The 72,089-nt window shown below is 42.2% G+C and overlaps 2 protein-coding genes across 2 annotated transcripts in view; both read left to right on the forward strand.

Moving 5' to 3' along the window:
- The first annotated feature begins 268 nt into the window (after positions 1-268).
- On the forward strand, positions 269-43,365 carry SLC17A8 (solute carrier family 17 member 8). The gene is made up of 12 exons (XM_044277379.1): positions 269-400; positions 1,950-2,202; positions 3,138-3,256; positions 11,934-12,048; positions 12,133-12,220; positions 14,118-14,204; positions 16,979-17,118; positions 27,342-27,491; positions 29,314-29,446; positions 30,207-30,317; positions 41,337-41,464; positions 43,024-43,365. The coding sequence occupies exons 1-12, from the start codon at positions 300-302 to the stop codon at positions 43,363-43,365; spliced, it is 1,767 nt and encodes a 588-aa protein (XP_044133314.1). The 5' UTR covers positions 269-299.
- A 17,532-nt stretch (positions 43,366-60,897) lies between these two features.
- The window catches only part of NR1H4 (nuclear receptor subfamily 1 group H member 4), a 113,069-nt gene continuing 101,877 nt past the window's right edge, over positions 60,898-72,089 (forward strand). Inside the window, exon 1 of the mRNA XM_044280638.1 lies at positions 60,898-60,970. The gene's annotated coding sequence lies outside the window, so the exon portion shown is untranslated. The remainder of the gene's footprint in view (positions 60,971-72,089) is intronic.

A 72,089-nucleotide genomic window follows, 5' to 3' on the forward strand; every position in this document is an offset into this window, starting at 1 on the left:
ATGGAAACAGGTTAAATGACTTTGCCTCTGTGCTATGCAGCTGTCAGCTTCCCCTCCAGATAGAAGATCATTGATGTGAGCTTCAGTAACAACTTGGATAATTATACCAGTCAAATATTAGAGTTCAGCATCTGATTTGGATTCTGCAGAGTATACTGCAATAAAGGTCTAATTGGCAAAGGAATTAACCCCTGCAAAGATGTGTTGTTGATTGTTGAGCAGGGACAGTGGTACATCAAACATAAGGGTGAAGATGAGAAGTCTGCTGTAGAGTTGTGAAGATTAATACACCCTATACAATGCCGTTTCAAGCACTCAGCTCATTGAAAGAGAAGATCTTCAATCCAGGCAAAGAAGAGGTGAAGAACACCATAGGAGACTCCCTGGGTCACCTTCAAAGGTAAGAGTTTCCTTTTTCAGTTTTTTTAATTTTCTTTTTTTTTTATTTCATGTTTTTTTCTTCTTAAGTTATTTGAGCTTACAATAAAAATATTACAAATGCATCAAGAATTGCAAACATTTTTATTTGCGGTAAGCAGTCCAATTTATTTTTGCTTTTTTCAACTATATTTGTATTTGCATATAATATGTATAACATTCTTGTGTAATTTGTATTATTAAAATATTGCATCATAACTCTTTCATCTTGTGTTATAAAATGACATTTGAAAAATATTAACTTTTAAAAATATTGGAAGTATTTTGAAAATATAAAAAAAGAATACATGTAAAGCTCATAAATTAAACCTAGTCTTTCAAAAAGTTAAATTTTATATGAACTCTATAAAAAATTATTTTCAAAAGCTACATGTGGTGTGTTATTCATATCAGATTTACCTCATTATCTTCTTTTTCATGCCATGCTATGTGCTTGTCAGTGACTAAACTTTAAATATAGCACAAAAGTTTGACCAAATTTATTTGCTAATGAAAGTGAAATTCCAGAATCAAAGAATGTTAGTCACCAATGTTTTATTTCTATTACTAATTGTATTTGTGATACAGTTAAAGATTTAATACTGCTTTTTCAGTTCAGTTGCAAGTCACACACTGAAGTATTAATAATAGGCTTGTGAAAATATTAAATAAGTAATCCAAAATTTTAAATGTGGGCAAAGATCAAATTTTTTAAAAAAACGTAATTCCTTAATATGAAACAATAATAGTACTGAAAGATGCTATAGGATACTGGTATAATACAGTGTCACATTAATTTTAACTCTGGCTAACTCTAGAGATGTAGCTCTTAAAAATGAAACATTCCAAAAATATGCAAATAAAAAACAACACTGGAATCATATATATAAAGCGCACAATATCAAAAATTCACCTCACTATAATAAAACAGCTGTATGTTATATATAAAACATATAGCATCATTTAGTTTTTTTTATGCACTTCTTCTTTTCTGCACTTATGTTATATATTCATGTAGTTGTATGTCTGCTGGTTTTATATATTTGTGCAGTATGGTTATGATGTTTTATACATCAGAGTTCACTGTGATAGCATGTATAAAAAGATCTTTCATATTTTAATCTTTAATAAGAAGACAAATATACATTTACTATCTCTTTTGTGAATGTATTTGTTGCAAGTCATATTATGTAATAATAGATCAGTCTATGAAAATATCCCAGAAGCAACATTGTATGGACAGTGATTCAGTTTGACAATCCATATGTATGTGTACAGTATATGATCAATCCATTGCTTGAAATAAGGACACCAATCATGTACATTTCATTTGGAAGCCATTGGATCATCCCCATCCAGGTTATATCCTGTAGGTAATGCCAGAAATGGCTGTGACAAAACCTCTTTAGGTCATTTACTAATTGAGAATAAAATATTAAATGAAGGTATAAATGTGAAATGTTTCACAGTCTATCATTTTATGCATTTCTGTGTGTAAAACAATAAAAAAAAACATTTTCTCTTTCAATAAGGAAAATTGATGGAAGAAATGTTGAAGAGGACAACATAGAACTTAATGAAGATGGACAACCGGTACACGTCCCCACCCACTCGCCTCCCAGGTTTGACTGCTACTGCTGTGGACTGCCCAAACGTTACATCATTGCCATTATGAGTGGGCTGGGATTTTGTATTTCCTTTGGAATTAGATGTAACCTTGGTGTGGCCATTGTGGAAATGGTGAATAACAATACTGTTTATGTGGATGGAAAACCAGAGATTCAGGTGAGAGCCATTAGTACAAAAGAAAATTGAGAATTGACGTGCTTATTAAGAAACTTGATACCTTTATTAATGAGTGGGTATGAGCAAGAGTGATCGATACACTCAGATGCTCTTGATATAAAAATGCAAACAGCGAACCTCCTATTATAGATAGGTGGTACAATAATGAATCACTATAGTAACGGGGATGATAATGGGTAAGTCTATGGGAAAAATTCTCTCCCTAGACGACCCTACGGAACTATGTCCTGAAGCACAGGGATGTCCCCTAATGGTGGAGACACCCTGCCCCCGTACCTAAGCCTAGATATGGCCCTAGTGATGCCCTACTTAGCAAAGCTGGATCGAAAAATATTAATCCAGTGAAACAAAACAAAAAAATAATAAGTCTAATGTAAATGATAGAAAGACAACCCCAACGCGTTTCGGCTGCATACAGCAGCTCATCATGAGGTGATGACAGTGTAGTCAACGTAGGGAATAAAGTAAGCAGAAAAATTCCTTTTATAAAAAATTGTTGTGCTTAGAAAAATGAGATGGTACTTAGCTCCTTGGCATACTTGATGGTGCTGTGTATACAGATATATATCTCTTGTCCGTATATATGATGAATTCAGACAGAGGGAGACCCTGTAACAAGCACAGCTGGTATGCTGGGAGGCTGGAGGGCCATTAGTATCCTATACCGTATATACATAGTGATCATATCAAACTTTTTCTTCTCCAAAGAACACTCGCAGTTATTTCTGCCAGTCTACTGAGGAGGTTCTTCTACACAAAATAAAATTCAGAAATAATATTTATTTTTGGAATTAAAAAAAAAATGACTTGCTAAGTAAAAAAGTATCTAAAATAAATACGAAAGTATATAATGCAACCAAATTATAGTGTACTTTCTAAAATGTCTTCAATTTATTTGCAACACATTTTGACAGGTAGCCCAATTTAATTGGGATCCAGAAACTGTTGGATTGATCCATGGTTCATTTTTTTGGGGATATATTGTGACCCAGATACCAGGAGGATTCATTGCAAACAAGCTTGCTGCCAATAGGTAATTACCGTACATTTTATTCTTGAAGAGGTTCCATGACTCTGTCTATCTGTCTATCTATCTATCTATCTATCTATCTATCTATCTATCTATCTATATATCTATCTATCCCTGACTACACAGCAACTTTTTATAGCACTTCTGATTTACTTTAAATATTGAGCTACATCTGCACTACAAAGCACTATACTGAGTTGTCTGCAATCTTGTAGACTGCAGCTATCACTCAATACAGTAGTTAAAATTCAATCAGCAGTGCTACAAAAAGTTTATTGTGTCTGTTTTTTCCCTCCAAAACTTAGCTCTGCATAGTCCCTAATGACAGCAATGTAAAATTACAAGCCACAGGCTGGAAAGTCCCTAAGTCTCTTAGTATTAGCTGGCTGTGCATTAACCTTTTCCACTGTGCAGTGCAAATACTGTGCAATAACAGTGCAAATGAACAGGAGAAATGTAAACAAAGTAATAAATCACAGTACAAGTTAACATTTCTAAGTTCAATAAAGTAGGGAGCTGATGGTTATAGGGGAAAATGTCCACTAAAGTCGAGACTCCAAAGTACCCTTGTTCCAAGGGCATTACACAGAGAATGGTGGTGGGCAAATGGGTGAAAATATATTTTTAAGCTATTGCAGTGCAATATTTTTAATTATCTTGGACAACTCCTTTATGAAGTTTAGTAAATAAACAGTTTGGGATCCCTTCCTATATATCCTATTATGACATATAGACATTGAGGAGGGTCCTGTGCCCTAGGCCACTCTTTATTGGCCAGAACAGCATTGGCTCTTGTTCTGGCAGACTTGGCCCGTTCATGCATTACAGGTATGTAAAAGCAAGCCGTAGCTTCTGCCCGTGATAACAGCTGATCTTTGGGGTTTCTGACGTCAGACCCAAGATCACCATTGGGCTAGCTTCAAGTAAAAAATGGGATGGGAGAGCCCCTTCAGGGTCAATTCACCGTCCGCAAAATGGGTCTGCATCCGTTCCGCAATTTTGCGGAACTGGTGTGGACCCATTCATTTTCAATGGAGCCGCAAAAGGCATTTTTAATATAGTGCCGGCCATGTGCAGTCTGCAAAATGCAGAACACACATGACCGGTGTTCGTGTCCGCAATTTGCGGACCGCAAAACAGTTGCGGACGTGTGAATGGACCCTAAAACTGACTTTCTGTTATTTAATATTTGAGTTTATGATACTGTCCTATGTATGGTTCTTGTGATTTGTAAAAAAAAAATGTATGAAGTAGTAAAACATTCAAGTTGTTCTTCAGGATTTTGATATTGATAGCCTATCCCCAGTATAGGTTATCAAAATCTGATCTGTGGGGGTCCGACTCCTGGCACCCCTGCCAATCAGCTGTATGAAGAGGCCACTGTGCTTCTTGAGTGCCTAGGCCTCTTCCTAGGCCATGTGACATCACATTCATCAATCACATGGCCTAAACGCAGCTCAGTCCCATTAAAGTGAAGGGGCATGAGTTGCAATACCAAGCACAACCACTATCCAATGAATACTGCTGTGCTTGGTAAGCTGTAAGGAGGCTGTGGCTTCCTCAAACAGCTCATTGTCGGGGAGTGGGGGCTCAATAATGCACTGTTCTCTAGCATCAGAATTCTAATATTAGTTAAAGGTCCATTCAAATGTGTTAGATTTGGTTCAGATTCTGTGACACAATGTGCATCAAATCTGATGACAATCCTCATTCCATACATGTGAAAAGAGTTTCTTCAACCCTCTTCTCATGCTACCCAAAAATGTGATGCAGAATTTATCCATGCCAATCAGTAGAATTCTACTTATTTTGCATGGAAAAGTTAAAGGGCTTCTGTCACCCCCAAAACACAATTTTCTTTTTTTAGGGCTTGTTAAAATCCTTATTTGACTATTCACTATATAGGGCTCTTACCTTGTTCTGTGGCTTAGTTTCCTTAAAAATCGATCTTTTAAAATATGCAAATCACTTCACTACCAGCAAGTAGGGCGTCTACTTGCTGGTAGCCGCCGCAAAAAACCGCCCCCTCCTCCTGTTGATTGACAGGGCCAACGAACGCTCTCCTCCTCCGGCTGGCCCTGTCAGCATTTCAAATCGCGCGCTCCCTCAGTGCGCCTGCGCCGATGACATCACCGAAAGAGAAGATGTCATCGGCGCAGGCGCACTGAGGGAGTGCTGAGGAGGCGAGCCTCCTTCTCTCAGAGCGCCTGCGCCGAATGAAGACAGGCGCGGGATTTGAAATGCTGACAGGGCCAGCCGGAGGAGGAGAGCGTTCGCTGGCACTGTCAATCAACAGGAGGAGGGGGTGGTTTTTTGCGGCGGCTACCAGCAAGTAGACGCCCTACTTGCTGGTAGTGAAGTGATTTGCAAATTTGAAAAGATCGATTTTTAAGGAAACAAAGCCACAGACAAAGGTAAGAGCCCTATATAGGGAATAGTCGTTAAATACGGATTTTAACAAGCCCCCCCAAAAAATTGTGTTTTGGGGGTGACAGAAACCCTTTAACCACCTCAGCCCCCCTAGCTTAAACACCCTTAATGACCAGACCACTTTTTACAATTCGCACTACACTACTTTCACGGTTTATTGCTCGGTCATACAACTTACCACCCAAATGAATTTTACCTCCTTTTCTTCTCACTAATAGAGCTTTCATTTGGTGGTATTTCATTGCTGCTGACATTTTTACATTTTTTGTTATTAATCAAAATTTACTGATTTTTTAGCAAAAAATATGACATTTTTCACTTTCAGTTGTAAAATTTTTCAAATAAAACTAAATTTCTATATAAATTTTTATCTAAATGTATTGTTCTACATATCTTTGATTTAAAAAAATGCAATAAGTGTATATTTATTGGTTTGCGCAAAAGTTATAGCGTTTACAAACTTTGGTACAAAAATGTGAATTTCCACATTTTGAAGCAGCTCTGACTTTCTGAGCACCTGTCATGTTTCCTGAGGTTCTACAATGCCCAGACAGTAGAAACACCCCTCAAATGACCCCATTTCAGAAAGTAAACACCCTAAGGTATTCGCTGATGGGCATAGTGAGTTCATAGAAGTTTTTCTTTTTTGTCACAAGTTAGCGGAAAATGATGATTTTTTTTTTCTTATAAAGTCTCATATTCCACTAACTTGTGACAAAAAATAAAAACTTCCATGAACTCACTATGCCCATCATGAAATACCTTGGGGTGTCTTCTTTCCAAAATGGGGTCACTTGTGGGGTAGTTATACTGCCCTGGTATTTTAGGGGCCCTAACGAGTGAAAAGTAGTTTGAAATCCAAATGTGTAAAGGTGCTCTTTAGAATTTGTGCCCCTTTGCCCACCTAGGGTGCAAAAAAGTGTCACACATGTGGTATCGCCGTACTCAGAAGAAGTAGGGCAACGTGTTTTGGGGTGTATTTTTACATATACCCATGCTGGGTGAGAGAAATATCTCTCTAAAAGTCAACTTTTCACGATTTTTTATACAAAGTTGTCATTTTAGAGAGATATTTCGTTCACCCAGCATGGGTATATGTAAAAAGACACCCCAAAATACATTGCCCAACTTCTTCTGAGTACGGCGATACCACATGTGTGACACTTTTTTGCAGCCTAGGTGCGCAAAGGGGCACAAATTTCTTTTAGGAGGGCATTTTTAGACATTTGGATTCCTGACTTCTTCTCACGCTTTAGGGCCCCTAAAATGCCAGGGCAGTATAAATACCCCACATGTGACCCCATTTTGGAAAGAAGACACCTCGAGGTATTTCGTGATGGGCATAGTGAGTTCATGGAAGTTTATATTTTTTGTCACAAGTTAGTGGAATATGAGAAAAAAAAACAAACATAATTTTCCGCTAACTTGTGAAAAAAAATAAAAACTTCTATGAACTCTCTATGCCCATAAGCAAAGACCTTAGGGTGTCTTCTTTCCAAAATGGGGTAATTTGTGGGGTGTTTGTACTGCCCTGGCATTTGAGGGTCTCCACAATCATTACATGTATGGCCAGCATGAGTTTCTGCTATTCTCCTTATATTGAGCATACAGGTAATGATTTTTTTTTTCCGTTCAGCCTCTGGGCTGAAAGGCTGAAAGAAAAAATGAACGGCACAGATTTCTTCATTCGCATCGATCAATGTGGATGAAAAAATCTCTGCCAAAAAAAAAAAAGGAGGGGAAAGGCGTCTGCCAGGACATAGGAGCTCCGCCCAACATCCATACCCACTTAGCTCGTATGCCCTGGCAAACCTGATTTCTCCATTCACATCAATCGATGTGGATGAATAAATCATTGCCGTTTTATTTTATTTTTTAGTTTTTTTATATACAAAGTGTTTGCCAAAGCATATGAACACCACCGCCCCCTCAGCTCATAAGCCTCGGCAAACATATCTTTTTTACTGCAGAGGAGAAATCTCGTCTTCTAGCGCCGCATACACCGACTTTTGTGTAATCTGACAGCAGCGCAATGCTTCTGTCAGAATGCACATCAGTGCTGCAGCTGGTTCATCGGTTGGTCCACGTAGAAGGTAAAAAAAATAAAAATAAACCAGGCCGCAACTTTATATGAACTTTATAATAACATTTGAACAGAACATTAACTTTTATGAACTTTTGAAACAGAACATTAACTTTTTTGCTTACCAGTGATTTTTTTTTGTTTTGCTTTTTTTTACCTTTTATAAGCGCAAATCGCCCAGAGATGTGGCGAAGTACATTATGCACTTTGTCCCAGGTGAAAGGAGAGGTTTGCAGCAGCTCTGTGTGAATGGGCCCTAATAGCCCTGTGTGCCTGTTCTGTGAGATGCAGTCCCTATGCTAAGTGTACCTGTGTGTGGTACTTCCGGAAACACTCCCCTAAGCATAGGGCAGGGTGGTCAGGGCAGTCAGGACAGAAATAGCGGGTGTCACGCCTTATTCCACTCCTGCTACAGACACATTTTTTTCGGGGTGGCGGTTGGTTTGAGGTACCAGCAACCACACTTGGAAAATGTCGCTCGTGTAGACGGCTCACTATACTGGTGGTTGGGGCCACAGAACCTCCTGGATACAGGAGGTTCTCGATGATCTCTTCCTGAAATTTGAGGAAGGATCTTGTTCTCCCAGCCTTACTGTAGAGAACAAAACTATTATATACAGCCAATTGAATCAAATATACAGACACCTTCTTATTCCAGCGTCTGGTTCTGCGGGAAAGTAAATAGGGAGCCAACATCTGGTCATTGAAGTCCACCCCTCCCATGAGCGAATTATAGTCGTCGACTATGGACAATGACAGTGGTTGCTCGTTCAATTTGTATTATCGTGTCTGCGTGAATGGAGGAGAGCATGTAAACGTAAAGCTTGTCTCTCCATTTCACCGCGAGCATTTCTTCGTTACACAAGGCAGCCCTCTCCCCCCTTGCAAGATGGGTGGTAACGAGCCATTGGGGGAAGCCCTGGCGACTAGGTCGCACGGTGCCACAGCAGCCAATCTGTTCTAAAAACAAATGCCTGAAGAGGGGCACACTTGTGTAAAAATTGTCCACATAAAGATGGTACCCCTTGCCAAATAAGGGTGACACCAAGTCCCAGACCGTTTTCCCACTGCTCCCCAGGTAGTCAGGGCAACCGACCGGCTCCAGGGTCTGATCTTTACCCTCATAGACACAAAATTTGTGCGTATAGCCTGTGGCCCTTTCACAGAGCTTATACAATTTGACCCCATACCGGGCGTGCTTGCTTGGGATGTATTGTTTGAAGCCAAGGCGCCCGGTAAAATGTATAAGGGACTCGTCTACGCAGATGTTTTGCTCAGGGGTATACAAATCTACAAATTTGGTGTTAAAGTGGTCTATGAGGGGCCGAATTTTGTGGAGCCGGTCAAAAGCTGGGTGGCCTCTGGGATGAGAGGTGCTGTGGTCACTAAAGTGCAGGAAACGCAGGATGGTCTCAAATCGTGTCCTAGACACGGCAGCAGAGAACATGGGCATGTGATGAATTTGGTTCGTGGACCAATATGACCGCAATTCATGCTTTTTTGTTAGGCCCATGTTGAGGAGAAGGCCCAGGAAAGTTTTAATTTCGGAAACTTGGACGGGTTTCCACCGGAAAGACTGAGCATAAAAGCTTCCCGGGTTGGCGGCTATAAATTGAGTGGCATATCGATTTGTTTCTGCCACGACTAAGTTCAACAACTCCGCAGTCAAGAACAGCTCAAAAAACCCCAGTGCCGATCCGATCTGAGCTGTCTCAACCCGAACTCCAGACTGGGTGGTAAAAGGGCGAACTACTGGTGCGGCTAAAGTTTGCCAGCACCTCAGGGACTCTAGGGGCTCTACGGGCCTGTCTGTGCGTGGCTGCAATGGGGGAACTAATGCACGTGCCACCGTACCAGCTTCAACTGCCCTTCTGGTGCTCGCCACTTCACCATGTTCTACAGCAGTGCTGGTACTAGGTCCAGGATGGGCTGCGCTGCTGGTCTATGCCTCACCACGTAATCCGACAGCGCCAGCCCCACTCTGCTGCCCTTGAAGCAGATCCTGCGCAACCTGTGGTCTAGCAACACGGGGCCGGGTACGCCTGATGGCATCAGGGACCTCAACCTCCTCGTTCGAACTTTGGGTCAGACTGCCACTGCTTCCTACAAGTTCGTATTCTGACCCGCTGGATTCGTCAGATGAGGGTTCCCATTCCTCATCTGACTGAGTCAGAAGCCTGCAGGCCTCTTCAGAAGAATACCCCTTATTTGCCATTTGGGCAACTAAATTTAGGGGTATTCCCTGAGACTACCCAAGAAAAAAAGCAAGCCTGTCTTACAAATGGGAGGCTAGCGAAGTACCGGAGGCCGCTGCGATTGATAAAAAATATCAAAACTGATTTGTTTATCGCCGCAGCGCTAAAGTGATTGTGCAGTGATCAAAAAGAAAATATGGGTGAACGCACGTGTGGGCGACCGATCAGGCCTGATCGGGTAAACACTGCGTTTTCGGTGGAGGGCGAGCTAAGGTGACACTAATATTATTATAGATCTGACTGTGATCAGTTCTGATCACTTACAGATACTATAACAGTACAAATGCTGATTAGCGATACGCTAATCAGCGAATCAGTGACTGCGGTGCGGCGGGCTGGGCGCTAACCGACGCTAACTGCCTAACAAAGGGGCCTAAACTATCCTAAACCTAGCCTCAATACTAGTGAAAAAAAAAAGTGACAGTTTACACTGATCACTTCTTCCCTTTCACTGGGTGATTGACCAAGGGGTTAATTTGGGTGATGGGGGGTGATCTGGGGGCTAAGTATACTGTTTGGTGTACTCACTGTGAACTGTGCTCCTCTGCTGGGACCAACCGACGAAAAGGACCAGCAGAGGAGCACAGCAGCCGTTTAACACCTTTATATTTATAAATATAAGGTGTTAAATGGCTTCTGTTTCGTTTTTTGGAAAATCACCAGCCTGCCAGCGATGATCATTGGCTGGCAGGCTGGTGACGAAATACTCCTTTAACTTTTGCCGGCTCGCAATGCGCATGCACGGGCCGGCTCTGCGCGAAAATCTCGCGTCTCGCTGCAGGGCCGAATAACAGGGCCGCTGCCAGGACGCGATCCTGCGTGCGGCGGTCCTGTAGTGGTTAAGAATTAACACCATCAGAGGCATAACTAGAAATATTTTGGCCTCATAGCAAATTTTTAAACACACTCCCCCTCCTGTGGCTATTCAAGACTGCCCTTGTTCGCCATACACCCACTCAGTCATTTAAAAAACATAAAAATAATAATACTTACTTGTACTGGACAGCAGGTGGGGGGGGTCAAGGGTTTACTTTACATTATGCTGCCCGGGCTCTGTATGCCCCTTTAGTGCCCCACAAGGTAGTTATTCCCCTTTAGTGCCTCCATACAGTACAATGCTGCCTTAGTTCCCAAACATAGTAGAATGCCCCCTTAATGCTCCTACACTGCAGTCCTGCCCTCTTAGTATCCCCTTTACAGTAGTGAAGCCCCTATAGTGTTAATAAGGTAAAAAAAATGCCCTACCAGTGATGGATAACCCCCTGCACTCCGGCTATGGTGAAACTAGGACTCCCAGCACGTTCTATTCATTTCTATGGAGTTCTGAGAACAGCCAAGCAAGTGTACATTTCGGGAGTCGTAGTTTTACCACAGCTGTAGTGCCGGAGGTTAGCCATCACAGCCTTAGCCCTTTTCCCATGATGAACGGAACACATTATGCTCTCCCCAGCAGCGGGCGTGATACAGTCATGTAATCGTCCCCGCTAAGCTGAGCAGAGGAGCGCACAGGCTCGTTCTTGCTGCTGGTGGGAAGATGACAGATATAGCAGCCAGACAATGGGCTCAATTATGGGCCCGATGTACGGCTGCTGCGTTTATGCATTCCGACCCAACTCATCTTTCATGCTGGCATAAAAATGGTCATTTGTCAGCCGCATATCTCCTTATGTCAACATAGTGGGGATCATTTACTAACATTTTTATGCCAGTTTTTGTCGTAAAAAAGGTCACAAGACCCCTATTGGGGCTTCCTCACAAGTTGAGGTGGCGGGGGCTAGAATATCAGCCACAGCAAAACATTGACACCTGGAAACTCGTAGACTGCCGAATATGTGCCCCCCCCCCCGGTGGTTCCTGTTAAAACTGTTTTATGCTGTTTACAATGCTTCATTTTTTATTTTTTCTCTCGTAGGGTATTTGGTGCTGCTATTTTTTTAACCTCTGTCCTAAATATGCTGATACCTTCAGCAGCAAAATTTCATTATGGATGTGTGATATCTGTTCGTGTTGTACAAGGCCTTGTTGAGGTAGGTGGTAAATATGTGATCATAGTTGCACATATAGCTTTGAGTTTCTTGTCCCATGTGTTTTTTTTTAAATCTTTTTTTCAGGGTGTGACATACCCAGCATGCCATGGAATGTGGAGTAAATGGGCACCTCCCTTGGAGAGAAGCAGACTAGCAACCACTTCTTTTTGTGGTAATACAGCCTTTCTTTTCAATCATGTGTTAGTTAAGCCAGCCTTTTATTAACCTCCCCCAAGTGCCCATTACATGCATCAGTGCCTCAGCTGATCCTTGTATGTTTACTTCAGGCTACATTTTCACTGAAAACAAGGGGATAGGTAAACAAATGTGTACGTTTCAGATAATCGCCACCCTAGGCAAATGCCTTGCCCCAGATATCTCAAAAAGTGAATGAACCCTAAAAATTAACCTTTTTTGGTATATCTAAAAATCAGAGAGCGCTGTGAGCAACTCAATCCTAAAAATCGCTAGCACCAGTGCATATAAGCATCGATCTGTGTGTGGCTAGAGAACTAAGCGGTGTGTACTTCCCACTTTAGTCCAAATAATGGCCAAATGCCAAGTCCTGTGTTGTCAGTTCTCTTCACTGCCAGTAATCCTTACATAAATGTAAAGCGCCCATTACCCCTGATGCAGCCAGGTTACTGGCAAAACATGTTGGGGGGGGGGGGGGCAGTTAGCTGGTTTTATGTGTCTAGCGCTGAGAGCTTTCTGAGAGTGTATTTTTTGCGGGAAAATCTACAGTTTTTATTGATACCATTTTGGAGTGTGTAAGACATTTTTTTATCACGTTTTACTTTTTTTTTTCCCGGCCATTTATTTTTTCCCCCCCATAACGCAGTTTTTCATATGGGATAAATATTTTCATTTTAACAGTGTGGACATTTTCAGATGCAGAAATGCCTATGATGTTTATTTTCAATTGTTAATTTATTTATTTTTGGGGGGAAAGGGGAGTGATCAGAATTTTTATATTTTTTATTTTTAAAAACTTTTCTTTACTTTTTTTTCAAATTTTTTATTTTTTTACAGCCCCAACAGCCTAACATCATGCATTCATTAGATTGCCACTTTGATTTGTCATTGCCAATAAATCCATTGACAAATAGATGATTCGGTATATTGGAATTGTAGTGTTGCCATCTGCAGGCCCAAATTGGAATATACCTGTGAAAGGCATCAGAGCCTTAATTAGGCTCCAGCCTATAACAATTAATGAATGACCTCACCAATCACTGCATTGGGGAGCCGTTCCAGGCCCGGAAGCAATGGGCTTCTGGATTTTGCGCTCTCAGATGCCATGGTCACATTTGACCACAGCATCTGAGGGGTTAAATGCCTGAGATTGGCATTATCGTAGATATCAGAGATTAGCCACGGGTGTCTGCTGTATGAGACTTTAAAGATCCAATTTCCACAGTACTATTACAGCAGAAGCCGGGAAAGGGTTAACAGTGAATTTCCTAGTGACAGGTTCCCTTTAAGTCCTACTTGTGGCAGGACTTACTGTAATAGGAACACAGTGATTTTCTCATACACTGCAATGGTAAGCCACCGAGGTTTATGGTAGAAGCAATTTAATATTCACACATATAAGCCCATTAGGGGGGGGGGGCTAAAGTAAAAAACAAACCTTTTTTTAAGAAATAAAAAGAAATGTTAAAAATCGCACCATTTCATATATCACATTCTAAATTCCCCATTAGTATGTCTTTAGAGTTTGGGAGGAAACCCACGCAAACACAGGGAGAACTTACAAAGTCCATGTAGATGTTGTCCTTGGACAGATTTGAACGTAGGACCCCAGCGCTGCAAGGCACCAGTGCCAACCACTGAGCCATAATGCTGCTCCAATAGGGAGAGAGCTGTGGCAGAAAAGACATGCCCCTTGAGAAAGGACATGCCAGCCTGAAGAGAATCTAGCAGAGCAATTGCAGGAATGAATGGGGAGATCTCTGGATCCATGTGAGGTACAGGGCTGGCGTTGGCTTTGTTAGAAAGAGGTTGTCATGTACTATTTTGTTAATGCAACACACAAATACGGTTTCATCTGTACTTTTATATTGCAGGGTCGTATGCTGGTGCGGTAATCGCAATGCCATTAGCAGGGATACTTGTACAATATATCGGTTGGTCTTCTGTCTTTTACATTTATGGTAAGTTTTGTTTTCCTATGTGTTTGCATATCCTAAATAGAAAATATGGTACCTAGTATTTTTTACCTGTTTCCTACTGAACTTAAAGGGGTTGTCCGGCTTCAGAGCTTAACTCGGACATACCCTTATTTTTACCCAGGCAGCACCCCTGATGTTGCGATGCGCTCCCTTGCCCTGCGCTAGATTGTGCAGGGTACGGGCTCTTTTTTTTTACAATAACACACTGCCGGGCGGAAGCTTTCGTCCGGCAGTGTGTTCGGTGACGTCACCGGCTCTGAGGGGCGGGCTTTAGCACTGCTCTAGCCATTTTACTGTCTAGGGCAGCGCTAAAGCCCGTCCATTAGTGCCGTTGACGTCACCGGGCTTCCTGGCAGCCCCATGGAGAGCCCCGATATGTCACCGGAACTCTTGAAAATGCCTTTGCCTTGCGCGATTTAGCATGATCTGCTCCGATGCTCAAGTCAGGGGGGCTGCTTGGGTGAAAATGGAAGTATGTCCGGGTTCAGCTCTAAACCCGGACAACCCTTTTAAAGAAATGCTGCTGTATGTAGGAACTTTGTAGTATGCAAGTAATCTTTTGTGGAGATCCAGTGGTGTTGCTCTTTTATCATATCACCTATTATATTTTATTTTCGGAATGTATGACAGTTTTTGTATTTCTATATTATTTTTCTATATGGCATTATAGGGCAGTCATCTTGCCAAGTTCAGTTGTATAAAGAGGAACTGAAAAACTCACAATATGTCTGTTTTGCTAAATAATTGTATTCCCCTTGCAATAATGATTCTGGGGCCTCCTTTCACGTGACTCTATTTTTTTCCATTCCTCAGTTATTGCTGTTAGAAGTTTATTAATACGTTTTCCACTGGGGAGTTACCAGAAGGGTTGTGTTCTTGCAGTTTAACACTGTCCAGACATTGCAGCCATTGTGAGACTGTGCAAGGACCCCCTCTCCTCAACTGGTAACACCTAGTTGCATATTTATTTATGAACCTCTAGTAGCAAAGAATAGATGCTCTAGAATTGCTATTGACTTCTGTAAAAGAGTGTTCTAGGCATACTTCGTGGCCTGAGCAGAGGTCAATGTGCAGGGAGGGAGAGGAGGTAAGCTGTGTCCATCACATGTTGCCAATGATGTATCGTGTTTATCTGACTTCAGCTTTAAAACAAGGGTGTTATCTGCCATGATAATCCTGTCTGTAATGATAATGGGAAGACTACTGAGTAACCATCTCTACATAGTTGGAAGTGTCAGCCCATAGGGATGCTTAGCGGCCAGATTATTTTTAAAATCTAGATAAACATGTCAAATTAAATACACAATCAGTTGGTGATGCGGTGGTAGCCTTTTTTTTTTACTTTTTTGGTGGACATGCCTACTGAGCTAGCCTTTCTAGCAATCAGTGGTTTAAACAATCAACAGCTATAATCCGTATTATTAATTTCCCCCACTTAAGTGCCCTCACTAAAAAAAAAATCTAATTATGTTGCTCCGAACTGCAAAATGCAGTATTTTACCGAAACATTACAAGACTCTGCTGTCTAAAACATATAATGTGGGGCCCCGATGTGCCCCAAACACCCAGTCTTGTGCTAGCATTATTTTCCGAAAAGGAAATGTTGGAGTAACATTGTTTGCAAACATTTTCAAACGGCTTTTCAATGCCTCTACCTCAATGTATTGAATAAAAGATGTTTGATGTGAGATTTTAGAACAGGTATGCCGAAATTAGGGCGGTATATTGGGCAGACTAGATGGGTCAAATGGTTCTTATCTGCCGACACAAAAGTACAGCAGAAATTGCTCCCTTTCTTAGTATGGATGTGGTAGTATACTACATTTCGTAGCATTTGTGATATTTTCTATAATAGCATGTTCTTCACAATTTCCTGAACTTTCAGCATACATTGGACATTGCACTTTTCCATGTGGTGTGTCCCTTACACACACTGACACCCTGTCGTCAGTGCTGGCAGTGGTCGGCTGTGCATGGACACCACATTGACCAGGGGAATGGTAACAACGAGTTATCAGTTTATTCAGACATTTCCTTGAGTGAGGCTAGGACTACACAACGACATGTGTCGCGCGACATTGGTGTCACACCAATGTCGCGTGACAGTTTTTATAATGATAGTCTATGGTGTCGCACTGCGACATGCTGCGACTACGACGGGACAGTCACAGAAAAATCCATCTTGGATCCATCTTGTCATGTCTCAGTCGCAGTGCAACACCATAGCCTATCATTATAAAAATTGTCGTGCGACAAATGTCGTCGTGTAGCCCTAGCCTGATACCAAAGGAATGACAAAAGAGCATTCTGAGAATCTATGCCACATACTTGTTATTTTATGGGAAATGCAAGTATTTTCTAAAACAGACAGATCCGGCGATCTAACAGATCATCTTTAATTTTACTGTAAATCAGACCTTGTTCAACAGTTAAAAAATGTTCCTGGGGTGTCTGTTATCTCCTTTGCCCAGTTTGTCCTTAACTTGACAATAAAGAGGGTAGTTTCCTTGGGCAAACCCTTTTAGCAGATGATTTCTTTGTTTTTTGATGGGACCTTATATAACGTATGTGTACGCCCCTGCTTATATTAGCTATGAATTCCATTATGCAGTATTTGTAAATGGCTTTCTAAACCAGACAACCCCCTACAAACAGCATTGTATAGATTCATGCATGTTTTAGTAAGATTTATCATGCGCTGAGTAAATATATTCATTTTTAGCAAACATACTAATAGATGAACTTGCTCCATGCAGGAATGTTCGGAATGATTTGGTACGTGTTCTGGTTGCTGCATGCCACAGAGAGCCCAGCTGCACACCCTACCATTACTGCTGAAGAAAGGTCATACATTGAGAGCAGCATTGGAGAAGGCTGTAGCTTAGTTACAACTAGTGTAAGTATAATATGAATATATTATGTTGTGGGAAGGGTACTCGTCATTGACATTTATTTAGAGTGCTATGGTTATATGCAGTATGTGCAGTTATGTGTCTACTAATAGAGTCATTTTGATCAATCAATAAAGATGTCTAGTTTCGCAAAGTCATATTTTTTCCATTTATTCCTGCCTGCTAAGCTGAGGCTAAAGAAATGTATGGTAGGCAGCACAGCAGTAGTTGTGTGAATATGGAATGCCAGCGGCTGAAGAGGCGATCCACCAACTTAAAAAAATAAACTCCACGGCACTTCCAAAATAATTCAGTGTGTTTATTCTTTTGTCACTGCTTGAGAAAGGTCCCATTGAGAGGACTGAAACGTCACTATCTGGTGAATAAACACACTAAATTCTTTTGGAATAGCCATGGAGTTTATTTTTATTTTCATTTTTTTATTTCTCAGAGGCTAACCATATTAATTATACTAATGTTTAATGCCTTAATGACTGCTCACTTACTTTTGACAGTGGGTGATGCAGGTCCTGGATCTGCAGTGATGCCTAAAGATGCTCTACAATTCTGGCAGGAACAAGTTGAGTGCCTGGCTGTAAGAGGAGACAGAAGTAGATTTATAATGTGTGTTCTCTGGTCATAGCAGAGCTGCTGTGTCTTAGCAGACCCTGAGCAGCTCTGCATGTGTAAATTACCACATAGGGGCTGTTTTCTCCTGTAACTGTGGCTCCTATAGAAAACTGCTAAATGAAAAAGAAAAATTACATGCTGTACCGTATTTTTCGCCCCATAAGACGCACCCCCACAAAATGCAGTCACTGTAGCCCGGCCCCGCTGCTCCAGTGCTGCACTATACAAATATAAAATGTCTCATTCAATTAAAAGCGATTAAACATGCCCCCCCACTTTTAATATTACCGTATACTCTAACAGCTTCTGTAGAATGCAGGCAGGCTGGGCTGGCGTCAGCGTAACTCCCTGATGTCACGTGCCTGCGCCGCCTACTTTATGAATGAAGTTGTACAGAAGCTGTTAGGATGTTCGGTAATATTATGAGTGAGGGGGCATGTGTAATCACTTTTAATTGAATGAGACATTTTATATTTGTATACTGCAGCACTAGAGCGGTGGGGGGAATCTGTGGATGACAGTTTTATGGGGGACATCTGTGGATGGCACTGTTAAGGGCTGGGGGGTCTGTGGATGGCACTGTTATAGGGTGGGGGGGTCTGTGGATGGCACATATATAACAGTGCCACCCACAGATCCCCCATGTAACAGTGCCACCCACAGATCCCCCATGTAACAGTGCCACCCACAGATCCCCCATGTAACAGTGTCAGCCACAGATCCCCCCTGTAACAGTGTCAGCCACAGATCCCCCCTGTAACAGTGTCAGCCACAGATCCCCCCTGTAACAGTGTCAGCCACAGATCCCCCCTGTAACAGTGTCAGCCACAGATCCCTCCCTATAACTATAAGTGGCATCTCTCACATCAAGTTGTTGCCACGACTTTATATTGATAAAGTGCCACCTGTTGTATTTTATTTGTTTTGCTTGATGTCCAATAGTTCCGCTGTAATTGTGCACATGGGTTTTGTCCCTTTAAGTCAACACCGAGTGGACTGTCATATGTCCTTCTATTGAGCAGGTATTGGTTATATGTTGATTATATCCACTGAAGGCATAAAAGTCACTTGTTACATGTTGTGAGGCATTCCCATATATTCCCATGTATGGGGTGTCCATTCAAAGGTTAATAATGTTTTAACTGAATAGATATCCTTACTTATGGTTTTGTTGTTAAGGGATAGAGGTCTAGTGCTTGCCGTGGCGTCCCACGTGGTCTTAGGCACTGCAATCTTACCTCCGAATCTTCCCTTCCGCCTGCGAGTAGCAGACTCAGCTCGTGCACTTGTGCGGGGTAACTTGTACGTTTGTAAGAGGCACAATCGGCGTGCCACGTGGTATATAGAAGCCAGCAGTCCGTCTTTCAGCTTAAGATGAGAACAATCCTGGAGCGCTCCATATGTTGTTTAAGCTTGATTATAGATAACAGTCCATCTTACAGTGTCCATACGTAGGGGGCAAATAAACCACAAACGCGTTTCGGAACATTCACTGTTTCTTCCTCAGTGGTTAAGCACCCATGTCATCTGTAGCAACTTTAAATACCCTGTGGGCTCATGGGATATTGAGATCATGATAAAACTTGGGCATGGAAATATGCATTTCACTTATTATGCTATATTGGGTTCTATATTTATGGTTTTTATATTATATATTGTAAATTTTTTTCTTCTCATCTAGGTGGAATTCAGTTTCAAGATGGAGTTCAGCTGAGATTCAGCTGCAAAAGTGAAGATCTATGGGTGGGGGCCTACCGCCAAGGGGGGACCGAGCACCATTAATTGGTACAAAACTCGGTCCTCCGTCGGCGAGGGGCACCCACCCAGGACTACAAAAGAAACGATCAGCTCCAGCTCGGCAAGAGATTATTAATAAAAAAAAACAAAAAAATGCAAAAATAATTCTAGAGAAAATCAGAAAGAGGGGACTCACTCTAATCTGCAGTCAAATCAATACTAGAAGAAAGAACAGCAATCTAACCCAAATATGCAGAACAATTACCCAATACCAGTTATCAACAGGTTTGAAATTTTAGCTGAACAACATTTTTTAGACAAAACTCCACCGCATCACAAAACACGTATCCGTCAGAGATCACCACATTACCAGCACGGACACACCGACTAAAATCACCAGTAGTACATAACTACAATTTGAGACACAGACACACGTCTCAGGAACAGAATTTCAGAGCATATCAACATCAACAGCACAAACCACTACTGTCACGGAGGACACCGTACCAAATAACGAACAATCAAACACAGAGACATGACTACACACCGCACAGATACGAAAGGGGAAGAAAAAATTACGGAGGGGAGGGAGAAATAGGAAGAAGACACAACAGATAATGATTGATGAAAATGAAGATAATCAGATAGTTAATTTAAGCTCTACAGTACTCCCTGAGACACAAAAAAGCCTACTCAATAAGGGGCTAGAGATTTGCACGATCCAATAAATTAAATAAATTTGACATATACTGTACATAGGCGTGGAAAAATTTATAAGAAAATTATGCCTCAAAAATATTTTTTTAAAAACCCAATAACAACAGGAGAACAAATGATAAAGTTCGACAAATTTCAACATACAGAACTAAAAGATAAGTCAAAAAAGTATCCAAGACAGGAGATTAGTGAGGAATTGGCTACATTTCGCCAAAATGTCAAATATGACATTCGAAAAATGAATGATAAATATAATAAAATAAATAATAACCTGACGAGGACAGAAATGAAAGAAATGAAAGAACTACAAACACAAGAGAGAATAACTATCCGCCCGATAAGGCCGATAAGGGGGGGGGGGGAACTATTGCTGTTCTGCACACTGAAAAATACAATATGGAATGTAATAGACAACTAATGGACACAACCATTTACACAAAACTGAAGAATGTTCCCACTAAGAAATATTATTCAGAGCTTATACAATACTGTGATAAGGGTCTAGAGAAAGGTGTTTTATCAGAACATGAGCACAAATTTATACTTAATACACAACAGAGGCTGCTTGTATTTTATTGTTTGCCTAAACTACACAAAAACCCACTGTATCCAAACCAGGACGCCCAATTATTTCTGGGATCAATTCTCTCACTTCAAATTTATCACAATATATTGACAAACTACTGCAACCTACATTAACATATATAAAGGATACCATATAAATAATTCGGACTATAGAAAATATGAAAATTGAGCCGCATTGGTTAATAGGAACCCTGGATGTGCACTCGCTTTACACCATTATTGACCACCAACAAGGAATTGAAGCTATGGAAAAAACAATTACTAAAAGACAATCAACTACCCTTGGAACAAATAGAATATTTGGTGGAAGGTGTACAGTTCATCCTAACACATAATTATTTTTGTTTTGGGACTGATTATTATTTGCAAATACAGGGTACTGCCATGGGCACCAGGTTTCCCCCCAACTACACTCATTTATTTATGGCGGAGTGGGAGCAAGAGGTTATAGCTCCCAAGCTGGGGACAGACCTGGTGCTCTGGCAAAGAAACATCGATGATGTAATTTTTATATTGTGCAAGAGTGAAGATGAACTGCAAAAGTTTTTAAAATAAATAAACACTAACAGATATAATTTACAATTCACATCAAACATAAGCAATTTATCAATAGAATTTTTAGACCTTCAAATTACAGTAGAAAATGAACATCTAATTTGTAATACTTATCAAAAGTTAGTTAACAAAAACAGTTATATTTCATATAATTGCTGCTATATGCCAGGATGGTCCTTGAATATCCCATTAGGACAATTTTGGCGTATTAAACGCAATTGTACAAAAGAAGAGAACTTTGAAAAAGAAGCCGAAAAAATGAAGCAACAATTTTTAAAGAAAAAATATCCACAGTCGGCAATTGACGATGCGTTGAACTAAAGTATGGAATATGGAGAGGGTAAATTTCTTTAAAGACAACATCACCCCTCCAAATAAACTGGAAGAGGAAACAGTAAGAATGACCTTACTATACAACACACAATACAAAAAAACATTGGCATTACATCCTTAAAGACAAAACTATAGGCCCACTAGTTTACAGAGTCACACAAATCACACTCACTAGAGCCCCAAATTTGGGACTCAAAATAGCCCCTTCCATTAAGAAAAATTATAAAAAGAATATATCCATTCAAAAGTGGGCAGGCATTGCAGGATTCCACAGATGTGGGAGATGCGCGAACTGCAAAATTACCACTTTTCAGAAAAGAACGATAAAAATAGAATCTACAACTAACACACATGTACATGCAATAAAAGACTTCTTAACATGTGACTCTACGAACGTCATATATATAATGTAATGCCCATGTAATAGACAGTATATAGGCAGAACAAAACGGACTCTTAAAAAGAGAATTTCTGATCATATTGCGAACATTAAGAACAGGTATGAAAAACACTTGCTATCTGACCACTTCAAACAAACACATAATAAAGAGCCAACTGGAATAATATATGCTGCTTTAGAAACAGTAGATAGACATTGGAGAGGGTGGGACCATTTAAGTAGAATGTCTAGAATAGAATCAAGAATCATCTTTGAATTCAACTCAATATTACCTGGGGTCTTGAATGCCGAGCTGGAGCTGTTCGGTTTCTTGTAGTCCTGGGTGGGTGCCCCTCGCCGACGTAGGGCCGAGTTTTGTACCAATTAATGGTGCTCGGTCCCCCCTTGGCGGTAGGCCGCCACCCACAGATCTTCACTTTTACAGCTGAATCCTAGCTGAACTCCATCTTGAAACTGAATTCCACCTAGATGAGAAGAAAAAAATGTACAATATATAATATAAAAACCAAAAATATAGAACCCAATATAGCATAATAAGTGAAATGCATATTTCCATGCCCCCTTTTTCTAAATAAATTGCATGAATTTGCATTAAAATCGCATATATTTCTTTAGGATGATGTTATATGGTTTACTATTAGCTATATATATTCAGACATAAAAAAACATTAATATGATTATCTATATACATTTTGGAACCTTTTTAACAAAAAAGCACATGAGAACAGCATCAAAACCGCAACTATTTTTTGGGGCGATTTTTTATATTTTTTGAATTTTTATTGTTGGCTGTAAGAAAAATATGTGCATCATTTTACTATTTGTTGGCAAATAATCCCTATATACCGGCTATGGAAATGTGAAAACCGTGTAGATCAAAATTCTGAATGAATCCATCCCAAGTTTTATCATGACCTCAATATCCCATGAACCCACAGGGTATTTAAAGTCGTTACAGATGACATACCGTAAGTGCTCCAGGATTGTTCTCATCTGAAGCTGGCTTCTATATACCACGTGGCACGCTGATTGTGCCTCTTACAAACGTACAAGTCACCTCACACAAGTGCACGAGCTGAGTCTACTACTCGCAGGCGGGAGGGAAGATTCGGAGGTAAGATTGCAGTGCCTGAGACCCTGTGGGACAAGCACTAGACCTCTATCCCTTAACAACAAAGCCGTGAGTAAGGATATCTATTTAAGGCTACATTCACACGTCAGTATTTTTCAATATCCCGAATTTCGGTCCGTTTTTTGCGGATCCGTTGTTCCTGAAAATGTTTCCATATGTCATCCGTTTTTTGCGGATCCGCAAAAAACGGAAACATGTATAAATTTCAATAAGCAAATAAAGTTGTTTGGATTTCTTTGAAAAAAAATTGAAAAAAAAAATGTTTCTGTTTGCAGGATTTCATTTCCAGGAACGGAATCCGCATAAAACGGATGACATACGTAATGACATACGAATGTCTTCCGTTTTTTGCGGATCCATTGACTTTGTATTGTACCAGGATCCGATTTTTGCGGAAAAGAATAGGACATGTTTTATATTTTTTCGGACATGCGGAATGGAACAACGAAAACGGACAGCACACATTGCGCTGTCCGATTTTTTTCAGGACCCATTGAAAATGAATGGGTCCAGATCTGGTCCAGATCTGTTCCGCAAAAAACGGAACAGATCAGGAAAGAAAAAACGGACGTGTGAATGGACCCTAACTTGTGTACACATTGCGGGGAAATAATTAACAAAGCTACAGTAATTTTTTGCACAAAGTGTTCAGTTGAAATATTGGTCATTAACCCTTGAATGGACACCTATATGAAACCCCATACATGGGAATATATGAGAATGCCTCACAACATGTAACAAGTGACATTTATGCCTTCAGTGGATATAATCAACATATAACCAATACCTGTTCAATAGAAGGACATATGACAGTCCACTCGGTGTTGACTTAAAGGGACAAAACCCATGTGCACAATTACAGTGGAACTATTGGACATCAAGCAAAACAAATAAAATACAACAGGTGGCACTTATCAATATAAAGTCGTAGCAACAACTTGATGTGAGAGATGCCACTTATAGTTATATAAATAAGGAGATATCTGAAATATGAATTGCTATTGTGGGTAAAATACACCTTGAACATAGAGTGAATTGGATCGACTTTCAGATATCTATCCCAACTCATTGATTATTTATCTATTTATTTATAACTGCCCCCCCCCTCGATTTATTACAGTTATTGTGTTTTTATTAGTTATTGTGGATTTGCTCAATATTTTTATTTTTTATTTTTTCATTTTTTATATCTTATTATGAATTATGTATTATTATATACTCAGCCTATGAATAAATTGTTTCTCAGAGTGATTCTATAAGTGGAGTGCCGACCTCTTCCATTTTATCTTCATATTATGTAAGAAATATATACACACAATGCAGGTTAAAAAAAATATGCAAATAAACCTAAGCCAACCCCATCACCATACCTGCCAGATATAGGTAAGACTATACTTATTAGGTATTAAAACAACCAACAAAAATTAGGGAACCTATTTTCATAAATTATGTTGGTGTGGTATTTGAAAACTGTTTTTTTTTATTTTGTTATACAGCCTACTTTCACACTGGCGTTTTGGTTTCCATTTCTGAGATCCGTTCAGGGCTCCCACAAGCGGTCCAAAACGGATCAGTTTTGCCCTAATGCATTCTGAATGGAAAAGGATCCGCTGAGAATGCATCAGTTTGCCTCCGTTCAGTCTCCATTCCGCTCTGGAGGCGGACAACAAAACGCTGCCTTTAGCGTTTTTCTGTCCACGATATGGTGCGGAGCAAGACTGATCCGTCCTGACACATAGTGTAAGCCAATAGGGATGGAACCATTTTCTCTGACACAATAGAAAACTGATCCGTCCCCCATTAACTTTCAATGGTGTTCAAGACGGATCCGTCATGGCTATATAAGACATAATACAAACGGATCCGTTCATGACGGATGCATGCGGTTGTATTATTGTAACGGAAGCGCAAAAACGCTAATGTGAAAGTAGCCTTACCCCAAATAAAACAAAATATTATCTAAAACATATTAATAAATATCTCTGTGTCATGAAAACACCATAAAAATTATTTTGGTATCCCAACAACAACAAAAAAAGTTTTGGTCGTTAAACTGGAACATGCACAAAGTAGAAAAATAATTTTCTGGTCAATAAGCTTTTCTGAGGAATGATCATTAAAGGGGTTGTCTCACTTGAGCCACTTCTTGTTTCTATGCTTACAACCACCCTGCAATCCAGTGGCAGTGCTTGAACGCTATAGGAAAAAGTTCTGGCCTATGCACACTCTTGTGGTCCTGGCCAGCGTAACCATGAAAACAAGCAGTGTATAATATGATGGAAAAATGAATCCAGCCCGAAAAGGAGGAAATATGGATAATAACAATACTAAGTGTTTGTATTAACTTTCTCTACATGGTAAGGCCTCATGCACACGACCGTATTTTGTTTCCGTGTCGAATCCGTTTTTTTTGCGGATAGGATGCGGACCCATTCATTTCAACGGGTGCTGTCCGCATCAGTATGTCCATTCTGTTGCTCCGCAAAAAAAATAGTGCATGTCCTATTTTTTTCTAGTTTACGGACAAGGATAGGCATTATTACAATGGATCCGCAAAAAAAAAGGATCCGCAAAAAAAACGGATGTCATACGGAACGTCGTCCGTTTTTTTTTTTTTTGCGGATCCGCAATTTGCGGACCACAAAACCCATACGGTCATGTGCATGTCGCCTAAATGCCATTTAGTGAAGTGATCCAACCCTTTAATATAAGTATGTAGTAGTCTGAAATAATATGCATGTTAGTAATAGGAAACAATTTCAGCAAAGAAAACATTTGTATATTTTGAAAGATTGTGTCATGAAAAGTTTTTACATTTTTAATATACCTTGCTTAAAATGTTTTTTCCAGATTTCTCTTTGAAATTATTGAATTGGAAGCCTTCATTTTGGATACAAATTGGTGCTGGTCATGTGACAGACACAGATGCACAGCTCGCTGCAGTTAGGCCCCTTTCACATGGGCGAGAATTCAGTGCGGGTGCAATGCTTGAGGTGAACGCATTGCACCCTCACTGAATCAGGACCCATTTACTTCAATGGGGCTGTGCAGATGAGCGGTGATTTTCACGCATCACTTATGCGTTGCGTGAAAATCGCAGCATGTTCTATATTCTGCGTTTTTCACGCAATGCAGGCCCCATAGAAATAAATGGGGATGCGTGAAAATCGCAAGCATCCGCAAGCAAGTGCGGTGCGATTTTCACGCATGGTTGCTAGATGATAGGGATGAAAGCAACCACAAACCCCATTAAAGTGTGTTCACTGTATTATTTTCCCTTATAACATGGTTATAAGGGAAAATAATAGCATTCTTAATACAGAATGCTTAGTAAAATAGAGATGGAGGGGTTAAAAAAAATAAAAAATAACTCACCTCATCCAATTGATTGGGCAGCCAGCATCCTCTTCTTGCTTCTTCTTTCAGGACCTGCAAAAGGACCTTTGATGAGGATCTTCTATCTTCATTCAGCAGGACCTGCGCTGACGTCACCGCGCTCACCACGTGGTGAGTGCGATTACGTCATCAAAAGTCCTTTTACAGGTCCTGAAAGAAGAAGCAAACAGACGATGCCGGCTGCAAGATCAAGTGGATGAGGTGAGTTAATGTTTCTTTATTTTTTTAACCCTTTAATCCACATTTTAGTAAGCATTCTGTATTAAGAATGCTATTACTTTCCTTTATAACCATGTTATAAGGGAAAATAATAAAATGAATAAAACACCTAACCCAAACCCGAACTTCAGTGAAGAGGTCCGGGTTCGGGTCTGGGTACCACATTCAGTTTTTTCTCACATGCGTGCAAAACTGACTGCAATTGCGTGCCTACTCGCGCGGTTTTCCTGCAATGCACACGCAGCACATCTGGAGCAAATCCGGGACGCCCGTGTGAAAGAGGTCTTACAGTACAGATATCAGAGCTCTGTGCCACGTCCCCGTGTGATCATCACATGATCAAGACAGATTTTTATTCCTTGGAAAGAAATAATGAAGAGTTCCATTCACTGACTGCACGTAGTGATACTGAGAACCATTAATTCACAAATATAAAGAATTCTATACTTGTAATTTACAATTTAATACATTGCTTCCACTCTCGCACTAACGCACATTTAATAATTTTCTATGTATAATTTCAGAAATTTAAGACACCTTGGAAGAAGTTCTTTACCTCAATGCCAGTCTATGCAATCATAGTGGCAAATTTCTGCCGGAGCTGGACCTTTTATTTATTGCTGATCAGCCAGCCGGCTTACTTTGAAGAAGTGTTTGGCTTCCCAATTAGTAAGGTGCATATATTTTTTAGTGTGTGAAAGTATTAATTTAAGGATCAAAAATAACCATCAACCCTAGTGAGTAAGTGCATCTTAAACTTAGAAAGGTTGTCCCAAGAAGCAAGGTCCCATATACATTATTCCTTATAGGAAATGAATCATTTTACCAGTTTGAACAGTGTTTTAAAGGGGGAAAAATGAATTAATAACTTGCATTGTCACTCCCTACTTTTGCATGGGTCTTTGCATGTCCATCCAAGGATGTTTTTGCTGGAGCACATGTCTGCACTTGAAAGAGCAAATGCCTCTTCAGGTGAAAGCATCACTGCTTTGATCATCTAAATCAGGGATGCCCAACCTGCAGCCCTCCAGCTGTTGCAAAACTACAACTCCCAGTATCCCTGCTCAGCCTACAGCTATTAGGGCATGCTGGGAGTTGTGGTTTTGCAACAGCTGGAGGGCCACAGGTTGAGCATCCCTGATCTAAATCATTGTTTCTAGGCAGTAGATCTTTCTGCCTAAACAGCAATCTGCTTACCAGAAGCAATGATTCTCTATGGGCACGAGCAATCACAGTAGCAATCACTCGTTCCCATACAGAGGAGATGATAGCTGGATGTAAATGCAGCTCACACCTCCTCTGACAAGCAGGCAATTTTAGGGAACAAACAGTCCGCTTCCGATAATTGCCTGAAAAGTCAGCTCTTGTAAAGGGGTCTTAACAGTCACAGGCAATAGTGCTTTTAAATACTATGCTTTCCAAAGTATTATGTAAGAGATCAAGAGATCACTGATTCCCTTAGGGGGACAAAAAAAAGTTAAATTAAGTTAATTAAAGTTTAGTGACAAAAAAAAGTCATCTCACCCTAAAAAAATGTCCCTTTTTTAAAACAGTGGAATTTCTTTTTTTTTGCATTCCTCCACAAACATTTTATAAAACTTAATCAATGAATGATATCTGCCCCAAAAGGCACCAATGCAAAGTACATCCCGTCCAACTTTTTGAAGTAAACCCCAAATGAAGTAAAACGTGAAATGCAATAGAGAGGCTTGCAGTTTTTTGATGGCTTGGAAATAAGTTTTGGCAGGTCAGCTAGTATTAAAAAGATTTACCAATTTCCCAGTTCTTCTTTCCTCAGAAGTTATATTGCCTTTTTTAAATTTAATAACCCATTCTGGGTGAAACATATGAAATTACAGGCAATTTCTGGACTAACACAGGACTGTTCAACTTAGGCTACTTTCACACTAGCGTTCGATCGGATCCGTTCTGAACGGATCCGATCATAATAATGCAGACGGTGGCTCCGTTCAGTACGGATCCGTCTGCATTATTTTAGCATATAAAAGCTAAGTGTGAAAATAGCCTCAGACGGATCCGTCCAGACTTTCAATGTAAAGTCAATGGGGGACGGATCCGCTTGAAGATTGAGCCATATTGTGGCATCTTCAAACGGATCCGTCCCCATTGACTTACATTGTAAGTCTGGACGGATCTGCACGCCTCCGCACGGCCAGGCGGACACCCGAACGCTGCAAGCAGCGTTCAGCTGTCCGCCTGTCCGTGCGGAGGTGAGCGGAGCGGAGGCTGAACGCCGCCAGACTGATGCAGTCTGAGCGGATCCGCATCCATTCAGACTGCATCAGGGCTGGACGGAAGCGTTCGGGTCCGCTCGTGAGCCCCTTCAAACGGAGCTCACGAGCGGACACCCGAACGCTAGTGTGAAAGTAGCCTAAGACATTCATTTATTTTTATATAGTCTTTTTTTTAGCAGTACCCTAAATCAATGATTTTATAGCTGTAAGAGCATAACTAATATTCTCTTCTGTTTCTTAGGTTGGTGTGCTCTCTGCTGTTCCACACATGGTAATGACAATCATTGTACCCATTGGAGGACAGCTGGCAGATATGTTAAGAAGCAAGCAGATACTGAGCACCACAACTGTAAGAAAAATCATGAACTGTGGAGGTATTAGATTATGTTCCTCTCTTTGTACTTTTTATATATTTATTAATACTACAGAAAAAAAACATCAGGCAAGCATGTGAGCAATTGTCTCAGAGTTTAATACTTTACTGTAATATTTACATTTGTCCCTGTACAGTAAATGGTTTCATGTTATGTTATCCAAACCCTATAATGCCCTCTAAGGCCCGGGCCCCTCACACAGGTTGTACTTACCTTGCTCCCTGGCACCCGCGTCGCTTCTGATGCTCGCACGGCCACCACTGCATCTCTCTGTCAATAGCAGGCCGCGATGGGGACAAGCCTTCCTAGTATCGCCTGCTATTGGCTGCCCCCCCACATTGCTGGATGTTTTGATGCAGCGGCTGCCGATGGCATCAGAAGCTACGCAGGTGCCGGAGAGCAAGGTAAGTACAACCTGTGTGAGGGGACATTATAAGGGTTGGATAACCCATTTAAAGGGTCAAAGATTTTTGGTAAAACTTTTGCTAGACATATATTGATAGACGTATCAAAAGTTTCAATCGGTGGAGGTCCGAGTGGTGACACAATCCCATAGCCTTCTATTGAGCCCATCTCCTGCAGTGAGGAGAGAGAGTGTGATATACGAGCACTTCTTTCTCCTCATTTTAACGATTGGTGGATGTGTCAGTGCTCAGACCACCACCAATCAAAGCTTTTTATATGACATATTACACGTTTTACCAGAACTCAATGACCATTTAACTACATATATTAATAAATTTGTCATATTTATGCGCAGGGTTTGGAATGGAGGCCACGCTTCTTCTGGTGGTTGGCTACTCTCATACTAAGGCCATTTCAATTTCCTTTCTCATCCTTGCTGTAGGATTCAGTGGTTTTGCTATATCAGGTAAGGGCTGCTGGTCTGTTATTGAGATCATTTTTATTGTTATTTACGGTTTATATGTTTGTTATTATTAGGTCTTTAGTATAAAATTATAAAATCTTTATTAACAAAAAGGACAAAGTTTACTTTAATAGTAAATAGGTTTATACATCAGAATGCATATCCTCTATCTATCTATCTATCTATCTATCTATCTATCTATCTATCTATCTATCTATCTATCTGTCTTTCACATGGATTAGCTGTAACATTGAGAGTTATAAAATCTATTTACAAGCTTGGCTCTAGATCAGTCACAGTTATTTGAAGGTTTTTATTGCTATTTTACGATGTTACTAAATATTACTGTTGTGCACTTGCCAATTTATTTGTTTTAGTTCAGTTTTCTTTAACAGTTTTCTTTTCTACTTACTGCCTGAATGAATCCATCCTGAACAGTCATAATTACCCGCATTGCATCCATTTTAATTATTCTTTATCACTGATGTTGAAAAAGATACAATTAGTTGTAATTAAATGTCCATCAGTGTTGCCTCCTGTTTTAATTTCAGACAAAGGCACACATATTTGAGCATTGTTATAATTAATGAATGTTGTGCCTGATAACATCTGGGTAATCAGCCGGCTGGGGAATCTGATCTTCGAATATATATATATAATATTGCCGCTGCTGTGTTGTTTTCTTGCCATGCTAACAATGTGATGCAGATTAGTAAATCACAGAGCAAGGATGCCAGGGGCTGCCATTATACACAAATAATCTTTCTGATCATAATTATGGCATCTGAACATTTTTATACCTAGCCTATGTCTGTATGGAGAGATAATGTAAAACTAAGGATGTAATATTATTGTATTGCAACCAGGGGCGTACATAGAAATCACTGGGCCCCAAAGCAATAATCTAAATTGGGCCCCCATTCCCCTTTTATAGCCCCTCCAACTACCCATTCCAGGCCTCTCTCTTTGTTCCATGAACTATTCTTGCTGCTGCGTTTTATAATTTATGCCATCAGGGCTGGATTGGGATTACAAAACAGCCCTGACACACAAAAGAGGTATAATAGATGCAGTGAGTACAGATGTATAGAGTATACAGGAGTATACTGTTATGTGAGGTACGAGGTATAATAGATGCAGTGTGTACAGATGTATAGTGTATACAGCAGTGTACTGATATGTGAGGTACAAGGTATAATACATGCAGTGTGTACAGATGTATAGTGTATACAGCAGTGTACTGATATGTGAGGTACAAGGTATAATACATGCAGTGTGTACAGGTATATAGTATATACAGCAGTGTACTGTTATGTGAGGTACGAGGTATAATACATGCAGTGTGTACAGGTATATAGTATATACAGCAGTGTACTGATAAGTGACGTACGAGGTATAATATATGCAGTGTGTGCAGGTATATAGTATATACAGCAGTGTACTGATAAATGAGGTACAGGGAATAATATATGCAGTGTGTACAGGTATATAGTATATACAGCAGTGTACTGATAAGTGAGGTACAGGGAATAATATATGCAGTGTGTACAGGTATATAGTATATACAGCAGTGTACTGATAAGTGACGTACGAGGTATAATATATGCAGTGTGTGCAGGTATATAGTATATACAGCAGTGTACTGATAAATGAGGTACAGGGTATAATATATGCAATGTGTACAGGTATATAGTATATACAGCAGTGTACTTATAAGTGAGGTACAGGGAATAATATATGCAGTGTGTACAGGTATATAGTATATACAGCAGTGTACTGATAAGTGAGGTACAGGGAATAATATATGCAGTGTGTACAGGTATATAGTATATACAGCAGTGTACTGATAAGTGACGTACGAGGTATAATATATGCAGTGTGTACAGGTATATAGTATATACAGCAGTGTACTTATAAGTGAGGTACAGGGAATAATATATGCAGTGTGTACAGGTATATAGTATATACAGCAGTGTACTGATATGTGAGGTATGAGGTATAATAGATGCAGTGTGTACAGGTATATAGTATATACAGCAGTGTACTGATATGTGAGGTATGAGGTATAATACATGCAGTGTGTACATGTATATAGTATATACAGCAGTGTACTGATAAGTGAGGTACGAGGTATAATATATGCAGTGTGTACAGGTATATAATATATACAGCAGTGTACTGATAAATGAGGTACAGGGTATAATATATGCAGTGTGTACAGGTATATAGTATATACAGCAGTGTACTGATAAGTGAGTTACAGGGAATAATATATGCAGTGTGTACAGGTATATAGTATATACAGTAGTGTAATATGTGAGGTATGAGGTATAATGGATGCAGTGTGTACAGATATATTGTATATATAGCCTGTACTGACATGTGAGGTACGAGGTACTGTATAATAGATGCAGTGTGTACAGGTATATAGTAAATACAGCAGTGTACTGATATGTTAGGTATGAGATATAATAGATGAAGTGTGTACAGATATATTGTAAATGGGTAGAAGTGAAGGACCTCCTCTTACCACTCCATTCCAGTCCAGTCTGTATGGATGAATGCAGAGCTGATTGTGAACTTCTAATACTTGCTGTTAGGGGTTGAAGGACCTGTGATGATGTCATCACAGGTCCTGGCAGATGTACCTTTTAAACCTAGGAACTACACCATTTTTGGTGCAGTTCCTTTGCTAGATTCTGCAGGACCTGTGATGTTGAAGATGATGCACTGTTCTAACCTGGGAACTACACTTTACACTGTGCAGTTCCCTTACAGGACCTGTGATGACATCATCAAAGGTCCTTTAGATTTAGAAAGATAGACAGGAGCAATTAGGGGGCGGGGCCTCTACTCCACTTCGGGCCCCTCTTTCTCACTGGTCCCATAGCAGCTGCGTGGTCTGCCTATATGGTAGGTACACCACTGATTGCAACAAAAGTGATGCTAAACTGTATTTCTTAAGATATCTTAGCAAATACATTTAGCATAATTTTTGATACAATTAAATCAGATTTTATTTTCAGTTTTATATATTCCTGTAAATAAAGTACTGTAGATGTAATATGTAATCACCTATAGATGTACTGAGCTGTGGGAAAAAACTACAGCAACTCACCAACCATCCCAGGAAAAGAAAAGGCAGTATTATAATTAGTATACAAATACTATATATTATAATTTAATACAAAGTACATAAAAGTAGAAAAAGGGCTGGTGGCTAGAAGTCAGAGTTGGTTGCCAGACAGGAGTATGGTACACAAGTAGTCAGATAGAGATTCACACCATTGCTGGTAACTAAAGACTAGGAACACACTGCTGGAGACATAGCCTTAAATACCTAGGGATACCCAGCCATTGGCTGGGGAAGGATTTGGATGAACGCTGGCCCTTTAAGAGGCCACCTATAGAGCAGACCTGGAGGCCTTTGAAGTAGATGCACAGATAACTGCAGAAGATGTGGACGGTCTTGGTCACCAAGACTGTGAGTAGTGCAGTGCCTATGCTCGCTGAAAGGAGCAAGTCAGGGGCACCAGTGCAACAGGAATAATATTATATATAGATAATTATTATTATTATAAATATCCTATGACTTTATGTATACAGCTCCTATTCAGATCAATTTGTTTCCATGGCTACAGACTGCCAGCAAGCTCTGTGTATTCTGCATTCATACTCCCTTCCAACTATCTTATACTTCTTACTAAGATAAATTTGGTACAGGCCACCCTTTCTTAAGCTGACATGGGACCTGATGTTGGGTTAGCCAACATTTTATTTCATTAACAACCTGTGTAGTCCCTATTGATGATATCGCTTGACATGACTTGGTTATGTAGCAAAATAGTTTATCTGTGTCTTCATTGACCAATCTAAGTGGTTAGAATGAAGCAGCTCACCCCATTAACTCCCTTCCCCCAGTGGTGAGATTTTTTCCCCACACATTATATATTAAACTAGCTGAAGGACCCAGGTATATTTAATCTACATCATTTAATGTTTGTGTATGTCATTAAAAGATATCAACACTATCCACTATAACAGTGACATCTACAGCACTCTGCCCCAAAAACAGTGACCTCCACAGCCCCCCACCCCTTAACACTGACCCCCCCGCACAGTGCCAAGTCCCTTAAAATTGGACCTCCACAGCAGCCCACCCCCTTAACTTTGACCTTTACAGCAGCCTTCCCCTTTAACAGTGCGTTTCACAGCACACCACCACACCATCAGAGGTCCAGTTTTAGGCTGGACAGCCCGGCTTTCAGACTCCCTGTCCTCTGTCTGGTGCAGGGCCTGGACGAACACAAGGATGTCCTTTTGAACAGCTCACTCTTAGAAGCACTGTGCTGTCTGAGTGTGAGCTGCAGGAAGAAAGTCACCCTCCCTCCCACCCCTGCAGCTGACCAGAAGTTAATTTTTAAAGGGAACCTGTCACCAGTTTTATGGTGTCCTAACTAAGGGCAACATAAATAAGTGACTGATTCTCTTAGCAAAATGCTGTGGTCACTTTCTTTAATTGACCCAGTCAATCTGCCAACATCTTGTATTGAAAATCTCCAGCTGATAATGATGAGTCATGAATATTCATGAGCTCCTGACTCTCCCCGCCCACCTGCTGCTGAATGACAGTTTGTTTCCATAGGAATCAGCAGCAGGTGGGCAGGGGAGTGGCTATAGCTTTGAATTAAATATACGCTGGACTCAATGACATCACGCTGGACTCAAATCAGCTCATTAGCATTTGGCATGTGGCATCTTTGTGTGTATATTATGAGGTAACCATCTGTCACACCAGTAAGTGAATACATCTAAAGTACAAACTGGATTCCCAAAAAGTTGGGACACTATACAAATCGTGAATAAAAACTGAATGCAATGATGTGGAGGTGCCAACTTCTAATATTTTATTCAGAATAGAACATAAATCACGGAACAAAAGTTTAAACTGAGAAAATGTACCATTTTAAGGGAAAAATTTGCTGAATCAGAATTTCATGGTGTTAACAAATCCCCAAAAAGTTGGGACAAGGCCATTTTCACCACTGTGTGGCATCTCCCCTTCTTCTTACAACACTCAACAGACGTCTGGGGACCGAGGAGACCAGTTTCTCAAGTTTAGAAATAGGAATGCTTGTCTAATACAGGCCTCTAACTGTTCAATCGTCTTGGGCCTTCTTTGTTGCACCTTCCTCTTTATGATGCGCCAAATGTTCTCTATAGATCTGGACTGCAGACTGGCCATTTCAGTACCTGGATCCTTCTCCTACGCAGCCATGATGTTGTGATTGATGCAGAATGTGGTCTGGCATTATCTTGTTGAAAAATGCAGTGTCTTCCCTGAAAGAGATGACGTCTGGATGGGAGCATATGTTGTTCTAGAACCTGAATATATTTTTCTGCATTGATGGTGCCTTTCCAGACATGCAAGCTGCCCATGCCACATACACTCATGCAACCCCATACCATCAGAGATGCAGGCTTCTGAACTGAGCGTTGATAACAACTTGGGTTGTCCTTGTCCTCTTTGGTCCGGGTGACATGGCGTCCCAGATTTCCAAAAGGAACTTCGAATCGTGACTTGTCTGACCACAGAACAGTCTTCCATTTTGCCACACTCCATTTTAAATGATCCCTGGCCCAGTGAAAACGCCTGAGCTTGTGGATCTTGCTTAGAAATGATAGTAGCTCCATAGCCCCTGAAGACGCCACATCCGTGGTGAAACATGTCGGGGGAGCTGCAAGTTTAGGTTTTTAGATCAGTGTAGTGTGCATTGTGATCGGGCCCTGGTGCGCTGCAGACACTAGGTGTAACCGATTTCAACAGTTACTCGTTCCTAAAGAGGAATTTAGGGATAGAGTTACATGTACTCTATTCACTCCGGTGCAGGGCTGACAGATAGCAACATCTTGTCACAATCCTATAAGACCGGAGGAGGGGAAATTTAATAGGATTCTATTCCTCAGGATCTAAATACACTATGGGAAAAACTGCAAATATAAGCAGACACCAGTAACAAAACAAGTGTATACTGTCACCATGCACTAGAACACTGTAATTTTAAACACCTTTTCTTTTCTATTTTCCCGTTCTTTTTAATGAATATCTAATAAATGTTATATTTTATAATTTGACCTTAAACGGGAAACTATTAGCCGTTCGGCTATCTGAACCCTATAAATTTAAATCCCGGGTCCAGAGGGTCCCTGAAGGGAATTGCTTAGAAATGGTTTCTTCTTTGCACTATAGAGTTTCAGCTGGCAACGGCGGATGGCACGGTGGATTGTGTTCACTGACAATGGTTTCTGGAAGTATTCCTGAGCCCATTCTGTGATTTCCTTTACAGTAGCATTCCTGTTTGTGGTGCAGTGTCGTTTAAGGGCCCGGAGATCACGGGCATCCAGTATGGTTTTACGGCCTTGACCATTACGCACAGAGATTGTTCCAGATTCTCTGAATCTTCGGATGATGTTATGCACAGTTGATGATGATAGATGCAAAGTCTTTGCAATTTTTTGCTGGGTAACACCTTTCTGGTATTGCTCCACTATCTTTCTGCGCAACATTGTGGGAATTGTTGATCCTCTACCCATCTTGGCTTCTGAGAGACACTGCCACTCTGAGAAGCTCTTTTTATACCCAAGCGTGTTGCCAATTGACCTAATTAGTGTTAATTGGTCTTCCAGCTCTTGTTATGCTCAAATTTACTTTTTCCAGCCTCTTATTGCTACTTGTCCCAACTTTTTGGGGATTTGTTGACACCGTGAAAATTTGAATCAACTTATTTTTCCTTTAAAATGATACATTTACTCGGATTAAACGTTTGATCTGTCATCTACGTTCTATTACAAATAAAATATTGACATTTGCCATCTCCACATCATTGCATTCAGTTTTTATTCACAATTTGTTTAGTGTCCCAACTTTTTTGGAATCCGGTTTGTACTTTTTAGTAGTTAATGATTGTATATAATTAGTTAGATTATAATCAAATATCCACATGACAGGTTCCCTTTTTTAACTTCATTTTTTCAATCCCTGTCGGCAAAGGAGTATGAGGGGGCCTGGCCTAACCGAATCCAGGGCGTGGCTTAGTGGGACCTAGAAGTAGATTTTTAACCATTTTTTCAATCCCTGTCAGCTGAGGAGTGGGAGGGGGAATGGCCTAAGTGGATCGGGGGGGGGGGGGTCCTTTTGAACAGCTCAGTCTAAGACAGCAGACTGTGCTGTCTGAGTCTGAGCTGCAGGGAGAAAGTCAACCTCCCTCCCACCTCTGCAGCTGACAGAAGTAGATTTTTAACTTAATTTTTTCAATCCCTGTTGGCTGAGTGTGAAGGGACGTGGCCTAACTGAATGGGGGTGTGTGGCTTAGCGGGACCTAGAAGTTGATTTTTAACTTGATTTTTTCAATCTCTGTCTGCTGATGAGTGGGAGCGGACGTGGCCTAACCAGATCAGGGGCATTGCTTACTGGGACCTGGAGGCGGGGTTTTAAGTTTGCCTTTTAATTGTGGACACATTGTGGCAGAGGACGTGTCTGGGCTCCTTCCTGCAAGAGTGACGCCCCTCTGGGCACCTTTCTGGCTCATTTGCATACCAAATAAACAAATTTTTAGAGGATAAAAACATCTATTGCTGGAACAAAGGCACATCTAGAAATAAGGTACTAAGTGCTATTAGGCCATGGCTTTATTTCAATAGCGATTATCCCGGTGACACATTTCCTTTAACCCCTTGAGGTTTGGGCTCATTTTCACCTTAAGGACCAGGCCATTTTTTTCTAATCTGACCAGTGTCACTTTATGTGGTGATAACTTTAAAACGCTTTTACTTATCCAGGCCATTCTGAGACTGTTTTCTCATCACATATTGTACTTCATGACAGTGGTAAAATTGAGTCAAAAAATAAATTTTTATTTATAAAAAAAATTCCACATTTACCAAAAATTTTGAAAAATTTGCTAATTTCCAAATTTCAATTTCTCTACTTTTATAATAGATAGTAATACCTCCAAAATAGTTATTACTTTACATTCCCCATATGTCTACTTAATGTTTGTATCATTTTGTGAATGCCATTTTATTTTTTGGGGACGTTAGAAGGCTTACAAGTTTAGAAGCAAAACTTTTTCAGGACCAGTTCAGGTCTGAAGTAACTTTGTGAGGCTTACATAAAAGAAACCACCCAAAAATGACCCCATTTTACAAACTACACCCCTCAAGGTATTCAAAACTGATTTTTACAAACTTTGTTAACCCTTTAAGTGTTCTACAAGATTTAATGGAAAATAGACATAACATTTCAAAATTTCACTTTTTTTTAGCAGATTTTCCATTTGAATCCATTTTGTTTCTAGTTACAAAGCAAGGGTTAACAGCAAAAAAACCTCAATATTTATGGCCCTGATTCTGTAGTTTACAGAAACACCTCATATGTGGTCGTAAACTGCTGTACGGGCACACGACAGGGCGCAGAAAGAAAGGAATGCCGTACGGTTTTTGGAAGGCAAATTTTGCTGGACTGGTTTTTTGACACCATGTCCCATTTGAAGCCCCCCTCATGCACCCCTAGAGTAGAAACTCCAAAAAAGTGACCCCATTTTAGAAACTACGGGATAGGGTGGCAGTTTTGTTGGTACTATTTTAGGGTACATATGATTTTTGGTTGCTCTATATTACACTTTTTGTGAGGTAAGGTAACAAGAAATAGCTGTTTTGGCACAGTTTTTATTTTTTGTTATTTACAACATTCATCTGACAGGTTAGATCATGTGGTATTTTTATAGAGCAGGTTGTCACGGATGCAAAAATACCAAATATGACTACTTTTTTGGGTTGTTTGTTTCAGTTTTACATAAAGCATAAAAAAAATGATTCTTTAGTGTCTCCACATTCTGAAAGCCATAGTTTTACTTTTTTTTTTTTGGGTGACTGTCTTGTGTAGGGGCTCATTTTTTTCAGGATGAGATGACGGTTTGATTGGCACTATTATGGGGTGTGTATGACTTTTTGATCGCTTCCATTACACTTTTTGTGATGTAAGGTGACAAAAAATGGCTTTTTTTAAAACCATTTTTACTTAATTTTTTTTACGGTGTTCACCTGAGGGGTTAGGTCATGTGATATTTTCATAGAGCAGGTTCTTACGGACACGGTTTTTACTTAGTTTTACACGATAACAGCTTTTTTAAAACAAAAAATGATGTTTTACTGTCTCCATATTCTAAGCCATAGTTTTTTAATTTTTTGGGCGATTGTCTTAGGTAGGGGCTCATTTTTTGCTGGATGTCTGTTAGATTGGTACTATTTTGGTGGGCATATGTCTTTTTTTATCGCTTGCTGTTGTACTTTTAGTGCTGTAAGGTGACAAAAAAATTGTTTATTTAGCACAGTTTTATTTTATTTTTTACGGTGTTCATCTGAGGGGTTAGGTCATGTGATATGTTTATAGAGCTGGTCGATACGAACGCGGTGATACCTAATCTGTCTACTTTTCTTTTTTTCCCTATTTTTCACCAAAATTTTTTAACTTTATTTGGGGAAAATGACGAGTTGTTTTTTTTTCACTTGAAACTTTGCATTTTTGGGGGGAAAACTTTTTATTGAACTTTTTTTCACTTTATTTTTTGTCCCGCTTTGGGACTTCAACTTTCGGGGTCTGATCCCCTTTACAATGCATTCCAATACTTCTGCATTGGAATGCATTGGCTGTATGAATAATACAGGGGGCTGGATCTCACAGACTCTTTACCGGAAGGCAGCCCCGATGCCTAAGGAAGGCATCGCACTGCCTTCCATGCCATCGGGTCCCCATTACAGCAGCACGGAGACCCAATGGCAGCGCCGATCCCCTCCGGAATGACCCATAAACGCTGCAAATTGCAAGTCTGAATTGACCTGCGGTTTGCAGTGAGATCGCAAACGGGGGGGGTCAGAGATTTCAGCAGGCACTCTGAATGATTTCAGCAGGTGCTCTGTTCCGATGACCGCCTGCCGCGCAGCGGTGATCAGAAATATACAGGGTGTACAGGTACCTGTACACCCTATGTCCCCAAGAGGTTAAAGCTCACCTACATCAGTGAAGAAAAATGTATGGGTTGTTATGGAAACCTGGAGTAAAACTGTGTATGTGGAGGCTGGAGGACCTGCGAGCTTCTATTGGCTGATAAGAGTCACATGACCAAGCTTCTATTGGCTAATGCATTTTTTGGGAATATCTCAGGAACAGTACGTCCTAGAGAGCTGAGACCTTCCCGGACACCTGATGTACATGTACAAATTTCGTGATTGTAAATGCGACGGTGCGGATTCCTTTAGCGGACATACATACATGCACCCACATACACTCAGCTTTATTTATTAGATGTATAGCTCATATATGTGCAGCTATTATGTATGTATATTTTTGTGTTTTTCTTAGAACTGCAAAAGTCTCTATGATAATTTGTGAATACAGGCAACTCCAGAATATTTAGCCTAAATGCAAAGTTTTTATGTGAACATGTAATTCCCCTCTTCATTTCAGATACAGTTTCTAATTTATGTATAGTGGTACTATACAGTATATTGTACATAGCTAGGGATGAGCGAACTTCATATTTTGAAGTTCGTGTTCGGGTTGTGGTATATGCTGACTTATGTTATGGATTCTGTTACCACAAACCATAACGCAATTCCATGATGGAATGCCTTTAGAGGCATTCCATTATTAATTCCGTCTTAATAGAAGTCTGTGGCCTGCATAACGGATCCGTCCGGATTCCGTTATGCATGAGAGGACTCCAGCATAACGAAAACTAGACAGATATGCTGGCCATAGACGTCTATTATGACTGAATGAATAACGGAATGCCTCTAAAGGCAATTCAGCATATACCACAACCCGAACACGAAGATGAGAACTTCAAAATATGAAGTTTGCTCATCCCTATACATAGCAATTGATAGCATTCCATTTATATTGAATTTAATAAGGTACTGCAGTTAGTAGTCTCTAAAAGCCACATTACTTTCTTGTTCTAGGTTTTAATGTCAACCATTTGGACATTGCACCAAGATATGCCAGCATTCTCATGGGGATATCTAATGGTGTTGGGACCTTATCCGGGATGGTGTGTCCACTTATAGTTGGTGCCATGACAAAGCATAAGGTAAAAGTTCAGTGCTATGTCATTGTGGATATAAGACATGCTGATGTTATTCAGATATGACTGCATGCCAATATGTGTAATGCCTCCCCTGTAGTTCCCCTGGTATTCTAATACCCTATGTAGTGCTAGTATGTATAATGCTCTCACCCCCTGTAGCCCCTATGTACTATAGAGCTAGTATGTATAATCTTCTCAGCCCCCTGCAGTTCCCCTTACTATAATGCCATAATACTCCCTGTGGTCCCCTGTAGTATAAGTGCGTACACTCTTGTAGTCCCCCTGTAGTTTAGTGCGTCCCTGTAGTCCTCTCGTAGTATAATGTGTCCCTGTAATCCTCCCATAGTATAATGAGCATCTGTAGTCCCCCTGTAGTATAATGTGCCCCTTTAGTCCTCCCATGGTATAATGGGCATCTGTAGTCCCCCTGTAGTATAATGTGCCCCTTTAGTCCTCCCATAGTATAATGCCTCCATATTTTAATGCATCTCTGTAGTCCCCGCGTAGTATAATGTGTCCCTGTAGGCCTCCCATAATATAATGCGCCTCTGTAGTCCCACTGTAGTATAATGTGTCCCTGTAGGCCTCCCATAATATAATGCGCCTCTGTAGTCCCCCTGTAGCATAATGTGCCCCTTTAGTCCTCCCATAGTATAATGCCTCCATATTTTAATGCATCTCTGTAGTCCCCGCGTAGTATAATGTGTCCCTGTAGGCCTCCCATAATATAATGCGCCTCTGTAGTCCCACTGTAGTATAATGTGACCCTGTAGTTGCCACATAATATAATGCACCCCTGTAGTCACTCTATAGCATAATGCCCCTGTTGTCCTCCCCCATAGTATAATGCCCCTGTAGTTTCCCAATAACATAATGTGTCCCTGTAGTTCTCCCATACTATAATGAGCCATTGTTGTTCTCTATAGTATAATGCCCCTCTGTACTGGTTTTATATATACATCATCCCCGTAGTCCCCCATAGTTAATTCATAATGTAGTGTTTTTTTATATAATGGTATCCCTTTTCCCCCCATAGTAAAATCCCCGCTGTAGTGGTGCCAACTTAAATATATAAGAAAAAAATACTCACCTGTGTACCCCTCCATGCCACCATCTGCGATGCAGGCCTGCAGTTTGAGTAGTCTCATCTCTGGGAAGACGGTCATGATGACATCACTGCGACCTCATGCGCTGGGCCTTGGGTGGCACAGTGATGACACCTGAGACCTGGTACAGGAGGTTGCAGTGATGTAATTGCGACCTTCTGTGCTATTCTACTGCCTCACAGACTGGAGCCATAGGCGCCCGTGCCCCGTCATAAACTGCCTAATGGCAGATGTGGCCCCAGGTATGTGCAAGCATTTTTGTTGATGCACAGAGGACAGAGTAGATTCAAGAAAAGTTTTTGAAGTGGAGGTGGGAGGAAGTGGTAAGAGCTTGCATGTGTAGCACTGTATGATAAGAGTTTGATTCTAAGCTTCTTTATCGAAACTCGAATATGGATTATTTCTTGCTAATTGATCAGTATATATTTAATGATATTGTCTTTATTTTCTTTGTAGACTCGTGAAGAATGGCAAAATGTATTTCTGATTGCTGCCATGGTCCACTACAGTGGGGTTATCTTTTATGGCATTTTTGCTTCAGGAGATAAACAGGACTGGGCAGATCCAGAGAGTCTTAGTGAGGATAAATGTGGTATTATAGACAATGATGAACTGGCAGAAGAAACTGAACTGAATAATGAATCCTTCAATAGTCCAAGTAAAAAGACCAGTTATGGTGCTACCATTCATAGCAATGAAGTTCGAAAGGCTGGCTGGAGGAAACAGAAAGGTATGACCCAGGACTATGATGAACAGACATCCTACCACTACGAGAATGGACATTTTCAGGACTCCTAATTTTGCAAGAACAGTCATTATGTTCAAGCGAAGTATTGTTAACAAGACCTCTATTGAAGTACTGTATTGCTATGGAACTAGTTTGGTTGGTTGACTGTTTCTAAATGTTAGAGGTGGAAAATGTCGCCCTGTTTATCCACTTAACATATTGATCTCCTATGCCATTGCATGGTATAGTGCACTTTGATGGTTGTCTTACTTTTCATGCTATGCAAAGTTAATCTGCATGACCGTGATAATAGCTACTATGTCTTTTTAAATATTTCTATGTTTAAAGAATCACTCCCAAAATATTTGTTATTCTCTGGCTCATTAGTAAGGTACATGATGTAAGTTGTAGTGAAGGTAATCTCCTTGCTTGTAGCTGTAATTATGAGTTATCCACTCCCTTCTGTTCCTCAGCTGTGTCATGGGACAAACACTCTGACTCTCCACCTGACACACAGGAAGTCCACACATAAGTCAATGGTGGACATTTATTAAGATTGGTATTTCCATCCTGCAGTCTTGATCCCCTGTGTGCTGTAGTGCGATACGCCTAATTTATTAAGATGCAAACGCACATCTCTGACACTCTGTGCGCCAGTAACTCAAGTCTACACCATCTACGGGCTGGAGTAGACATGAACTATAAATTACGCCAGTCTCTGGCATGTTATAGTAAATATGACAGGCAGCGATAGGCTTCCCCTCCCCCGCCAAGAACCAAGCCTTTTCTCACCACATCTTAAAAGTGGCAGGAAGTTCAAAAGGTTTCAAATTATGGTGCAAATATAACATGTGGCATAACTGTCGACTTTTAACACCACAATAGTTGCATAAACACATTGATCAATGCCCCTAACTTTCTCAGTTGGAGAGTCAGAGGGTGAGTCACATGATGCAGCTGTGATTCAGAAGGTAGTGGATAACAAAGGCACCAGTAAGAAGATTACTGCCTCTCCAATGTACATCATGTACCTTGCTGTCGCTTCAGAAAATAAAGGTTTTGTGGGTGGGCTTTATTAAGAATGAGTCCCCTTTAGGCCTTTAGGCCTCTTTCACACGGGCATCACATGTGAGGGCCGGATAGGATGCGGGTGTTTTGCGGGAAAATGCGTGATTTTTCCGCGTGAGTGCAAAGTGTTTTAATGCGTTTTGCACGCGCTCGAGAAAAATAGTCATGTTTGGTACCCAGACCCAAACCCGGATTTCTTCACATCAAGTTTGGGTTTAGGTTAGGTGTTGTGTAGATTTTATTATTTTCCCCTGTAACATGGTTATAAGGGAAAATAATAGCATTCTTAATACAGAATGCTTAGTAAAATAGGGATGGAGGGTTAAAAAAAAAAAAAAATAAAAATTTAATTTACCTCATCCACTTGTTCGCGCAGCCCGGCTTGTTGTCTTTCTTCTTCCTTGAGGACCTGGGAGAAAAGGACCTTTGGTGACATCACTGCACTCTGATGATGGACCATGTGAGGAGCGCAGTGACGTCACCAAAGGTCCTTTTCCTTCCAGGTCATCAAAGAAGAAGAAAGAAGACGAGCTGAGCTGCGCGAACAAGTGGATGAGGTGAGTTACATTTTTTTTTTTTTTAACCCTTCCATGCCTAATTTACTTAGCATTCTGTATTAAGAATGCTATTATTTTCCCTTATAACCATGTTATAAGGCAAAATAATAATGATCGGGTCCTCATCCCGATCGTCACCTAGAAACCATGCGTGAAAATCCCACCACATCCGCACTTGCTTGTGAATGCCTGCGATTTTCACGCAACCCCATTCACTTCTATGGGGCCTGCGTTGCGTGAAAAACGCACAATATAGAGCATGCTGCGATTTTCACGCAACGCACAAGTGATGCTTGAAAATCAGCGCTCATGTGCACAGCCCCATAGAAATGAATGGGTCCGGATTCAGTGCGGGTGCAATGTGTTCAACTCACGCATTGCACGCGCGCGGAAAACTCGCCCGTTTGAAAGAGGCCTTAAGAGCTTATATACTGTCTCTATTTTACCCCAAGCTCCTATATGTGTGGTTGTTAGATTCAGTGCTTATTTCAAAGTATAGAATAGCAACTAAGATTAGATGAAGCAGCCCATGTGTCTTCATATATTAAAGGGATTTTGTCACCAGGATTAACGATATGTAGATATTTATATGTGCCCATTAGTCTCCATGCAGTGTTTAAAATGATCCCACTGTTTATGCTCTGTGTATGTTAGATTCTTATAAAAATCGATCATATTGATATGTAAATGACCTCTGTCAGGAGCCCAATGGGTTGTCCCACGATATGTTGGAGCCCAGCCGCGCCCATCGATCCGGAGCCCAGCACCGCCTACCACTTAATTTATTCACTCCACTATCCCTGATGTCAGTTCTTCTCAGTGCCGTAATCTCGCGCAGGTGCAGTGGACACTGTAGTCTGCGCCCGTGCGGACTACTGGCACCGACTTCGATGAGTCAACTGTGCATGCGCCGGCTCCCTCGTCAAAGCCGGTGCCAGTAGTCCGCACGGGCACAGACTACAGTGTCCACTGCGCCTGCGCAAGATTACGGCACTTAGAAGAACTGACGTCAGGGATAGTGAAGTGAATAAATTAAGTGGTAGGCGGTGCTGGGCTCCAGATCGATGGGCGCGGCTGGGCTCCAACATATCGTGGGACAACCCCTTGGGCTCCTAACAGAGGTAATTTACATATCAAGATCGATTTTTATAAGAATCTAACATACACAGAGCATAAACAGTGGGATCTTTTAAAACACGACATTGAGACTAATGGGCACATATAAATATCTACATATCGTTAATCCTGGTGACAGAATCCCTTTAAGTTCAACTTTATTTGTGTCTACATATCTCAGATTCCTATTTTTGTATTTAATATATATGGTATTACTCGATGCAACTCATTAAACATGTCCTCTTTCAACATTTTTGGTCTTACTGTGTTTAATTTCTGTTATGTGTTTTTGAACAGAAAAGTGATGGCAAACCTTTTAGAGAGACCGAGTGCCCAAACTGCAACCCAAAACCCACTTATTTATCACAAAGTGCCACCATGGCAATTTAACCTGAATACTACAGTCCAATATAGTATATCTTCCATGTACTTTATCATCTAGCTATAATAGCCTGCCTGCATTCAGTGCGCTGCCTGTGCTGTACCTAGTGCACCCTGCGCTGATGAATGGCAGGAAACGTCTAAGGCATGTTGGTACATAACACCATAGACTTTTTCCAGGGTGCGGGTGCCCACAGAGAGGGCTCTGAGTGCCTCCTCTAGCACCCGTGTCATAGGTTCGCCACCACTGTTATAGGAGGAAACATGCCACTAAGTGAATAAAATTTAAAGGGGTTATCCCATAATTGATGTATAAATTAAAATCAGATATTATATAGTACATGACAACCTCTTTCTAGCAAAGCTAGAACCAGCCCTGGACCTCACATGGATCCAGAGATCTCCCCATTCAATGCTCTGCTAGATTCATATCAATCTGACAGCTCAATGGGAGTACCTTTTCAGCCTCTGGGGGCGTGTCCATGCTCCCCCTATCACAGCTCAGGATGCAGTTGAAGGGTGAAACTGAGCATGTGCAGCCATCTCAGGGAGCAGGTCAAAGAAATAAGAAAAAAGCAAACAGCAGGTGGCGCTACACAGATACATTTTATTGAATAACTCAGTGGCTATGATAAATACTTAATTACATGCAATTACAAAAGTATTCAGATCCAGGTGCTGGTTTGAAAACTGTAGAATATTTTTCGTGGGACAACCCCTTTAATGCTTAGTGCTTATAACGAGTTATCTGAAATATGGGGCCCATATATTATTCTTGCACAGAGACCTTCTGTTGTCTGTGTGTATACCCATATATATATATCTGTAATCAAATATATATCTGTAATCAAGATGAAAAGTAACATAGGTCAGACATACATTGATTGGTCTACAATAATATGACTAGGTGTTGTATATACTGTACAGCACTGTGGACTAAGCAATATGTAAGCACTATAGAAGCCTAGAAAAATGCTCCAGGAGGGAGTGGAAATGTTGCTATGGACACACGTGAATAAAGCACACTGATATTTTACATTTGTTTTTGGACATAAGTATTCAGACCCTTTACTCGGTACTTAGTTAAAGCACCTTTGGCAGTGATTACAGCCTCCCGTCTTCTTGAAGCATAATGCCACAACGTTTGCACACCTGGATTTGGCAATCTTCTGCCATTCTTCTCTGCAGATTATCTCAAGCTCTGTCAGGTTGTATGGGGAACATCGGTGGACTGCCATTTTTAGGTCTCTCCAGAGATGTTCGATTGGGATCAAGTCAGGGCTCTGGCTGGGCCAGTCAATAACATTCACAGAGTTGTCCCTTACAGCACATAGAGAAAGAAGAAGTGCATCATGTGTAGGGCTATAAATTATGGTTAAAGAATGTGAGACAAGAAACTGCTCATGTTAGGATGTTGCTCTAAGAGCGGGAAAAACTGAGCAGTATGGGTCTGCTGCTGCACGCCTTCTTTCCTGGTCCAAGAATAGGCTGTGTCAGTACAGAGGAAATGTCCCATTGGGGACAGCTTGATGGTAATGTCTGTAAAGCGCTGCGGAATATATATTAATAAATAAAAAAAATGCAAGTGGATAAAAATTAATGCAACGCTGCTGAATTCCCACAAAGATGATCGCTGTAATAAGACGTTATTAGTTGCAGAGAGAACAACGTGTTTCAAGGATGAACTGTCCCCGTTGTCAGGTTCACTAAGTCACTTGTGTATAATATAACGGCACTGTACAGAGATTGTCACCAGTACGTGTCCCCATTAGGGCTCACAATATAAATTAACCAATTCATATGGTCATAGTTATATTCTGTGTGTTATTATTGGCATTGGCTATTAGAAAAAACGTCTTAGAAAGATTGTTCATTCTATTGATATTCTATCCCACTTTTGCAAAGAAAGAAAAATTAAAGGAGTCCACCACCACTTTAGCACCTCTGCTCTTATATCCACCTGTTTACTGTGGTTCACTGATGACGTGCTCACATAGCCACATCTCACGCCACGATCTTTTGAGGCCATTCATTGCAGTGATCATGTAGGTATATGAGCATGACATTGCTGCAGCCAAGTACATATAGACCAGTAGGGAGCACCAAAGCCGCAGCACAGAAGCGCCAGGGTATTTAACAATACGTTTATCACATGCCCTACCTTTGGTCACCTTTTTCATTATCACCTTAAAGGACAGGATCATAGATAAGGCCCTGTATATAATCTCTCAATTTAAAGTAGCTTCCTGAAGATAGATAGGGAAGATGTAGATTAAAATGTACTCTGTCTGTCCAGAATGTACAGCCCTTTGGTCTCCCAATTAAACCAAGTATCAAATCCTCTATATATTGCATGACAATATCAGAAAGAGATAGCATGTTGGTCATGGGCTCTGTTCCATCCAAGGTGAATTGTCAGTCTGAGGAATTTATTAATGAAGATCATATAATGAAATAAAATGTATAATAATAACTCCAAATAGTGTATTCTGCTGACACAGGAACTAAACAGGTCGGGCTGTATTGTTATGGGGCAATTAGAAAAACTTGATGAGCAAACTAATACATCTAGATACATGTAGATGCAATAAGCCATCACGGGGAGAGCTGTAAACTGCTGGAATCCCTAAATGTTGATGCCTGGGATATCTTGTGTGTACGGTAGAATAAGATGGGCTTGTGATTGGGTATTAAATGGCATCAAAATATTCTAGATGAAAACATTGTGTCACTGCTCAGACAACAGCAAAGGTTTTATTTGACCTGGCTAATTATCTATTTACTTACAAAAAAGAAGGTACTGGATACGGATGAAGCAAGAACTGGTAAATGAATAAACCCACAGGCAGCTCATTACTAGGGTAATGTATTAATACTCTAGTCATTTACTAGTGCAGTGAGTTAATATAAATTATTTGTATATTGTTGAAAACAAGGTGAAGCTTAAAGGGGTTTTCCAGTATAAAGTGCCCGCAGCATGGCCCTGAAACAGAAGATTCATACTTACCTGCTCCATGCCACTCCGGTCTTATGTGCAGTGCCAGCTGTCTCCATCTTCCAGTCTCCGCGCTGTTTACATCTGCCCGGCTATGGGCATGGTCACATGAACCTCTCCAGCCAATGACTGGTTTCAGTGATGATGTGGCCACAATCGGCACATGACCGCTGAAGCCAGTTATTGGCTGGAACGGTGCATATGACCAGGCCCATAGCCGGTTGGATGTGAAATTTCAATTGAATTCCACTTTGTTAACTTAGATTCGCTCAACGCTACACATTAGCACTGAGACCAATCACTGGCTGTAGCGGTGCATGTCACCCTGTCCACAACCTGGGCAGGCGTCAACAAGCCTGGAACCAGAAGATTGCCAAACGCCAGGAAGCAGGACCGAAGCATCAGGGAAGAAGTGAATATGATTCTTGTATTAGGTCAACCATGCTACGAGGGCTAGCTTAAAAAAGTGGATCCTGGACAATCACTTTAAGGGCTCATGCACACGAACGTATCTTCTTTCCGCATCCATTCCGTTTTTTTTTTTGTGGACCGTATACAGAACTATTCACTTCAATGGGTCTGCAAAAACAATGGAAAGTACTCCGTGTGCATTCCGTTTAAGTATTTCAGTTCCGCAAAAAAAGTAGTGCATTTCCTGTTATTGTCCAAAAATCACAGTCCGAGGCCCGTTCAAGTCAATGGGTCCGCAAAAAAAAATATGGAATGCACATGGAACACTTCTGTATGTCATCCGTATTTCATCCGTATTTTGCGGATCCATACTGTAGAAATGCTATGCCCAGCCCATATTGCTCATGTGTTTTGTGATTAATAAGTTACTGTTTCCATTTCTGATCCGCAAAAAAAATTTGGAAACCATACGGATATGTTTTGTGGAATAACGGAACGGAAGAGAACTTAAATCATAGAAAAAAAAACTCAGATACGGAACAACCGATCAGTGAAAAAACAGACCGCAAAACAACAACGGTCGTGTGCATGAGCCCTAAAACGTAACAGTTTTAATGGTTTCTGGCATCTCCAACCCGAATGGTCAGCTGTTATCACCCAGAAACCCGCATCTGAATATACATGCAATGCATGGAAAGTAGGAGTAGCTCATACAAGACTGGAGTTGTGGAAGACAAATGAATAGACATTGAGGAACCTTATAGGTCACAGGTCAAATGTCTGCTGTCACACAGCATTGCACACTAAATAGAGATAATGCGGTACAGTGTCAAATGCTTTGGAGAAGTCCAGATATACGACATCCATTGGTTCGCCGCTGTCAAGTCTAGAACCTACCTCCTCATAGAAACTGATTAAATTAGTTTGGCATGACCGATCCCTCACGAAGCCATGCTGATATGGCGTTATTTGCTTATTTCTGTTGAGATACTCTAACATAGCATCTCTCAGAAAACCTTCAAACAGTTTACCCACAACAGATGTTTATAAACTTACCGGCCTATAGTTTCCAGGCTCTGTTTTTGGACCCTTTTTGTATATTGGCACCACATTTGCTATGCGCCAATCCTGTGGGACATTCCCTGTCAGTATAGAGTCTGCAAATATCAGAAATAAGGGTCTGGCTATGACATTACTTAATTCCTTTAGGATACGGGGGTGTATGCCATCCGGTCCTGGCGATTTGTCTATTTTAATCTTTTTAAGTCGCTGTTGTACTTCTTCCTGGGTCAGACAGGACACTTTTAATGGGGAATTTATTTTTGCATTCTGCATGTCATCTGAGTTTATTTTCCTCAGTGAATACATTGGAGAAAAAAATATTTAACAGCTTTGATTTCTCCTCATCACTCTCTGCGACTCCCCCCTCATTACTCTTTAAAGGGCTGACACCTTCAGATTTATACTTTTTAACATTTATATAATTGAAGAACATTTTAGGGTTAGTTTTACTCTCTTTGGCAATTAATCTTTCGGTCTCTAGTTTGTCCGCTTTTATTCATTTTTTACATGTTCTATTTTTTTCCTTATAGTTTTTCAGTGCTTCCATACTATCGTCCTGTTTTAGTGTTTTATATGTTTTCTTTTTGTCATTTATTGCTTTCTTTACAGTTCTGTTTATCCACATTGGTTTCTTTTTGTTCCTTAACCTTTTATTCCCATAAGGTATGTACCTCTCACAATGAGATTTTAGGATGCTTTTAAAGATATCCCATTTTGTGGCAGTAACGGTACTAACCACGGTATTGCCCCTTTGAATCACTTTGCACGCAATGCAACTGCTACATTTGAACGTGCCATTCGGCTTCTTTGCCAGCCATGGCTCATTGGTAGGAGTGGTAAAGACACTATGCACCACTCTGTCTCTGAGATTAAATCCCCTCCGATATGTAATCGACGGGTACTCATCTATGAGATGTCCCACATCTGGGTCGGGTCTGATTTTAGAATTCCCCAGTGGTCTCCCAAGACTTTGCGTACCTCCTTGTATGCTTGGTCATAGATGCCAATAATTCTGATCTTAGCATCTTGAACATTATGATTCTTTGGATGTAACAAGCTTTCTCTATTGCATGCCGCCGCATGCTGATAGGCTTCCCTAAGGGGTGATAAGGGATAACCTCTCTGTGTAAACCTTCTCTGGAGATCATTTGCTGCCAGCTTGAAGTCATCCCACTCTGAACAATTCCATCGGGCCCTTAAGTACTGGCCTTTGGGAATACCTTGTTTTAGTGTGTGAGGATGCCCGCTTTCCCACCTGAGTAAAGTGTTAGTCGCTGTGGGTTTTCTGAACATCCTGGTCACTATTTTTCTGGAATTGTCAATGTTGATCGAGAGATCCAGAAAGGTCAAGTGCATTTCATTGATGTACTGCATCTTCATCCAAGACTTTGTGACCGATTTTTACAAACTCTTTGTTTTTCTGGATATTGGCTATTGGAACTGGTCACATATGGAACTAGTCACCTCTTGATTCCTTCTAGCATTCTGCCTCAAGTTTTTTTTAACCACACCTGAAACCATACCTGAGACACCCCCAGTGATGGGATTTTTGTCCTGTAGAAGAATTAGACCAGTGGTAGGCAACCTCCAGCTGTTGTGAAACTACAACTCCCAGCATGCATACTTGCTCTGATCTTCTAAGAATTCACATAGAAATGAATGGAGCATGTTGGGAATTGTAGTTTCACAACAGCTGGAGTGCCAGAGGTTTCTGATCCCTGATTTAGAATATGCCATTACTATACTGGACCTTTTCAATTCCCTTATTACAATCTATATACACAGAAGAGCCTAAACATATTCAAAGTACAGTCCCAGCTGGTATCTCATTTTTATCTGAAATTGTCACCTCTATATGGGACATTCTTCTACACAGTACTGTATGTGACATTAACAGAGCTATGGCTGAAATGAATGGAGTTCTGAATTAATGCCAATGGTATCATCAATCTCGTATCACATAGATAACCAACTAATCTCAGAAGATAAGATCTTGGTTTAGCAATCAGATTAAATATATCAATTTAGTACAGATAATGCCGGGTTTGTAATCATTGATTTGGACTTTGAACACCTAAGGATTTTTACATTTATGATGCAATTAAAATCAATTTCTAATTCAATCATATTTTTAGAGAATACATTTATTTAACTTTTAAATAGCTAAGGATGTTTAAAGAGAATGTTCAAAAAATACTTTTAGTATGTGTTATAATGGTCAGATCTGTTAGGAGACCCAGGTATTATGGTAAATTAGACTGTCCTTTTGCTCAATGGAAACATGAATGTACATTTGGATGGCAGTCATGGAAATCTTAAAACCAGGGGAGGATCATTAGTGGGCTCCGACGTAATAATAAGAACAATCCGTAAAGAAGATCTTTTGGTGTGCATTGCTTTTTTGTGTGCTGCGTCATAAAAACAACCCCATAGAAAAATGAAAGAGTGGTTCTGAATTCTGCTTGGTATCAAGAGGTTTTAACGTTGTATCTCTGGACTGAAAAGCTTCCACGTAAGACAGGTTATTCTGAGAATCCCACATATATAGCAATTATTAATAACCACAGCAAATTATAAGAACAAATGTTCAGCAACAACAAATTCTGCCCTGACTATGAGAAGAATAAGGGTCAGCTTACACCAATGCTATTGATTTCCGTTGTTCTCCCCGATGACAGACCCATAACAACAAAAATAATGGAGGTGCTGGATTCGGCATGTAAGTGACCCAAACGGAACCAATCAGATGCAATTGACAATAATAGGGTCCTTCAGCAGTCCACTTTATTAGCAGAGAAGAAAGTCCTGCATGCAGGACTTTACTCTCCGCTACTTTTGATGGAATCTGTGATGTAGGCTCCAAATGGAGCCTCCAGTGCAGATATGAATAAGCTAGGCTAACATTTTAACAGCAGCAATCACTTACTGTCATATTATCACCTATGAACTCCATTAGGATTCCTCCTGTATATAGCGGTCTTCTTAAAAGATATTAGAGAATTTCTGGTTATGCAGTTCCTCAGTATATAAGTTTGTATTCACCCAAGAACTTCACAGTTTGCTGCTAAGAGCACCAGAAAACCTTCAGCTTTATCTGCAAATAGTGGCCAGTTTTAAAACACAGTTGATAAGATTGCATGAAATCTGCAATAAAATATTGAGATATGCAGACAGTAATAATGGCAGGTCTATTGTTAAAGATATTTATTTTTATCTCAACTGATTAGATGTGGCTTTCCATAAATTGTAGACCATGTGCCCATACTTAAAGGGAATCTGTCACTAGTTTTATGCTGCTAGATTCTAACAGCAAATGATTTCTGATATTCATGAGCTTCTGACTTTCTCCGTCCCTGTGCCACCGATTGACAGTTTTTTCCCCAACCGAAATCAATGGCAGGGTGGGCTAAAACCGGCGCTAAAACCAGGAGCTAATGGATATTCAGGACTCGTCAGCACGTGCTGGAGCTGTTCAATAGAAGATTTTAGTAGAAAGGCTGGGTCAATTAATAAAAGTGACCCAGCATTTTGCTATGGGGATCTGTTACCAGTTTATATTGCCCATAATTAGGGAAGCAAACAATTGGTCACAGATCCCCTTTAAGATGGCATTAAATGTGAACATCTCCTGCTGATGTTGTGAGGGTGCCTATTGTATCCATTGTAATGCAATATAATACATGTAATACACTGCCAGAATGATATGTAGGGTGGCCTAAGATGTCCCTTGAGGTGCAGCTTTGCACTTGTCACGGTGCTCCTACCTGGATATCCAGGAACCCCAGGCGTTGCCGGATGAAGCAGAGCAAATAGGGTGAATTGGTGGTGGAGAGGATGATGAAAGAAATTGAGTCCAGACTTTTCATGAAGTTCAACTGCAGCTTTACTTTGCATAAACGTTTCTTCAAATGGTTTACAGACTAAGTCTTGGTTCCCAGCAAGCTTCAGCATGAAAATGGCAGGCAAACCCTCTCGGCTCTGCTATGCTGACAGGATTAAATAGGAACTTTTCCTTTTGCTTTCTGCTGCAACTTCTCTCTTTGTCTGACTCTATGGCAAGGCACAGGGCAACTTCTTCCTGGCTAATGAGACTTCTAGAAGTGGTCTCTCTGCTCCAGCAGAACTTAAGGTGTTCTGGCTAATGTGGGCAACACACATCCAGGAGGGACGCAGCACTGCACACCTGCTTCCTTAGCAGGGGTCAGGTAGAACTAACTGGAAGTAACTGGTTTCCACCCTTCCTGCAGGTCATGGGACTCGCCCACTCCTCCACAGGGGGGGGGGGGGGGGGGCTGGGTTAAAATGGACTGGAAGGTTCCATTCTATTCTACATACTGCTCTGCCATATTCGCTGCCACCTGCTGGTGAACCAGACACATTACATTTGAACATAAACAGATACATAACAGGAAATGCACACTATATAGGACCTGGAATAGATGAATAAAATTACATTGAGATTGCATGTCCAGGTAGAAACAGGTGTGATAATGCCACTCGGGTGTTATACATGATGCCGATAATCGGGCATCTTTCATCCCTCTTCTATGCTTTCATCAACAAACATTGCAGATTCATTGGCTGTTTCATTGTATGGACCAATCATGGGGAACAAACATTCCTATGAACTCTCGTTCCCAATAATTGGCCTGAAAATCATGCAGTCTGTAGTAGAGTTGTTGCGATACCAATTTTTTGATTCGGTTTCGATACCATGAAAAAGTATTGCGATACTCGATACCATTCGATACCACGCGAAAAAAATAAACAAAAAAAGCCACGTGCATTCCTCATTTTTAAAAATGGCGAATCGCGCAGTTTTTATTTTATTTTTTCTGTTCCGGCATTCACCACCTAGATTTTTTTTTATATATTTTAATAGTTTGGACTTTTCTGACGTGGCGATGTAATATGTTTATTATTTAAATATTTTATATGTGAAATTGGGAAAAGGGGGTGATTTATACTTCATATTTTAGTGTTTTTTGTTTGTTTTTTTTACACTTTTTATTTAATGACTATTTTCCCCTTAGGGGCTAGAACCTGGGATCTTTCATCCCTTTTCCTATTCAGCCTGATAGATCTCTATTAGGGTGAATAGGACTCCACACTGTCCCTGCTGCTCTGTGCACACAGCATCAGGGATGTTACCATGGCAACCAGGGCTTCTGTAGCGTCCTGGCTGCCATGGTAACCGATCGGAGCCCCAGGCTTACACAGCTGGGGCTCCGATCAGAAGCTGCCACTGCACCACCAATGAGGGGGGGGGGGGGGAAGAGGTCCCTGTGGCCACTGCCACCAATGATTTTAATACTGGGGGGTTGAGAGGGGCCGGCACACTGTGCCACCAATGATTTTAATGGGATGGGTGGGTTGAGGGGGGGGGGGGCAATGATAACTACCTCTTTATACAGGAGGCGGGTACTGGCAGATCAGCGGCAGTTAACTGCCGCTGATCGCAGCTCCCTGTCAGGGGCAGGGTGCCGGCAATGCGATTCTGCTGCCGGCACCCGCCTCCTGTATGTGTTAAAGACTGACTACTGTATATGAGTCCAGACTTTCACTATCAGGCCACACAGAGCGGCGCCCAGCAATGTCCCAGCACTCACCATTAGTCCTGGGCGCCGCTCCGTTCGCCTGCAGTGCTCCATTACTGTCTCCTGTCCTGCTCCACATGCTGCTGATTACTATCGGAGCGATGGGAGGAGACATCAGATTCACTAGTGGGCGTTCCTTCTCCCTGGCTGTAGCGCTGTCCAATCGCAGCGCAGGGAGAAGGAACGCCTACTAGTGAAGCTGATGTCTCCTCCCATCGCTCCGATAGTAATCAGCAGCATGTGGAGCAGGAGAGGAGACAGTAATGGGGCACTGCAGGCGAACGGAGCGGCGCCCAGGACTAATGGTGAGTGCTGGGGCATCGCTGGGCGCAGCTCTGTGTTGAAATAATCCTATCATTGGTGGCGCAGTGCGCCCGCCCCTCCTCCGCCCCTCTCTTCTCATTGCCGGCGCCGCCCCTCCTCCGCCCCTCGCTTCTCATTGCCGGCGCTGCCCCTCCTCCGCCCCTCGCTTCTCATTGCCGGCGCTGCCCCTCCTCCGCCCCTCGCTTCTCATTGCCGGCGCTGCCCCTCCTCCGCCCCTCTCTTCTCATTGCCGGCGCCGCCCCTCCTCCGCCCCTCGCTTCTCATTGCCGGCGCTGCCCCTCCTCCGCCCCTCGCTTCTCATTGCCGGCGCTGCCCCTCCTCCGCCCCTCGCTTCTCATTGCCGCCCCTCCTCCGCCCCTCGCTTCTCATTGGTGGCAGCGGCAGCAGCAGCACAGGGGGAGGGAGGACAGCTTCCTTCTCCCCGTGCTGCTGAGAGAGAACATGAGCGCGCCGATAGCAGCGCGCTCATGTTCAGAGATACTAGACTGCGCAGAAGCGCAGCCCAGTATCGAAAAAACGGAAATCCCGGTATCGTATCGATACCGGGACAAAAGTATCGATTGGGTATCGAAATTTCGATACCCGCAACAACCCTAGTCTGTAGGGCTATTACTGTAGAAGACAATACTAGCAGCATAAATCTTTACAATGTCTAACTAGAGAACACTTATGAACAGTGAGCATTTCATTTTTTTGCTGATCGGAGCCTTTCTTTAATGTACTTACTTATTGCTTAAAGGGGTTTTCCAGGGGTACATTATTGATAACCTCCTCACAGCATACCAAGCACAGCTCTGTACATTGTATAGTGTATGTGCTTAGTATTACAGCCTAGATCCATTCATGCCAGTGGGACTGAGCTGCACCAAGGCTATGTGATCAATGAATGTGACGTCACTGGCCTAGGAAGAGGCCGCAATACTCCTTCAAACAGCTTATCATCAGGCCTGCTGGGAGTTGGACCTCCACAGATCACAGATATTTCACTCTCTGAAACCCTCTAACGTGAATATTGTATTGAATATATAGACAAAACCAATTTATTAATCAGCCATTTTTTCCCCCACACAGGCTAGCGCTGTCCATAATCACTAGGCACAGCCCTTGGACAATTAGAATTGTAATGCCCAGTTGTCAATTCATTTATACATTTCCAGAAAAATAACACAATGCAGACCATGTGATGAGATGTTTCTATGTTCGTTCTGCTGATGGTGTGGTTTTCATATTAAAAGGAGATGCAAAGAGCAAGACGCAAAAAATTTGTTGCTCTACTAGTTTTCCACTATATCTAAGTCCTTGATCCGCCTCTGTACAGAATATGTAAACTATAGTCTTTTTGTAATGTATCTTCATTGCCTTTTTACTTTTTTCCATTACCGTTTTATTGTTACTTTGAGACTATGTTCACATGGTTATATTAGTACATGGAATATCCGCCACAAAATTCATTTTCTGCCATTTTTAATTTATTTTACCATTTAAAGTGGATTTTGGGGCCTTTTTAGGTCTTCCAGTGATTTCCGTGAGAAGTTCCACATGGAATCCGCACCAAAAATAAAACTGTTGCTATTTTTTTTAACAACACAGATTTTAAATCCATGAGTGAAATAAAATGCCCCATATGAATTAGGCTAGGTTCACACCTGAGCGTTTTACAGCGCGTTCCTACGGACAAAAACCAATGTTTACCTATGGGCATGGTTCTCACCTGAGCGCTTTACAGCGCGTACGAACGAGCTGTAAAATGCCCTACGCCCCAAGAAGTACAGGAGCTTCTTTGGGGGCGTATTGTCGCGCGTATTGTGGCAGTTTTTCATTGGATGCCTCTGTGGTTAATCACACAAATGCGCGTACTACGCGTGTTTCCAAAATACAAAAACGCCCCAAAATACGCTTCAAAAACACCCGATAAAAACACCTGTAAAAAGCGCTTTTCGAATACGCTCAGGTGTGAACCCAGCCTAACAGCAGGGATTTCCCACTGAAAACAGAAGGAAGTGGATTTAGCACAGATTCCAGGCAGAAATATGTGCAGGCCATCGTCCCTACCAGAATGATTCCCATTGGGCCTATGCCCAGGGATGCTGTCAAAGCCCTCCTCATGGTCACTGGGACAGGTACATAATGATCTGATGCTCCCAGCATTAATTAACGATGGGAGCACCAAGTACTTATGTACCTGGCAGGTGGCCTCAGGTCCCCTTTCTGAATTCAACTGTATTGCTGTTCTGGGGACGTCGATGCAGTTGAATACTGCGATGGGGCACAGGAGATGATTGTGCCAATGGCAGTGAAACGGTATAGACAGTTGCGAAATAATGTCTTGATTGAGACCGCCTGGTCTGGGTCCCAGATGTAGTGATGACGTCATCATGATGGCCTGCGCCAGGATACAGGAATCTCAGGGGGCCAGAAGAAGCCTACATTGCTGACAGCTGCAGGAAACAGAACTCAAGTGAGTATTAGTTTAGTTTTTTTCCTGTCCGCCTGGGGATACTATAGGGACATTATTGGGGGCAACATGGGGGGCATTACTGGGGGCACTATATGGACATTACTGGGGATATGGTGGGGGGAATTATTGGGCACATTATAGCTACATTACTGGGAGCATCATTATTACTGGAGGCACAATAGGGGACATTACTACTGGGGGAATTAAAGGGGGAACTGCTAGGAGAATTATAGGGTGGAGGGGCTATAGTGGCATTATTATTACTGGGGCACACTAGGGGGCATTATTATTAGTGGAGATACTATAGGGGCATTATTTATACTGGAAGCGTTTTTTGTCTACTCACACTGTATGCCGCCCCGCTCGTCAGTCAAGCCCGCCCATCTCGTCTTGAATGCCTGCCTCCATCTCAGCCATCGGACGAATTCTCGCGCCTGCGCCGTTCACTTCTGTCTTCGGCACAGGCGCAGTGAGTGAAGGCCGCTCTCCTGATGCCGGCTTCCTCGCTGTGACGTAATCGGCACAGGCACAGTGAGGAATCCGGCACCAGGAGCGCATCATTCACTCACTGCGCCTGCGCCGAAGACAGAAGTGAACGGCGCAGGCGCGAGAATTCATCCAATGGCTGAGATGGAGGCAGGCATTCAAGACGAGATGGGCGGGCTTGACGGACGAGCGGGGCGGCATACAGTGTGAGTAGACCGAGCCTCTAGGTGCTGAAAAGACACCCCCATAGCACCTAGAGGCGTAGGAATAAAAGTTAGTTTTTTCATGAAACGGCTCCACACAAAGGTCTGAGAATTGCATGGTTATGGAGATCAGACACTAGCAGATCGCTAGTGTCTGAAAGCTAATTCGGTCAAAAATGAGGTGGTAGAAACCCTTTAAACAAAGTGGTCAAAAATATTTGACATGTGGGAGAGATTTGCTAAAACCTCATCCACGTTTGCTGGTACTGTAATAGAGTTCAAATTTACCATATGCATGTCTGCAATGGCAACTCCACAGTATAGCTATCCTATGTGGGAGTACCCTCCATGTTAAATGCCTACTTGTAGTAATAAAAGAAATGTCCAGGATACAGATTGAGGATCATTTACTGAAGACGCCAGCCTTCGTAAAAACCCTGCTGGAGAAAGATCCAACCAATTTATTTAAAGACGCCCTCCTCTTAATGAATTTGGCACATCTTCTGCTCTCTGCCCAGAACAGAAATCTACACTATCCAAGAGCTGGAGTATATGTCTGGTGTAATGTGCGTCAGATTTCTGGCACACGTTTTTAAATGAGTTGTGCCACGGAGCTCCCGTCTGTGGCCCGCCTCCTACCAACCACACCCCTGGCAAGGGTGTCGGAAAAAGCTAAAAAAGATGTAAATTTAGTTGCAAATTAGCACTTGCGTCAGAATTTGTGACTTTTCTACACCAGAAAACGAGCTTAAAGTTATAGTAAATGACCCCCATTGTCTTTTTTATCTCCACTTTGGCTTCTAGCCCTGCACTATATTCTTTCGGAGAATTCCAGATCTGTTTATACAAGTAAAGTCACTAGTTAATGAGTAATCCATGTATCTGCTGGAAACAAACAGTTGTGCAGACGCTGTCAGAGAGACAGACTCATTTCTACATCTAGATTTCTGAACTTCAGAGGCAAAAAGTATTTATGACGGCAACCAAGTCATACTCCTGTGTTGAAAAGGCAATTTAGGTAAGTAAAGTTGCCTATTTGGGTTTACTGCTTCTTGATGTAGTAGATTTCCCCCCTCATTTTATAGTGAAATATAGATACCATGTCACCTAACAATAACTAATCCACCAATTGTTTCAGAGGTTTCAGATTTTCATTTGCTAGAATTATTGACAATTCCAGCCTACCAAAGTTCTCTGGATCCAGCATAGCTGGATAGTGTGTCATGGTCTCTGGACCTCATTGAGTATAATGGGCACTAGTGGGGATCCAGCTCCTCCCCGTTATAAATGCCGGGATTTGGCTGGACAAAAAACGGTGCAAGCAGCAATTTTTGCCTGTCCGAATTGTAGGATTTATGCCGATGGAGTGGCCAGATCCCCGCTGGTTCCTATGATAGTCAATGTGGTCTAGAGAGCATGTGGATCCAGAGAACTCTGGTAGGGTGTTCTCTGACGGAATTTAGCCTGCTGGATTCCTGTGCCACATGTGTGAAACTAGCCTACCTCTATTCTCATTTCTGGTCTATGCCAAAGTTGTTGTCTATGGCATTATTGGCACTATTGTTACTATTTACCATCTCTATGATGATGACACTGAATGAAGCACCAGTTACTTATTATTATGCCTAATGAAGGCAGATAGCACTTTCAGGGTCATGGCCACACAAGGTAGAATTTCCACAGCAAAACCAAAAGCAAGGGCGCATGGCCGTGCTGTGTTTTGCATTCTGCAAATTGCATATCCGCAACACACGGATGTCGCCCACATGCTTTCCGCAAGTTGGGGAACGGAACCGGCGGCCCATTATAGAAATGCCTATTCTTGTCCGCGATTGCATTTTTTGTGGGGCCACGGGACAGAACATCGGATGCAGACAACACATGGTGTGCTGTCCGCATCTTTTGCAACCACTTGAAATGAATGGCTCCGCACCCGTTCCGCAAAATTGGCAATGAGCCCTGAATCTGTGGCAAAAAGTGCTTTCTTCAGATTCTGGCCTTTGCGTTGCAAAGAGTAAAATCTGTAATGGAAATATGCAGCATAAATCAACCTCCCCAAATTTAAAATAAGCACTGCAGGTCAATTTATGCTGTGGATTTTTTTTTCACAATGTGTGGTTGAGATTTTTCCTGGTGCTGTACAACGCTGAAGATTTGGCAGATCTGCAGCGTATACGATTCATGTTGACTTTACCTAATGATGTCAAATCTGTGATCTAATCTTTAAGTTAGGCCTTATGCACACAACCGTGTCCGTTTTGCAGTCAGCAAATCACAGATCCGCATAAAACGGATACTGTCCATGTGCGGTCCACATTTTTGGTGGACCCATTGACAATGGGTCTGTGATCTGCATTTTGCAGACATATGATATCTTATTGTAGAAAGGACATATGGATGTGGAAGGCACTCGGCTGATCTGTGTCCTTTCTGCATCCGTATGTCAATTTCAAAAAAAGGTAGAACATCCTCTATACTTGTCCCCATAATGCGGATCACGAACTCACTGCAAAATATGCAGATGCAACACATTGATATCAATATGAGCCTATTAAATGCTACCAGATTGCTGTATGTATTGCAGATTTTTGTTTTCTCATATATCGCTGACATATTCTGTAGCGCTTTACAGACATTATCATGCTGTCCCCAATGGGGCTCATCAGCATGTCTTTGGAGTGTGAGAAGGACATAGAAAACTCCATGCAGATGTTGTCCTTGTTTGGAGTCAAACCTAGGATACCATCACTGCAAGGCACCAGCGTTAAACACTGAGCCGCCATGCTGCCAGCCTGGCTGTCCCCTGTCATGGTATGGCAATGAAAGTTGTTTGGCTCAGGCTGAAGGCTTCTTCTATACTGTGCTGTGTGTAGTTTGGTATGGTGTCCTGAAACAATAGTGACGCCTAAATTGACTCTAGATAAACATAGCTTGATGCAATTTGGAGGAATTTTTGTACACATTACTGTTTGAAGTTATCTTTGTCCTGATTGTTGCAGCAGTGAATTTAGCTGGGAGTGAAGCTGCTGCTCTGTGTTCGCGTGTGTGTCTACATGTACTGTACAATGCTGACCTTCAACTCTCCCTTACAATTCTATGCTGGCTAGTTTACTAGGGCTGGGTTATAGAAAAAAGATTCTCAGCTCATTTCATAGAAATTCCCAAACCTATTATTCTCGAATAGAGAAGCCTTACTTCTGTCTGATATTAAGATAGGTGTTTCATACAGTCAAATAATTGATTGTTGCAGTGAATCTTGCCGAATTTATTGAAAGGTGCATACCTCTTAAAGGGGCAATTTCACTACAAGTATTACTAAGCATTTCAAATGAAGCAATTTTGTAATATACAAGCAATAAAAATATTGGTCTTTTTTTTTGTACATTACATTTTCCTTTTTAGTAGTGCCCGCTGCTGCTTATCCTTCTGGTCCACCTTCTCTGCATTCAGGCTAGGTCTACACGATGACATTTGTCGCGCAACATTTTGTTGCACCAATGTCGCGCGACAATTTTTATAATGGCAGTCTATGGTTCGAGATGGATTTTTCTGCGACTGTCGCGTCGCAGTCGCAGCATGTTGCATGTTGCAGTGGGACACTATAGACTGCCATTATAAAAATTGTTGCACGACATTGGTGCAGCAAAATGTTGCAGTGTAGTTGTGCCCTATCTGTCTCGCAACTTATTGTTGCACGACAAATGTCGTTGTGTAGACCAAGCCTTACAGAAGGACTAAGATGTTCAGTACCTTCCCTGCTCCCTTCCTCCTCTCAGTTCTGGCATATTATCCTTATAGAAAAGCAGGTGAAGTGGTCCAGCCACTTTTGATTCATTCATCCCTACTAAAATTATAAAAATATATAGCTCTGTCTCTCTCTAGACAGTGGAGAAGGAAATTGTGCGAGCATTACATACCATATGTATCTCTAAGGGTATATGTGAAGGACAGGGGAGAAAGGGGTAACAAGAGCTTATTGCAATGCATCCTGGGAGATGCAGGAGCTTGATGAATTTCTGTATGTGAAGAGCTGTTACCAAATTTTCACTATTAATACATTCGTCTAAAAATTGTAGGTCACTCCTTCTCGTAATAAACTTTGGCCAAATTTTCAAATTTCGCTAAAAAAGTCACACATTTTTTCACAAATTGAAACTTTTTGATTAGTAAATGTGGGCCATTGTTTTTCCTGCATTCCTCGGAAAAATGCATGTTTTTTTTCTATAGGGTAGAGATAAGCAGAATCACATATGTGGGCGCTTGTTTTCCAAGGAAATAAATGACTGGTTGGGTAATATCCAACCCACCTGAGCCTTACTCCCTTGGTGGGAGAGGTTGTGTGACACCATTATGTTGACCCAAACTCAATATTGTTGAAATTGGAGGTATCAATGGACAAATATCTAATGTGCCTGACTAACCACTTTCATCCTTCATTTGATTTTCTCTAAACACTTGGAAGTGTCTTCATATCAAATAGTTGAAGGCCAACAAATAAAATAATTAATGGTAGAGACAAATAGGAAAAGATCCAACAATGGCACTTTAATTCTACATGCTGATGGATTACAAATGCACCGTATCCTCTTAGTACTCAACCATTCCAAATTCCTCATGCAAATTCTTGTGTAATCAATTGATTTTTCTTGTCATCATTTTCCTCCCACACATGTTAAACATGTTTTCCTGCCAAGAAGAGTGTCTATATACTATATTTCTCCATGATTTGTTTCTTCATTCAGTATCATTCAGTATCTTAAAGATTTCAGACTTTGCCGTTCAATAGATGACACATTAAAACTATACTTGTGCACCATATTTATTAGAACCACTTATAAACATTATGGGGGGAATGTATCCATTTTGGCACAATTTGTGCCTTTAATCTACCTATAAGCAGACCAAATTTGACCTTGACACACTGTATTCCTGGAGATTGCAGAGAACTGAAGATAAAAGTGCAAAGGATTCCCACATTAGGCATAAAAGCTGACAGCCAATGCATTACAATACAGGTTGCATTATAATGCATTGCAGAGGGGATCAGACCCCAGAAGTTGAAGTCCCATAGTGGGACAAAAAACAAAAACGTGTAGAAAAAATAAAATAAAAACTGCTAAAACAATCATTTTTTTGTCACCTTACATCATAAAAAGTGCAGCACCAAGAGATCAAAAAAGCGTATGCCCCCCAAAATAGTACCAATCAAACTGTTACCTCATCCTGCAAAAAATGGGCCTCTATATAAAACTATGGCTCTCAGAATATGGAGACACTAAAACATGATTTTTTTTTTTCAAAAATGCTTTTATTGTGTTAAAAGTGAAAAATAAATAAAAAAGTAGATGTATTAGGTATCGCCGTGTCCATAACAACCAGGTCTATTAAAATATCACATGATCTAACCCCTTAGATGAACACTGTAAAATTTATTAATGAAAACGGTGTAAAAAATGCAATTTTTTGTCACCTTACATTACTAAAAGTGTAATACTAAGCTATCAAAAAGTCATATGCACCCCAAAATAGTACCAATCAAACAGTAATCTCATCCCGCAAAAAATGAGACCCTACCTAAGACAATCGCCCAAAAAATAGAAAAGCTATGGCACTCAAAATATGGAGACACTACAACATGATATTTTTGGTTTAAAAAAATGCATTTATTGTGTAAAACTTTAATAAATAATAAAATAGACATATTAGGTATTGCTGCATCTGTAAAAACCTGCTGTATAAAAATATCACATGACCTAACCCCTCAGGTGAACATCGTAAAAAAGAAAATATAAAAAGTGTGTCAAAAAGGCAATTTTTTATCACCTTACATCACAAAAAGTGTAATACCAAGCGATCAAAAAGTTATATGCACCCTAAAATAGTACCAATCTTTTTTTACATAAACTCATGCGCAATGTGAATAGGCTAAAACAAGGGAAAGTACTCCTTTGCGGAGATTTTATGACTTAATAGGATGGAAGAACTTCCTCCGTCTGTTCCCACAAACCTTTACCTTATAATAACCACACCGACACCTTCTTTCTTTTGGAGAAAATGACCATGACGGCCGAACTTTATTGTTCATATACAATGATAATAATCACAATAATAACAACAGACACTTTAACACAACCTTCAACGTCATGACCCGCTGCACCATAACAAGGATCCTGGAGGGCAACCCAAACAAGCGTCATCTTCCTCAACCGTCTCACCATATACTTCAAGGTTACCCCTGGCCGCACTCACCGACCCAAGAGCACCAAATCCTTGAAGTATCCACGCAACTCCTCCTGTAGGCCTTTTAGCCCAAACAGGAGCCCCATCCTCAGCATTGCCAAACCACATGAGATGCAGGCTCCAACATGTCCCGCATCTCTTAACCATTGTATTGCTCCCCAGGATCCCATATAACTCAGCCCCACAGTAAACACAATCCAAGGAACCCAGCTAAAAAAGAGGGCGGGAGGGTGGGAAACGCGCTTGCTTTTCCTAAGACTGCCTAAGCCCCTCCTATACCCACATCTATATACTGCCCGCGAATCTATCGACCCTCCTCTTCCTCCCTTAAACCGACCCCTAGCCATGATTATCCTTAACCCTTTCCCATCCTGTGGTCTTCCCCCTAAGTCAAGCCGCACTCCATTATGGCTGCGCCTCATTCCGTCGCTCTCATGACTTAATAGGATGGAAGAACTTCCTCCGTCTGTTCCCACAAACCTTTACCTTACAATAACCACACCGACACCTTCTTTCTTTTGGAGAAAATGACCATGACGGCCGAACTTTATTGTTCATATACAATGATAATAATCACAATAATAACAACAGACACTTTAACACAACCTTCAACGTCATGACCCGCTGCACCATAACAAGGATCCTGGAGGGCAACCCAAACAAGCGTCATCTTCCTCAACCGTCTCACCATATACTTCAAGGTTACCCCTGGCCGCACTCACCGACCCAAGAGCACCAAATCCTTGAAGTATCCACGCAACTCCTCCTGTAGGCCTTTTAGCCCAAACAGGAGCCCCATCCTCAGCATTGCCAAACCACATGAGATGCAGGCTCCAACATGTCCCGCATCTCTTAACCATTGTATTGCTCCCCAGGATCCCATATAACTCAGCCACAGAAGACCACAGGTGACACCTCACCTGTGGGCGTCCTGCCACACCCTCAGGGCCGTCTCCAGACCCTCCTGAATGCCCAACGCCCACATGTCCATTCCAACATCATTAAGGTGCACTCCATCCGCTCTCAAGAACTGAGGCGACGCCGCCTCCAATTCCCTATGACGCACCACTATCCCACCTTGCCGACGCACAAACCGTCCAACCTCCTTATTCAGTTTTGCCCGAGCCTTATTAATACGCTCCACCGACCTAGCGAACCGCCAGCTACTCCTCGCCACCACCTCAGACCATACCAACAAAACATCCGGAAAATCCACCAACAGCCGCAACACATCCAGCTTAATATCCCGAATGACGTCACGCGAACGACGTACCCCCAAATCATTTCCACCAACGTGCAAAACCAAAATATCCGGAGGCCGATCCAACTGCACATTCAAATGAAACTCGGGCAAAACCCGCCCCCACAGAAGCCCCCGCAAACCAATCCACCTAATCTGCAGCACATCCGCCGAGAAGCCCAATTGACGTCCATTCCTCCGGACATCCGCTCGCAAGGCCCCCCAATGAACATACGAGTGCCCGAAAATCCAAGCCAAACAAGGCGCCGACCCTGCAATAAAACAAACACAATTAACCACAACCACCAACCAAACAACCCACATCATCCCCACACCCCTCACAACAGATGAGGCCGAATATAAGAACGAAAACAATCAGACTCCCAGCGCCCAATACGCCGAATAACCTCCTCCCCCAGGCCCCACCTGGCCGCCTCAGTCGCAGCCCCAATCCGAAACGAGTGAGAGGCATACTCCATAGCAGGTAAACCTGCGGCCGCCAAACACTTCCGAAAAACAGCGACAAACTGAAAACGCGACAACCGCGAACCATCCCGATGAACCAACAACGTCCCCAAGCCACCGGGCCTAACCGCCAAGAAATCCCTTACACACCGCACAGGACAAAGCAAGGACCCCACCATCGGCCTCAGCCACAACACCACCCCTTTACCCTCCTGATCCGTCTTAGACCTGCGAACATAACACCGCAAAACACCATCCACCTCTACCACGTCCTCCCACAACAAACCCCCGTCGCCCCTGCGACTAGCCGCCACCAATTCCGATATGCGAAAAGCCCCAAAAAAGGCCAACGTAAACGCCGCCCTAAACAAACACACCTCGAACTCCGACTCACAAATCGACCCCGCCGCAGTCCACAGCATTTGCAACAGCGCCAAGGACACCGGCCTACGGGTGTCCCTCCGCACCCGTCCCCGACGATAACCCTTCAAAGCCTGCCGCACCATAAAACACCGAGACACATCAGCGATGCCCCGCAACCGCAACCAAAACGCCACCGCCGCCACCCTCTTTGACGCCACCGAAAAGGACAGACCATCAGCATAACACGTGCCCACCCAGAACACCAACAACGCCCTAAAGTCCTCCAACGAGCTACAACCACCCACCTGCTCCATCAAAGCCTCCCACAACGACCACACAGAAGAGTAAGCCGCCCACGTACCGCTACTAATCGACCTCCTAATCAAGTCCGCTGAAACCCCAAGGCCACGCTCCAGAGCCACTGGGGACAGGGCAACCCTCGGACCTCGGCACCCGGCGCCAGACCTCGAAAACGCTCCCACTGAAATCGAGAAAGGGAATCAGCAAGTGAGTTATCAACACCCGGAACATGAACTGCAACAAAACAGGCATTCAACTGCAACCCCCGTAACACCAGATGCCGCAGTAGATTCAACACCGGCGGCGAGTTGGCGGACTGACTGTTGATCGCCTGAACAACACCCATATTGTCGCAGTAAAAGCGCACCCGCCGATTCCTAAGCCAGTCCCCCCACAATTCAGTAGCCAGAACAATCGGAAAAAGCTCCAACAAAACCAAATTGGAAAGAAAACCAGCCCGTTCCCACTCCACCGGCCACGCCCCTGCACTCCACTGCCCCCTGCAAAAAACACCGTAACCACACGAACCAGACGCATCCGAAAACAAGTCCAAATCCACATTACTAACCCCCGCATCCATCCACACAGACCTGCCATTGTAAGTCGTCAAAAAGGACTCCCATACCGCCAGATCATCCTTCACAGTCCCCGGCAACCGCAAATAATGAAAAGGCACAGTAACACCCGCAGTCGCCAGAGCCAAACGACGGCAAAAAACCCGCCCCATCGGCAAAATGCGACAGGCAAAATTCAACTTACCCAAAACCGACTGAACCCGCTTGAGCTGAACCTTCCTAGCCCGCCTCAAAAACGCCACCTCCTGCAACAGATCCAACACCTTGTCGCCAGGCAGACGACATTCCATAGCCAAACTATCGATCTCAATCCCCAAAAACTTAATGACAGTGGACGGGCCTTCCGTCTTATCCACGGCCAACGGCACGCCAAAACGCGCCGCCACCCGCTCCATAGTATGCAGCAAGACAGCACATACCCTGGACCCGGCCGGGCCCAAAAACAAGAAATCATCCATGTAGTGCAAAACAGAGCTCCACCCCGCCTCCTGCTTTACCACCCACTCAAGAAAACAACTAAACGACTCAAACAAAGAGCACGAGATCGAACACCCCATGGGCAAACAACAATCCACATAAAAACAACCATCCCACCGAAAACCAAGCAGATGGAAACTATCCGGGTGAATGGGCAGCAACCGAAAAGCCGCCTCGATATCAGTTTTAGCAAGCAGAGCGCCGTGCCCAAAACGCCGCACCCAACGCACCGCCTCGTCAAAAGACGTGTATGACACCGAGCACAACTCCTCCGCTATACCATCGTTCACCGACCCACCCACCGGAAAAGACAAGTGGTGAATGAGCCGGAATTTATTGGGCTCCTTCTTAGGGACCAAACCCAAAGGAGAAACCCACAAATCCGGCAAAGGAGACTCCGCAAAGGGGCCAACAACCCTACCGGCCGCAACCTCCTTCCCAATCTTCTCCCCTACCACTGCAGGAAAACGCAAAGCCGAAGACAAATTCCGGGGAGCAACCTGAGCCCCGACCAAACCACAAGGAATAACAAATCCCACAGTAAACCCCTCCAACAACAACCGAGCCGCCTCCCTATTTGGGTACGTCCTTAAATACGGCTCCATCTCTCCCACCCTCACCGGCGTCACCCCTTTTCTGCACAATCTCGGATCGCTTACCCTTCCCCCGCCTCCTGCTTCACCACCCACTCAAGAAAACAACTAAACGACTCAAACAAAGAGCACGAGATCGAACACCCCATGGGCAAACAACAATCCACATAAAAACAACCATCCCACCGAAAACCAAGCAGATGGAAACTATCCGGGTGAATGGGCAGCAACCGAAAAGCCGCCTCGATATCAGTTTTAGCAAGCAGAGCGCCGTGCCCAAAACGCCGCACCCAACGCACCGCCTCGTCAAAAGACGTGTATGACACCGAGCACAACTCCTCCGCTATACCATCGTTCACCGACCCACCCACCGGAAAAGACAAGTGGTGAATGAGCCGGAATTTATTGGGCTCCTTCTTAGGGACCAAACCCAAAGGAGAAACCCACAAATCCGGCAAAGGAGACTCCGCAAAGGGGCCAACAACCCTACCGGCCGCAACCTCCTTCCCAATCTTCTCCCCTACCACTGCAGGAAAACGCAAAGCCGAAGACAAATTCCGGGGAGCAACCTGAGCCCCGACCAAACCACAAGGAATAACAAATCCCACAGTAAACCCCTCCAACAACAACCGAGCCGCCTCCCTATTTGGGTACGTCCTTAAATACGGCTCCATCTCTCCCACCCTCACCGGCGTCACCCCTTTTCTGCACAATCTCGGATCCCTTACCCTTCCCCCGCCTCCTGCTTCACCACCCACTCAAGAAAACAACTAAACGACTCAAACAAAGAGCACGAGATCGAACACCCCATGGGCAAACAACAATCCACATAAAAACAACCATCCCACTGAAAACCAAGCAGATGGAAACTATCCGGGTGAATGGGCAGCAACCGAAAAGCCGCCTCGATATCAGTTTTAGCAAGCAGAGCGCCGTGCCCAAAACGCCGCACCCAACGCACCGCCTCGTCAAAAGACGTGTATGACACCGAGCACAACTCCTCCGCTATACCATCGTTCACCGACCCACCCACCGGAAAAGACAAGTGGTGAATGAGCCGGAATTTATTGGGCTCCTTCTTAGGGACCAAACCCAAAGGAGAAACCCACAAATCCGGCAAAGGAGACTCCGCAAAGGGGCCAACAACCCTACCGGCCGCAACCTCCTTCCCAATCTTCTCCCCTACCACTGCAGGAAAACGCAAAGCCGAAGACAAATTCCGGGGAGCAACCTGAGCCCCGACCAAACCACAAGGAATAACAAATCCCACAGTAAACCCCTCCAACAACAACCGAGCCGCCTCCCTATTTGGGTACGTCCTTAAATACGGCTCCATCTCTCCCACCCTCACCGGCGTCACCCCTTTTCTGCACAATCTTGGATCCCTTACCCTTCCCCCGCCGGAAGCACCGAGACAGGCTATGGGCCCCGCCGCAACCGGAGCACTCATGCTTATACCTGCAGTCGGACAAAAACCGGCAATGTCCCTCGTTGAACTGCCAACAACAACCCTTCCTAGCCCCCCCTGGAGGCTCCGCAGCCGAGGCACCCCCGGCCGCTCCACGAAAGGGCTGAGACCCCCCCCGGGGCGCCGCAATCAACCGCATCCAGAGACCAATATCCTTATGGTCCCAACGAATGCTGGGCCTGACCGCCTTCCGCTGCCGGAACTGCTCGTCATACCGCAGCCACGCCACACCCCCATACGTCCGATGAGCCTCCCCCACCGCATCCATATAGCAAAAAAGAGCCGAGCAGTGCTCAGGCGCCTTTTCCCCCACCACGCTAGCCAAAATCGCAAAGGCCTGCAGCCAATTCTGAAAAGTCCGCGGAATCAACCGATACCGCCTCCTTTCCTCCTCCTCCTTCTTACTCTCATCCGGC

This window comes from Bufo gargarizans, chromosome 2, assembly GCF_014858855.1.
Source record: "Bufo gargarizans isolate SCDJY-AF-19 chromosome 2, ASM1485885v1, whole genome shotgun sequence".
Taxonomy (NCBI): domain Eukaryota; kingdom Metazoa; phylum Chordata; class Amphibia; order Anura; family Bufonidae; genus Bufo; species Bufo gargarizans.

Excerpts from the sequence above, each read along its gene's own strand:
- SLC17A8 (XM_044277379.1), top strand. The coding sequence starts at position 300 with ATGCCGTTTCAAGCACTCAGCTCATTGAAAGAGAAGATCTTCAATCCA. Across the intron at positions 17,119-27,341 it reads GTAGCTTAGTTACAACTAGT|AAATTTAAGACACCTTGGAA; the intron begins GTAAGTATAATA and ends GTATAATTTCAG. Across the intron at positions 41,465-43,023 it reads GTGCCATGACAAAGCATAAG|ACTCGTGAAGAATGGCAAAA; the intron begins GTAAAAGTTCAG and ends TTTTCTTTGTAG.